At 37.0% G+C, this 72,089-nt stretch overlaps 1 protein-coding gene and 1 long non-coding RNA gene across 2 annotated transcripts; one reads left to right on the top strand and one right to left on the bottom strand.

Annotated features, from left to right (window-relative positions):
* Positions 1-16,312: 16,312 nt before the first annotated feature.
* LOC126938254 (uncharacterized) lies at positions 16,313-59,539 on the bottom strand. Its single transcript, XR_007720051.1, has 5 exons — positions 59,385-59,539; positions 26,912-26,969; positions 18,663-18,752; positions 17,769-17,871; positions 16,313-16,412 (listed from the first exon to the last, which is right to left on the bottom strand). It is a non-coding gene; the product is annotated as an uncharacterized LOC126938254 (long non-coding RNA).
* Positions 42,461-44,789, top strand: KIF2B (kinesin family member 2B). Its single transcript, XM_050762322.1, has one exon. It carries the CDS (start codon positions 42,612-42,614, stop codon positions 44,622-44,624), a length of 2,013 nt encoding a protein of 670 aa, XP_050618279.1. The 5' UTR covers positions 42,461-42,611; the 3' UTR covers positions 44,625-44,789.
* Positions 59,540-72,089: the final 12,550 nt, after the last annotated feature.

The following is a 72,089-nucleotide window of genomic DNA, read 5'->3' as shown; positions in this document are numbered from 1 at the left end:
ATTTAATGCGATATCTCCTAGCCATTCTATTTCTCTCAAGAAGCCATTCTGCTCTCCTTATACTAAAGTACTCATTGTAATAAGCAAATCAAAAATAATGCCACTGCTTTCTTAAAGCTTTTCAGTTACTCAAAGATACATTTATTTACTGTATCTGCTAGGACTGTGTAGAGACAGGTCTTTACTTTTTCCAATATCAGCTCTCACCACAATCTTGCTCATACTTGTCTAGCTACAGAAATTTCCTCTTTTACTAAAAAAATTTGTATTGTGGTAAGAACACTTAGAGATCTAACCTCTTAATAGATTTTAAGGTGTAAAGTACAGTACTGTTGACTATGAGGAAAATGTTGTACAACAGGCCTCTAGAACTTAGAACTTATTCATCTTGTATAACTGAAACTTTACACCTTTTCATTTCCTTTTCATTAGCAACTTTTCATTTCCTCCTTCCCACTGTCCCTAGCAACCAACACTCTAATCTCTGCTTCTATGAGTTCAACTATTTTAGATACCTCATAAGAGTGGAATTATATGTATTTGTCTATATGTGCTTGGCTTATTTCACTTAGCATAATTTCCTCAAAGTTTTTCCAGTTCATCATATATTGCAGGATTTCCTTCTTTTAAAAGGCTGAATAATATTTCACTGTATACATGGTCCAAGTTTGCTTTATGAATAAATTTATGAATTTGTTTATCATTTCTAGAGTGTTCCTTATTACAGAGACCCTCTTCCATTATGCTACCTTTCACTGAGCCCGTGAAAGAATTATATGGGGGATGTGTGAGTGTGTGCGCATGTGTATGTATATGTGTATATGTATGTGTGTGTGTGTGTGTATATATGCATATATACATACATATGACCATTGATGGAAAACCATTTTATACACACATACACACACACACACACACACACACACGTTTTTCAAAATATATAAGGACCTTCTACAATTCAGTAGCAAAAAGGCCCTAATATTTCAATTAAAAAATGGCTGAGGACTTGCATAGACATTTCTCCAAATATGACATATAATTGGGAAGCAAATATATGAAAAAATGGTTGACTTCACTATTCATCAGGGAGATGAAAATCAAAACACATTATCACTTTATATTTGTTAGAATAGCTTTGATAAAAAAGATAAGTATAGGTGACAATGTGAAGAAATCATAACTCTTTCACACTGCTGGTAGAAATGCAAAATGATGACTCTGCTATGGAAAACGATATAAAGATTCCTCAAAAAATTAAAAACAAAACTATCATGTAATCCACGATCCCACTTTTGGCCATTTATCCAAAAGAAATGAAATCACATTAACCTTGTTTTCACCACTCATTCTTACCATGGTCCCTCCTGCAACGGGGCCTGTGCACATTATATGTTCCTACTGGTAATGTGATTTTTCTCTCACATTAACAAAGCAAATTCCTCTTATTCTTTTGGTCTCGGCACCATCATTGCTTCTTTTGGAGGCTCTGTGAAATGTAGTGTGCCAAGAGAGGTCTCTGTAACCAGAAACACTCTGGAAATGATAAAGTAATTCATGGATTTATTAGTTAATAAAGCAAACGTGGACTAGCTGTATAACTTCTCAAAGCATCAGCTTCCTCATCTGTAAGACTAGAATAATACCTACTTTATAGGATTGCTTTGAAAGTTAAAAATGATCATTGCCTAGCAGAGTTCTAGCATATGGTATGACTCAATAAATGCAGCACACATTATTTTGTTTAGTGATGACACTACTCTTGACAACATAATTCAGAACAAAGCTGCTGTTAAAATTGTGTTCTATTGTATTTTGAGGATAGAACCTACACTAGTCTAACAAGAAACTGCCAAGTAAATTGCTTCATCATGATGAAAGTCAATTTCATTCTTAAATCTAACCACCTTGGAAGGCATCCCAGGGTGGTTAGGACAACTTTATAGTGTTGAGGATCCAGAATGCTTGCTCAGTAATCTTGGGGGTGTTACCCTTGTCTGCACAGTTCAAGATGACCACACCCACAGGGACACCTCCCTCCTAAGGTCATAAATCAAAAAGTTGTACATACTGCTTTCACTAACATTTCTCTGGCCCAAACTTAAACTCAGTCACTTGGTCATGGCTACCAGCAAAGAAGAGTGGGGCACGTTTTCTTTACATGGGCAGCCCTGAGCCAACATAAGAATTCTATTACTATAGGGAAAACCTGGAGAAGAAATATTGAGAAAACAGATAGTAGTTTCCTTCACAGCTTCTGAATTTAAAGCTTTAAGGTAAAATAATGTCCTACCATAATGTAAAAAAAAATATATATTAGGGTTGAGTTTAAGAAGCAAGACAGGGGCAAACGAAATGTTATTTTTTTAAGTTAAGTCGTCATATACCAAAATTTTGCCAATATAATGCAAGACAGTAAAAACAGAATCATATAAAGCTTGTGAATGAGGTTTATATGAGGTTCAGGGTGTCCAGTCTTGTTCCCACTGGGGCACATGAGAGAAGTTTAAGCTATATACTATAAGAGCTGAGTCACAGTAGTTGGCATAATAAGAAATATTGAGAAAAATAATGCAAGCAATAGAAATAGAGACTTTTTAGGAGGAAGATTGCAATTTTAAATAGAGTGGTCTTGAAAGATCTCATCGAGAAGAGGACATGTGAGTAAATAGCTAAAGAAAGTTAAGGAGCATGAACTGTGGGTCTAGAAGAGAAGACTATTTCAGGATAGAAGTAGCAAGTGCAGATGCCTTGCTCTAGGAGTGTGTCTGACCTTGTTGAGAAACCGCAAGGAGACCTGTGTGACCAGAGAAGTGAGTGAGGAAAGAATGCAACGAGATGACCCCAAATGCCATCAGAGAATAGAAGGATGAGGGGGAGGGGACAGCCAGAGTGTAAATGACCTCCTAGGCCATCCTTAGGACTTTGGCATTTACTCTTTGAGAGATGGGCACCCTTAGAAGCTTTCGAGCAAAAGAATGACATGAATGAATTTTTATTTTAACAAAGTAATAACACCACTATTAATAGAGCCTCAATTTATTGAGCGTTCTACTCTTGGCACTATATCAAGTGCTTTATGTACATCACCTAACTTGATTCTCACAGCATTGCAACATCTTAATTTTTACCACCATTTTTCCAGATGAAGAAACTGAGTCTTGCAAAGTTGGAATAAATTACTCAGATTAATAAATGACATTCTTAGTATTTTCAATCTTGCGTATATCTGCCTGCAATGTCTTTACCGTTATTTATACTGTTTTATTTCTATCAGTATTGTGATAGCTCACTTGAAAGGTTTATATGTTATTGTCGCACCATAAAATTGTTTCTCATTATATTCTGTTCACTAATATCCTAAATAGATGTGATAAAGATGTATTCTGCTGTGTCATTATGAAGAGTAGTGTTACTTATGATAGCAATTATTACTCATTAGCATTTGATAAAAATGAGCTCTGTGCCACTGCACTCCTAATCTAAACAGAGCATCATAAATAATAAACCCTCACAATTGGAGTAGAGCTTCTGAACTTGTCTCCTTTTTAATCCCAATAATGAGGCATTTAAATTTATAATTAATTTCCACAGTTTTATGAGCTTCTCTCAACTCTCTTCTCTCCGTCCCCTCCAAATCTTCCTTTTTTTTTTTTTTTGAAGCTTCCCTCCACAGAAGTTGACTTTCCTGATTTTCATCTGTCCCCACTTGTATAGTCCCCACACAAGTCAGGCAGAGCAGTCAGTGTACATGGGAGTGCCAGCCACCAGTGAATATTCAGAATGCTCCTATTCGTTTACCATCACCACCACTCTCCTAGCTGAAGATCCACCGTTAACTTCTGTGGGGCTCAAAACAAGAGTACCAGTGGAGACCCACATACCTTACATCTATTAGATTAGTGCAAAAGTAATTGTGGTTTCAGACCATGAACTAGGCTCAGACACATCTTTATGAATCCAAATAGGAACCATTAAAATCAACACATTTTTGCCAATGAGTAATACATTTGTGTATTTCTGTAGTGTGAAAATCTGTACTTCAGGATTCAAGGAACTCTTGGAAAGCATTTTCTGCATCCTGATGGTTGTGGAAGTGTTTTCCTTGCAAAGCATTGCCGAGATGCTTGAAGAAGTGGTAGCCGGTTGGTGAGAGGTCAGGTGAATATAACAGATGAGGCAAAACTTCATCGCCCAATTTATTCAACTTTTGAAATGTTGGTTCTGTGGTGTGCAGTCGGGCGTTGTTGTGGAGAAGAATTGGGCCATTTCTGTTGACCAATGCCGTCTGCAAGCATTGCAGTTTTTGGTGCATCTCGTCGATTTGCTGAGCGTATTTCTCAGATGTAATGGTTTTGCCAGGATTCAGAGAGCTGTAGTGGATGAGAACAGCAGCAGACCACCAAACAGTGACCATGACCTTTTTGGTGCAAGTTTGGCTTTGGGAAGTGTTCTGGAGCTTCTCAACTCAACCACTGAGCTGGTCATTGCTGGTTGTCATAAAAAATCCACTTTTCATTTCACATCACAATCCAATCAAGAAATGGTTCATTGTTGCATAGAATAAGAAAAGACAATACTTCAAAACAGCAATTTTTAAAATTTTTCACTCAGCTCACAAGGCACCCATTTATTAAGCTTTTTCACCTTTCCAATTTGCTCCACATGCCAAATGACCGTGGAATGCTTGATGTTGAGTTCTTTGGTAACTTCTCATGTCGTTGTAAGAAGCTCAGCTTACATGATTGCTCTCAACTGGTTGTTGTCAAATTCTGATGGTTGGCCACTATGCTGCTCATCTTCAAGGCTCTTGTCTCCTTTACAAAACTTCTTGAACCACCACTGCACTGTACGTTCATTAGCAGTTCCTGGGCCAATGCATTGTTGATGTTGCAAGTTGTCTCTGCTGCTTTACGACCCATTTTGAACTCGAATAAGAAAATTGCAGCTGGGCATGGTGGCTCACGCCTGTAATCCCAGCACTTTGGGAGGCCGGGGCGGGTGGATCACGAGGTCAGGAGATCAAGACCATCCTGACCAATGTGGCGAAACCCCATCTCTATTAAAAATACAAAAATTAGCTGGTCATGGTGGCACCTGTAATCCCAGCTATTCGGGAGGCTGAGGCAGGAGAATCGCTTAAACTAGGGAGATGGAGATTGCAGTGAGCCGAGATTGAGCCACTGTACTGTAGCCTAGTGACAGAGCTAGACTCTATCTCAAAAAAAAAAAAAAAAGAAAAAAAAAGAAAAGAAAGAAAAAAAGAAAATTGCTCGAATTTGCTTTTTGTCCAACATCGTTTCAATAGTCTAAAATAAGCATAAAATAAACAGCAAGTAATGTCATTAGCAAAAAAACACAAGTCAAGAAATGCCCATTAAAATGATAGGCATAGCCACATTTATTTAAGAATGTATTTCAATATCAAATAGCAAACACAAAGAGCTCCTGTACAGCCAAGGAAACTATCATTAGAGTGAACAGGCAACCTACAGAATGGGAGAAAAATTTTACAATCTGCTCATTTAACAGAGGTCTAATATCCAGAATCTACAAGGAACTTAGATAAATTTACAAGAAAAAAACAAAAATCCCTATCAAAAAGTGGGCAAAGGATATGAATAGACACTTCTCAAAAGAAGACATTTATGCAGCCAACAAACATATGAAAAAAAGCTCATCATCGCTGGTCATTAGAGAAATGTAAATCAAAACCACAATGAGATACTATCTCATGCCAGTTAGAATGGCGATTATTAAAAAATCATCAAACAACAGAGGCTGGCAAGGCTGTGGAGAAATAGGAACACTTTACATTGTTCGTGGGAGTGTAAATTAGTTTAATCATTGTGTAACACAGTATGGCAATTCTTTAAGGATGTGGAACCAGAAATACCACTTGACCCAGCAATTCCATTACTGCATGTATACCCAAAGGATTATAAATCATTTTACTATAAAGACGCATGCACACATATGTTTATTTCAGCACTATTTATAATAGCAAAGACTTGGAACCAACCCAAATGTCTATTGACGACAGACTGGAATGTGGCACCTATACACTATGGAATATTATTCAGGCATAAAAAAATGAGTTCATGTTTTTGCAGGCATATGGATGATGCTGGAAGCCGTCATCCACAGCAAACTAACACAGGAACAGAAAACCAAACACCACATGTTCTCACTCATAAGTGGGAGTTGAACAATGAGAACACATGGAAACAGGGAGGGGAAGATCACACACAGGGGCCTGTCGGTGAGTAGGAGGCAGGGGGAGGAGAGCATTAGGACAAATACCTAATGCATGATGGATTGATAGGTGCAGCAAACCACTATGGCACATGTATACCTATGTAACAAACCTACACGTTCTGCACATGTATCACAGAACTTAAGTTCTTATTTTACTTAAAGTAAAATAAACAGACATGCTCTTTATTCTGAACACTTTATCTCAGAAGAACTGAACAGATATATATATATAAAATAATATATAGTATTAATCTTATATACTTATATATACTATATAATATCTTATATATTCATTATAATATATACATTCATGTATATAATATATACATTCATATGTAATATATACATTCATATGTATTATATAATATATAAGATCTTATATATTATATATTTTATATTTTTTATATATATATATATATTTTTTTTTTGAGACGGAGTCTTGCTCTGTCACCAGATTGGAGTGCAGTGGTGCAATCTCGGCTCACTGCAACCTCCACCTCCCAGGTTTAAGCGATTCCCCTGGCTCAGCCTCCTGAGCAGCTGGGACTACAGGCATGTGCCACCACACCTGGCTAATTTTTTGTGTTTTAGTAGATACAGGGTTTCACCATGTTGGTCAGCATAGTCTCAATTTGCTGACATCGTGATCCACCCACCTTGGCCTCCCAAAGTGCTGGGTTTACAGGCATGAGCCACTGCGCCTGGCCCACAACTGGGAATTAAGTGTCCTGTTGATCACTATTCTACTTATCAGAGGTAAGTTTGAATAAGGATTTCCATACTGTAATCAAAAAGGTGCTGATATTAGTGTGTGAATAATCATAACATGCATTCTTAGAGACTGATGATTATTCTGTGTAATTTTTATATTTAATCATTTTATTATTTTGTTGAAGCCTAGCATAGAATATCTACTAACTTCTTTTTTACTTGAATACTAGGAAACTCACCTTTCGCAGATCAGACTGGAAAACAGAGTTCCTTCATAAAAACCTTATTGGCCAAGAGATAAATAGGATTTCTTCACTGAGAAGTAGAAGCAGAACAGGAAAAGGAAAATGAGGAGAAGAAGAAGGTGAAAGAAAGGAAGAGAGGGGAAGGGAGAGGCAGAGGGTTCATTTATTTGTGGACATCTCACATGTATAATGATTTGGTTACAGATTCATTTATTCATCATCTCCCCGGGCTTGGTGCTACAGGAAGAGATCTGATTGAAACTTAGTCCTCACTAGCAGACAGATCCAATCAAACAAGATCAGTGGATTGGTAAAAGTCAACGGGATTAAAGGTGGCCCTAGCAAAAAATGTCACCTGTCTCTAAGAACAACAACAAATTCTTATAAGTGTCTACTCTGAGTCAACCAACTTCTGAGACAACTTGTGTCATTTAACACATTCTACAGGCAAAATAAAAATGTGTCATAAGCTCTAAATACAGCAATGACACCAGTACCAACACAGATGTTTATTTCAGATCTTTTACACTATTTCTCAAACATGTACCTTTTCTTTCAGCAGCCTCAAATATGTTATAATTGGAAGAACAATATTTTGCAATTACTGTTTTGAATTTTTCACCTTGGGACAGTTTTCTGTTGTAGATATGGAACTTGGAAGTTGTAGAAAGATGCCGTCTTAAGAACTTAAGATTGTACTCTGTTATGCAACAGGCAGTTAGCAAACGTAAAGATATGAAAATATAATTTAAAGAGACAAAGAGACTCACAGGTCAGAGACTTTCCAAAAATGGATGATGGATTCTATTTTTTTTAATTTTCAATCTGAAGAGAAGGCTAACTTGCCTCAAAGGAAGCAACATAGAAATAAATATGCCATTGTCCACCCCAAATCCACCTAGGAGAAGATAAAACTTTAGTTAGCAAATTTTACAATTAAGGTGCTGTAAACTGAATGTCTGTGTCCCCCTCCCAAAATTTATACACTGAAGCGTAATCCCCAATGTGATGGCATTATAGGTGAGGCCTTTGGGAGGTAATTAGGTAATGCGGCTGGAACCCTCTTAAACAGGATTAATGCCCCTATAAAAAGAAGAGAACACAGGGGATCTCTCTCTGCTCATTCCCATGCCAGGATACAATGACAGGAGAGCCATTTATCTACATACTGGGAAGAGTGCTCTCACTAGACACCAGACTACCTGACACTTTGATCTTCGACTGCACAGCACCCAGAACTGTGAGAAATAAATGTTTCTTCTCTAAGCCACCCGGTTTATTGCTATTTGTTGCAGCAGTCAGAAATAACTACGACCTAAAATTCTTTTTAGTGAGATGAGTGTATTAAGCTATTAAACAATCAAATTATCTAATTTTTCTATTCTGTCTTTAAGCAATATTTTGAACATAATTTGGATTTTCACATAGATATGTCTACGATGAGAAAATGTGTCAATCATATGAACTTTTGGACAATTTTTTGTATTATAAATCAATATGTTTTCATTATGTCTCAATACATAAATCCTATGAGCTCAGTTTAATATGAGACTTTGATTGGGAAACAAGTCTACTCTTCATGAGAAGACTAAATTAGGTTTCTGAGCCGAAAACAAACAAACAAACAAACAAACAAACGAATGAACAAACGAAAAACCTGAGAGAGTGACCTGATAAACTCACCAAGCCCTCTGGGCCATAGCTAAGTAGATGACATATACCACTCAATATGTTTTACAGTTTCCATATTTCTTTAATACTTTCTTAAATTGTAAGGGTAGAATAGGTAAACATGTTATTTTATTCATTCACATTTACAATATCCTATTTTGTCTTGTCTAACACATGGGCAAAATTGAACACAACTCTGCTTGCTAGCTGCATTTCTTAAACGGGATATAGCTAAGTTCAGAGAGATGCCTTCAAAATGTGTCACTTAAATGTTAATAGAATACCTCAACATGGATGAATCTTCAAACATTATACGAAGAGAAAAAAGCCAGAAACAAAAGGCCATATATTTTACAATTTCAATTATATGAAATGTCCAAAATAAGCAAATCCATAAAGAGAGATTAATGTTTGCTAGAGTCTGGGGGAAGGGGGATGAGGGAGTGACAATTAATGGATACATGGATTTTGGGGAGGAGTGATGAGAATGTTCTGGAACTGTATAATCATGATGGTAACACATCTTTGTAAGTATACTAAAAACCACTGAATTAGATACATTAAATGGGTTAAGTTTTTGGCATGTGAATTATATCTCAATTTTTAAAAATGCTAATAGGGGCCATATGAGGGTAGTTGGATTTCAAATGATTTTTACTTTTAAAAAACCTTTTAGTATAGATTATTCGTTTATTTTTTAAATGAACATAGTCAGGAATGAACAATAGACAGCTTTCATGGGTGTGGGGGATCTAGTGGAAAATCAGCCACTTAGAGATTTTAATATAAATATCTGATATATTTATATTCATGCATATGTAGAAAAGTAAAATTGTAACTATCCATTTAATATCATACATATCATACATACATAGAAAAGTAAAACTTTAAAATTCCATTTTAATTCTCTTCAGCTGGCATTGGTTATTATCAGCAGCATGCCAAGTACAGAGTTGTGTAAATCTTTGGTCTATCACTTTATATGAAATGGAATTATATATGTTGATATAGATATTTACCTGGGATTAGTAAAATTTCAGACTTTATGAAGTTGCCCATTTCTTCAATAAATATTTCTTCAGCTACTATATATGACTTGAGTTACTGTATGACTTGAACTGTGTCAGTTACAAAACCCAGTGTGAGTAAACACTAAGTTCTCCCCCAAATGCTCCTTAGAACAAGGGTCATAGATGAAAAATTAGACTGGAAAATCCATTAAATGGACCTACCATAGTATTTCACACAACTTTTCATTCTTAATGTAAATGTAAGGAAAATACAATATTTCTTTCGCTTTTCTTCCCAACAGCCCCCAGTTTACACAGATACTAGTAGTAGATGTGGGAAATACACACTTGGGTGGCTATAACCTATTTAAAATGAGAGAAAAATCTTCAGGGATAAGTTAAAATGTTTTATAGTGGTAATTACAGAAACTGCAATACTAGTAATGCTCAGGAGTTAATTAACCACTTTCTGAACTTCACTCAACTTGTGTCACACACTTGGCAGAGGCTATCAAAGTAATCATCTGTATCAATGACTCTTATCTACTTTGAGGTTTACAGAACTTCTTTGAGAATCTCTTTGTTTTCCGTCTTTTCTTTCTAATAAATGCATATAAATATATTTAAACTGAAAACTGCAGAAATATCAAGGTTTTAATAATTATCTTGGAAACCATCCATAGATTCCTGAAATCTCGCAGATCTTAGGTTACAATTAATTCACTTATATGAAGAATGTCTTATTAATATAGATTAATACACTTTAGTTCGTTCAATTAATTAAATGTTATCCATTATATAATGCTTAGAATTGTCTGGCTTGTAGTAAGCTGTCAATGAGTGTTAGATCATTTTATTTTTACAGCATATGTTGAGCATCTCATGTATTAGGCACTTTCTTAAATGCTAGATTAAAAATATATGACATTTTCTACATTTACCACAAGACAGACATATATTTAATACTTTTAATTACCCTATACAGTATATATTTTAGTGCTTACTGCTTTAAGATGAAGAAACTGGCTGTATTGAAATTATCTTGCCCAATGCCAGTAGGGCTTCTCATCAAATCTAGTACTTCACTATGACTACTATGATCTCTCTTCACTACCAATAGAGAAACGGTAGGGCTTGTACTCAAATCTATTGCTTCTGATTCCAGAACCCATCCTCTTATTCCTGTGATATTCCATTGTTAGCAGATTTCACTCAACCTATGAAAAGCTTGTCTGGGATGATTCATTGTGAGTGCTCACCCAGATGAGCATATATCTCTTATAGGAAGAACTTTCAGTTAATATCAACTCAGATCAAAGCTAAACCTAGAGAAAGGCAAACTCCATAGTTGAAGCAAATGTCATAAATTTGCATTGGCAGAGTGCTCAAAGTGCTACCTTTTCAAAAGTCAAAGAGTATATAAATTACCATAAATTTCTTTTGTTGAATGAACTCTCCCCTCACTCACCTCACTAGAAAAGGCTGAATATTTGAATTCCTATAATTTTAATATTAAGAATCCTAGTGCACATTTAAAAGGTTATACAGTTTGTGAAAGGAATGAGACTTTGCACCTTGCTTTTGCCTTATTATGGTGTAGGCCAAAGGTGCTATAGTTTAAAATATTCTTGGTTAAAACTCAGAGTTGGACTTGCACATCTAAATTCTAGAGAGATTATTAAGACTGTTGATTTCCTTAAGAATCAAGACAGGTTTTTAAAACTTGTTAACATGTTTGATTTTAAATACTTCTTGGATGAAAAAGTTCTAGATCTTAAATGTTCAGATCTAGAAAAAAAGAAAGAGATTTGGTTACCTGTGCATATTTGAATTTTTACGAAAACAAAAAGATTCATGGAAATATGGCCTTTAATCAAACTATGTTTCCAATGCAGATGAAACTGAAGTACAAATGCAAAAGTAAGCTGGCTTGTCAATCATAGCTAGTCGAATCACCAGGGATGTGAAAAGTTTGGATTTCTGGATTTTAGAGGGTTAGACAAAGAAGGGAGAGAAACTTGCTGTGTTGAAAAGAATAGTGTTTTTGGAATTTTCAGACTCTTTGTACTTACTGTTAAAATAAACAGCATCAATGGAACTCATTTCTCCGACTCCTTCTTCCTCCTCTTAAATTAAGTTTAGCCTAAAGCTGCATCCTTACATATTTTAAGTTTTACCTAAGGGCTTTTCTGTACATTGTGAACTATAACAAGCAGAGGTATAAACAGACTGTTGCCTACACTTGTGCCAATCACCGAGTTTTGACCAAATAGCCAACTATTCCAACCATGTTCAAATATGGCAAACAATGAGCTGTAACCAATCCAGCAATTTATCTACCTCACTTCTGTTTTCTATACCTCACTTTCCTTTTCCTGTCCATAAATCTTCCACCACGTGGCCGCACTGGAGTCTTTGAGCCTATTTGGGCTCAGCAGGCTACCCTATCAATGTATTGTTCATGGCTCAATTAAACTCCTTTAAATTTAATTCAACTGAAGTTTTTTCTTTTAACACTCCTCAGCAAAACACATTTGTAATGCTCCCTGCCCCACTAGCTAATCCATTCTTATCATCTGGTATTCTACTGGACATTACATTTTTGAACAGTCACTAGGAGAAATATGCTTGCAAATAGCTAGTTGAGGCTGAAAAAATGATCAAAGAAGTTTAAATCTGATGAGACTCCTAGGGAAATACCTATTAGAAGCATGTGCATGGGTTGAGGGAGCTAAGAGAAGTCATAGTAAGAAATACAGTAATGGCCAGGTGCGGGTGGCTCGGGCCTTTAACCCAAGCACTTAGGGAGGCCAAGGCAGGCAGATTACCTGAGGTCAGGAGTTTGAGACCAGCCTGGCCAACATAGTGAAACCCCATCTCCACTAAAAATATAAAAATTAGCCAAGCATTGTGGTGTACACTTGTAATCCCACTACTCCAGAGGCTGAGGCAGGAGAATCACTTGAACCTGGGAGGTGGATGTTGCAGTGAGCCGAGATTCTGCCACTGTACTCCAGCCTGGGTGACAGAATGAGACTGTCTCAAGAAAAAAAGAAGAAACAACAACAACAACAAAAATGAACGAAAAACAGTAAAACCTATGGAGGCCCGTAACTGCAAATAAGCATGCTGAAGGCATATAGCTGGTCAAAAAACAAACAAAAAACAGACAACAGGGAAACTCAGGAACATCTTATTCTGAATTCTATGTTCTTCCCACACTCTTCATAGAACTAAGTCTAACAAATTGTTTCTGGGAACCCCTTTATTCCCCCAAGGCTCTGAGTTATTTTAGAAGGAGTGTATTAGATTCACATTTGGCCACTTGGAGCCAGGCATATACATCCATGTTACTTTAATGTTGATGATCTGCAATGTGAAGGCTTGAAGCATGCAAAGAATACTTGGTGTCTCCTCTACAGACAGCCAGTACGATAGCTCCCTAATGATGGCGGTGGGAGTCCATCTGGGGTGGCCCCTGTGAGGACTCCAGCTGCAGTGCGAGAGGTGTGACCAGGACTGTGTGCTCAGTGGTGGCTGGTAACTGGTGATTCCAGTGGGAGCCCCACACCTTACTGAGTTGGCGGGGAGGGAGTCCTTGCCTGCAGGTGCAGATATAGCTGCCCAGCTGCAGCTCCAGACCCAGGCATCCCTGCACTCTTGGGAGCTCAGGAAACCCTCTCCCCCAGCGGGCTCAGAAGTGCCTGCTCCCACTCACAGACCTCTTCCTGCTCCTGGTGTCTATTCCAGTGCAGAGCAAAGTTGTGGCCAAGCCTGAGCGCTGTCACAACCTGGCCGGGTGTACATGTACTTGGGGCAGCACTGATATGCAGCCCCCTGTTTCCTTGGCCCCCTCCAGACTTTGAGCACCGACAAGCGTTGGAGGGAGGCTGAGGTACTGAGGGCAGCTTGTGATGGGCCTGTGGGTGCCCCTCAGCAGGAAAAGCCTGCATGCTGTGGATGGCATGTTGATGGTGGTGGGAGGCACATAGACTCTCAGGAGGGAAGGGAGGGGGTAGGTCCCCAGTGAAACCCCACCTTCAAGCCAGGGACAGCTTGAAGCCTGGGGACTGGGCTCCCAGTTCCAGGTGGGGTTCATGACCTGGAATGAGAACTTCACTGATGTCTTTCAGCCAGTCAGATGGTGCTTTATCCAGGTCTGCCTATGTCTGCCTATGGACAAGTCAGCATGCACTTCCTCCATTCTGAGCACGTTAAAAATCCCAGATTCAGCCAGACTCAGACATTCGTCAGGGTGGCCAACCTGCAGAAAGGAGCTACCCCCTTCGGGTCTCCTGAGAGCCATTCTATCACTCAATAAAACTCTCCTCCTTGCTCACCCTCCAGTTGTCCACGTAACTTCATTCTTCCTGGACACGGGACAAGAACTTAGGACTTGACAAATACAGGGCATGAAAGGAACTGTAACACATTCCTAACTGACTCACTAAGCTGCAGGTGGTGACACACTCCTGGACTGGGACTGTGGGAGTGAAGAGTGGCAACCCTTCTGGGACCCAGACCTTAGAACTGCTGTAACACTATATTCCTCTACCAGTGCTGGGTGGTTGCCCCACAGGACAGGAAGTAGCAGTGGTACTTCCTGTCCAAGAGGGGTCAAGCCAAGATCTGTGGCCAGAGTGGGACAGTGGGACTGAGAGACCTGTAACACAAACAGGCTGAAACCCATCCCCCCAAAACTCACCCCCTCACTCATGAAGCTGTGGGCAATAAGAAAGAGAGAAGAGCTGTGGCCTTTCTGGGAGCCCAGATCCCCGGGCTCCCTGAGCCAGGGATGTGACATGTTATATAACACTCTCTTTGGGGCTCTGCGGTTCCTGGCATCTCTGAGTTTTTGGATGCCACCGTCTTTTCCTCATCCAGATGCTGGTGCCCACAGCAGAAGCTTCTTGTGGTACATCTGGCCCATTCACAGCCTTGCACAAAGCTGGAGCCTGGAGCTACTTGCCATGCTGCAGCAGAGAGTGTGCCTGGCTGTGCTCAGTGTCCAGACCCCATGCTCGCTTGCTCACACACCCCTTGCTACTCTCCACCTGGCTCGTGGCATCCAGGCCAGTAACACGAGCTGAGCACAGCCTGCCAGGCCAAGTCGGTATAACAAGCCCAGCAGGCATGAGCAATACTCAAGCAGAAGGTGCCACTGCCCACAGAGGTTTCCAGCTGACGAAGCGACACCCTAAGGATCCCATGACACTACCATACAAGTTGCAGGAACATAAGAACACTTTCCTTCTTTCATCTTTATTTGTCCTTAAATCTAGTTCAGTGAAAATGCGCATGGCAAACTGCCTTCCGCCATGAAATCTGCTAAATGAGTACCCTGTTCCCATTAGTTACTGAACACACACACAGACACACACACACACATACGTGCACAAAGAGAGAGAGAGACAGAGAGAGATACAGAGTTGTTCTTCTCATCTATCCTAAATTTTACTGACCTCGGGCACCATCCCAGAATATAAAACCTCTAGCTTTCAAACAAAGGGACAATTCAATGACACACAGCTCAGGTAGGTAAGAGATTCTCAGAGGGTAGTGCCGTATTTCAGCCAGCTGATAAACATATGGCAGCACTCTAGGTCTTATCAACCTATTTCTCCTAGAACTGAGTAGTGAGGGGTTGTCAAGGAGCTGCATATTAACAAATTTATCTGCTTTGACTGTATCTGATATAGTCAGTGAGGAAATTGCGCTGATTTGGCTGAAGGGTTGTCCAGTAACCTCTGTTTTTTTCTGTGATGAGTATTTTCTACATGGTGAATATTTTCCACAAACTGAATGAGGAAAGTCTACTGTTCAAAACTTTGAGGAAAATGTATTTAACAAATATAAACATGAGGTTGGGAATTAAACAAGACAGTTTTCAAACATAAAATTAGATGACAACTTAAAAATGTGCGAGGGGCCCAGCAGTTATTTAAAAAATATCTTATGATGTATATAAGCAAAAAAAAAGTGTAGACAACTTGCTTGTGCCAACTTTAGAACCCTATTTAGACCCGAAATCTACAATTTAAAAAATGATGGTAACAGATGTCTTTTCATGCATCTATCATTCTTGGAATAGTTAAAGCAACAGGTATATTTAACTCTTCAACTTATAGAAGAGCTGTTATGGGGCATCCAGAAGCTAACCTTGACTTTTTTTTCAGGAATAGGATTAATCTTCCAAATTTTTCTGGAAGACAGAGCTAGAGACAGTAGGCTAATCACTTTCAAGAAAGCAGATTTCAGCTTAATATAAGGTAGAGCTCCCTAACCATGAGCACTCCCCAAAAATGTGGTAGATTTCCAATTCTGAATATGTCTAGCACAGGCTAGAGAAACACTGGGTAGGAGGAATATAGTAAGCTATGTCATTTCTAGCCTTTGGACATAAAATAATGTAGCAGGTACAGTGACTCACTATTTATTGAACTTGGCCTTCAATCCTAAGGAGAGTAAATCCAACTCTTCTTCTTAGGAATGGTCAGATTTTCTGTACTTTCCGATGATCCTGTAGTGGAGAATATGTGAAATCCATTTTATTTAGCATGTGGTAATGACTATAAGCAAATAAATTTGATATTTATGAGATTCATGTAGATGCCCCAAAGTATTCCACTGGGGAGCCTGAGATTGAATTATTCATCTACTGCAAAGGAATTGCACAATGGCAAAAGTAGCAGGCAGCATAATTTCACAACTCCTTTTATGTCTGTCATTAAAGAGATTTTCCAAGTTTAGTTTTCTCCTGTTTAAGGTAGGTGTATTATTTATTCCACTTCCTTAAAACAAAAATTCACAGCCAACATCATCACAAGGCATCGCTGTTCACTTTACTTTAACTATAAATAAACTCTGCTATCTGTAGCTCCTTGACTGCCACCTCTGGAAATGTTGCCACAGCTGGTCCTCACTTTCCCCCTCAGTTTCAGACTCTCTGTGTCTGACTCTTTTGGTGTTTTATTCTCTCATAAGTTATTTTCACCATATTTTTTAAAATAAAAGTGACACAGAGAAAGGGGAAAGAATGAGGAAGGAGGAAGAGACAGAAAATGACTCAAAGTTACCCTCTGTTTTTAAGAGGGCTCTTTGCATGGATAAACTGAAGTCATAAGTTGTGTGTCCTTGGATGATGCTTTAATTTCATTAGTTTTTTTGAAAACGAAGAGAATCCTGAGTTATTGCTTATGTTTATACAAACAAATCCCATATTTCCCATCTGTCACTAACTGACTGACTTAATTGAATGTGTATCAGTTGGTATTTAAGGGCTGCAGAGCTGTAAGAACTGATATGTCATTTACTGAATCAAGAAATGGGTTATTGAAATTCCTCTATCCCTGTTTTAGGTGCTAGGGATGCAGGAGTGACCAAGATCCCTGTCTTTTCAGGCTTTCTTTCTAGTGAGCATGAACACTAAATGTGTTTTTATCCTAAACAAAATCTATGTTGAAATCAGTGAATAAACACATGGTATAAGGAACTGTTTCTGTTAAGTTAAATTATATGTACCCTGTTGTAAGTAAAGGGAAAATACTCAGCTGCCCTACCCGGTGGTTTATACTCATTTCGTCTCATCTTACAGAGATAATGTGTGTTGTGGTTGGGAGAAAAAGTGAACTGGAATAAGTTGAACTTGAGTCTAACTTTTATTTTCAACACGTATTAACTGTTGATCCACCGTGCTCTCTTTTCCTCTTCCTTCTTCTTTCTTTAAGTGGGAACAGGAATAGATACGTCAGAGAGTCATGATGACTTAATGACACAAAACATGGAAAACACATAGTAGTAGAGTGCTTTGGACAGAGTAGGTTGTTAAAAAAAATATTGCTTCTCATTTTTCTTCCCCTTACCTTCTTGTTCTTACCTTGCCACCATGAAAGGCGGACATGGACACTCGTTCAGCACTGCAAGTGGGACAATTTGATTAGGCTTCTTTCTTTTTCCTTATCATAAACCCAATGTGAACACTGTGAAGTACACAAGAGACAGGAGAGCACAATACAAAATGATTACCTAATTTTAAGTGATTCTTTCAACAGCTTTCTCCACAGCTCAATTTAAAGTTCGAGGTTTTTTTTTTTTTGGTTGTTTGTTTTTTTTCATTTTCAACTCACAAGGACTCTAACCTTGACTAAATGCATATGTCTGCGTACTTATTAGCATCACAGGGATCCTTTAGAAGACCTGGTCCCTAGAGAAGGCAGGGAGGCACCTGTTAGATTGTTACTATTAGGAATGTTTATTTACCAAGAAGTGTGGAAGTTATTGTGTTGCAGAGAGACACCTGCTTCAAGGTCAAGCCTTCTGACTGTGAGCAGCACCAATTCAGTGATTGGTTGATATGGGAGAAAAAGGTCTTGCCCCCTTGAGGGAAATGAAGACAAGTCTGAAGGAACATCATAAGCAGGGGCAGCTGAGGCCATGTTATAATTGTAACTCTTCAACTTACAGAAGAGTTGTTATGTTATGGGGCATCCAGAAGCTAACCTTGACGTTTTTTTCAGGAATAGGATTAATCTTCCAAATTTTTCTAGAAGACAGAGCTAGAGCCAGTAGACTAATCACTTTCAAGAAAGCAGATTTCAGCTTAATATAAGGTAGAGCTCCCTAACCATGAGCACTCCCCAAAAATGTAGTAGATTTCCAACTCCGAATATGTCTAGCACAGGCTAGAGAAACACTGGGTAGGAGGAATATAGTAAGCTATGTCATTTCTAGCTTTCGGACATAAAATAATGTAGCAGGTACAGTGACTCACTATTTATTGAACTTGGCCTTCAATCCTAAGGAGAGTAAATCCAACTCTTCTTCTTAGGAATGGTCAGATTTTCTGTACTTTCCGATGATCCTGTAGTGGAGAATATGTGAAATCCATTCATCACAGCCCAACTTTTCCTCCACCTTGTGTTGCTTCCTTCCCCTCTCCCACAGGTGTTGCTTGAGGGGACGCATTCCAGTAAGTTCTTACATGCACTAATCAATATCTCAGAGGCAGCTTTCTTGGGAAAGCCAAACTGCCACGAAGAGCCAGGTGTTAACTGTCCCACTCATTGACATCAAGTGTGCTGCTCAGATTCACAGTCTAGTGTCAATTCCATAACTCAAAATCCCATGGCAGTCTATTAATACAATGGACTATTCCACAGCAATAAAAATAAACAAATACTGGCTGCACATAACTGTCGGTATTTATTTTGAGTCGTATGAACCTGTGTTTGAGACGCAGAAGCTAAAACAAAAGAGTATAGCTGTATCATGTCCAGTAAAAAGTATATCTTTGGGAAAACTTCATATTTAAAAAATAGGAAAAATGAATCTGAAGTACCAGAATACAAAACAGTGATTACACTTGAAAGGGGAAGTAAAAATTAGGACGGAGCACGAGGTGGGTGTCCTGGTGCTCATAAAAGTTCTGTTTTTTGATCCGAGTGCTGGCTACTTTATGAATATTCACCCAATGATACACATAATTTGCGTGCACTTTTCTTTAAGTAGATTATATTCCAATAAAATATATTTTTAAAAGAACAAAATAAGTGTACTTGACAACGTAACCATTAGAGAAATAAACTGATTCCAAAATTTAAGGATATACAGGCATTTCGTAGAATATTACTGCTGCTTATCATAAGCCAGGCAAAAGTCACACAAGCAAGAACAGGCAAGCACTCAGTATTAGATGGTTTTGTATGCTGCAGAATCATTTAAATATATGTCCTGCAAAAAAATTTCCTCCTTCTTTATGATGACAAATTATTATGGCCTGGCAGGTGATAACTGCTGAAATATTCAGAAGGCACTTAAGATGGAGAAAAAAATACCAACAAACGCTATTTGAAATCCATTTAAAGAAAATTTCTCTCTGAAGAGCAGAAAAACAAAGAAGGCAATTGATGGCAATTTATGACATGACAAAATCAATTACAGCCATGTGCCCCATAAAGACATTTCAGTCAACCACAGACTGCATAGACAGTGGTGGTCCCGTAAGATTATAATGGAGCTAAAAAATTCGTATTACATAGTATTTACTATGCTTTACTTCTTATTGTTATTTTAAAATGTACTCTCTCTGTTGCTCTCTCACTCTGTGTGTGTGTATATATAGATATAATGCATATATCTGTCATATATACATACACACACTCTCTGTGCATATATATAGAATGTGTATATATATATCGTATACGTGTGTATATATATACAGTATGTATATACAGACAGTGAGAGAGAGATAAAGTTAGCCATATAACAGCCTCAGGCAGCTTCTTCAAGAGAAGGCATTGTTGTCACAGCAGATGACAGATTCATACCTCTTATTGCCCCTGAAGACCTTCCAGAGGGACAGGACATGGAGGTAGATGTTATGGTGATGATCCCGGCCCTGTGCGGGCCTAGGCTAATGTGTGTGTTTGTGTCTTTGTTTTGTTTTGTTTTGTTTTTTTTTTACATTTAAATAGAAAAAAAATTAAAATAGAAAAAAAGCCCATAGAATTTAAAAGATACAAAGAAAGAAAATGTTTTTGTACAGCTGTACAATTTGTTTTATGCTAAATGTTATGACAAAAGAAACAAAAACATTTTTAAAGGCTTATGAAGTAAAAAGTTACAGTGTTATCATAAGCTAAGGTTAATTTATCATTGAAGAAAACATCGTTTTTATAAATGTAGTGTAGCCTCAGTGTACTGTGCTTATAAATTCTATAGTAGTGTACAATAATGTTCTAGGCCTTCACATTCACTCACCACTCACTCACTGATTCTCTCAGAGCATCTTCCATTCCTGCCAGCTCCATTCATGGTAAGTGCCTTCTACAGGTGTACCACTTTTTAATCTTTTATACCATACGTTTACTGTCCCTTTTCTATGTTTGGCTTTGTTTAGATACACACATACTTACCTTTGCATTCCAATTACCTACAATATTCAGAACAGTAACATGTTGTACAGACTCGGAGCCTAGGAGCAATAGCCTGTATCATTTAGTCTAAGTGTGTAATAGGCCGTACTGTCTAGGTTTGTGTAAGTACACTCTGATGTTCACACAACAATGAAATTGCCTAAGGAGGTATTTCTTGTGACGTACGCCTGCCATTAAGTGATGCGTGACTACAGCTTCTTATTGGATTGTTTTGCTTTTAGAGTGAATACATTGAAGAAAACAAACTCACTTAATTTTTATGCCACAAATATATCATGTAGCACTGTGACTCTTCAAGAATGAAAATTGTAACAAAGTTACTTCTTGAATAGGAAAAACAACTATAAACTGGCTTAAATGTGATAGTGTGATGTAGTAAGAAATATATATTTGATCTTAGTTGCCAGTTCTCAGGCAGAGGTCCTAAAACCCTTGTAATTTCCTAAGTGATAAAAGTAAAAGGAGCATCTTCTGTTGTTCATAACAAACCCCTTTCAAACACACATGAGTTTATGTGAATGAGATGACTTTTGGAAATCCCTTAAAGATGGGAGCTACTTACCAGGGAAACCAACCATACGGTTAGAGGATTGAAACTTTCAGCCTCACCCTCCAAACTACAGGGAGAGGGGAAAGAGTACTGGAGATTGAGTCACTCTCTAGTGGCCAATAATTTCATCCAGCATACCTAAGTAATAAAGCCTGCAGACAAACCTTAACTCAAAGGATTTGGAGAATGTCCAGGTTGCTGAACATATTAAGGTGCTGGGTGGGTGGCTTGCCCAGAGAGGGTACAGAAGCCCCATGCCCCTTCTCCATACTTTGCCCTGCGGGTCTCTTCCGTCTGGCTGTACTTGAGTTGTATTCTCAATAGTAAACCAGCAAATGGAAGCGAATGCTTCCTTCAGTTTTGTGAACCCCTCTGTGAACCCCATAAAAAAATAAGAAAATCCTATTATTTGTTGCAACATGGATGGGCATTATGTTAAGCGAAATAAGTCAGGCACAGAAAGGTGCTTATATGTTCTCATTCCTGGCTTATATGTTCTCATTCCTATGTGGGAGCTAAAAATGTTGATCTCATGGAGGTAGAGAGTCCAATGGTGGTTACCAGAGACTGGGAAGTGGGAAGAATAAAGAAAAATTAATTAGTGGGTACGAAACAGAGTTCAACAGAAGGAATGAGTTATATTATTCAATTGTACGGTAGGGAGACTATAATTAATGATAATGTATGGTATATTTCAAGATATCTAGGAAAGAGAAAAATTGGAATATTCCCTGCACAAAGAATGAATACATATACGATATTTTAGCTTTCCCAATTACCTTGATTTGGTCATTACATATTGGGTATATGTATGAAAATATCACATGTACAACTATTATATATCAATAATAAATAGGTACTCAAATAGTTTTTATATGGAATAATTTTCCTGCAGAGTTGGAAATGGTTGCTACACACGTTAACCTCTGACTATGCTCTCCATTATGTCTTCTGACTCATCATCTTTTATGTTTCTCTTCCTTGCTCACCCTGGTCCAGCTTCGAGGGCTTTCTTACATTCCTTTTGATTCCACAAACAAGCGAGCTATGCTTTCACCTTCAGGTCTTTGCATTTGTTATTCTCTCTACTTGGAATTATCTTTCTTAAATTTGCAGGTATTTAATTTCATATTGTCTCTGTCTCAGTAAGGCACACTCTATTTCCCCACCTCCACTCCCCAGCACACGTATACTAGAACTGTTTTCCTTTTTTTTTAAATATCATGTGTCATACATCACATATTCTAAGTTTTGTATTGTCTGTCTCCTCTCTTATATAACTACAAAGCTCAAGCAAAGAAGAGCTTTAGCAAACTGCTTGCATTGCTGTGTCTCCTAAAATAGTCCCTACTCTATAGTAAGTTCCCAACAGATATTAGTTGATTGAATAATGATGTTTAATAGAAAATAGTCTTAACTAAGCTGAAATAGAAAAAAATATATATTACCTAGAAATTGTAAAGAATCTTATAGGTCAAGTTATAGAATATCAGGTTCTCAACACCAGTGATAAGTGAATCTGCTTCTAGAGAGATGGAACACATGGTTTTTTAGAGTCCCTTATAATCTATGAGATTCTCACAAAAGCACAAGGAACTTCTGTGTATAAATCCCTATTAAGGGCAGCATCCATCATCTCCTCATCAAGACCACAAGCATCTCCTGGTTCACTAAATCCCTCTGAGGCCAAGCTCAAACTGTCATGTCAGGCCCATCTGCAGAGTAAACCCACGAAACTAGACTATACATGATCAGGGGGTGGGATTGCTGGAAACAGTATGAGGATTGCAACCATCAAGGGCAGCCAGGAAAAAACATACAATGTATCCTCTATTCTCAGATCCACAAACTGGAAGAAGATTTCTATTCTCCTGGTAGATACTCTTCAAAGTTGACCCCAGTGCATCACATTCATGCTTTTATAGATGTTCCAGTCAATACTAAATCTGTACCTAAAATGTAGCTAAAACGTCATTGTGCCAGTTTTGGGTGTAAGTCTTAAAAAGAACTTCAAGCTTCCATTCTGTCCTCTTGGACGCCTTGAGTTTTCATGTTAGAAGTCCAGCTAATCTACTGAAGCAAACATGTAGAGGAAGAGGCCCTGAGACTACATGGAGAGAAAGGGGGAGGAAGACGGTCTAGCCATCCCAGTACCTTATCCTCACTAAGCCCAGTCTTCTGGCTGCTCATCAGTGCACCAGTCATGGGAATGAACCAACTTGGACATTTCAGCCATGTTGAGCCCCCAGATAATTGAAGCTCCTGTCCAAATCGTAGCATCAGGTGTAACATAAGAACTCCTCAGATGAACCCAGTCAATGTATGAAATCATGAAAAGTGACAAGAAAGATTGTGGTTCCAAAACTTTTGGAGTGATTTTTTAATGTACAGATGGAAAATTAAAATTGTTAAAACTACTACTACCTCATACATCCAACTGGGATGAGGAAAGAGAGGTACAGGGCTCTCTTTAAGGGACTTTACAGGATTGTAATGCTTCTGTCTCCATCTCATTTTCTACATCTCAGCTTATAAATGGTAGAGACAGCTGAAGAGAGGGTTGAGATTGCCACCTCAACAGTGATTCCTCTGAAGTCATTTGTCTTTCATTAGGACAAAGATTCTGAATTTTAAACATAAATTCTATTTTTTTTCTAATTATGTGACTGTCACTTTCCCTATAGGGAAGTGCTGGCCTCATATATCAGAGCTCAGGTAAAGATAAAGGGCAATAAATACTTTAAGGTCTGAATATGGCAGGAAAACAACATTGACACTTTATACATCTTCCTATCACCTCTTTAGAACAGATAAGTGTCAGACCAAATCCTCCTGGCTCAAGAAACTATTTTGACACAGAAAGCTGCCCCCACTTCTTACACCTTGGAGTTGATCCAATATTTGGATCATTATATCAAAGAGCATTTTTAGATTACATTACAAGCACAGACAGCATGTATCCTTAGGGCTTAACATAAAGTATATTTAAAAAAAACTTTAAAACAAGAATTTGGCTTGATGTTTTAATAAAAGAACTAAAAGATCTCAGGATTAGAAGCTTCACTCAGTAAAATTCCTAAGCCAACATCATTAAAGTTGAGCCCAAGTGAGCAATCAGGGAATCAGAAGTAGATTCTTACTCTTTTCTCAAATTTGCATTTGCTTTTCTTTATTTAATTTCTATTCTATAGACGCTGAAATAACTCTTTCAGCTGATTTTGTCTTAAAGGAAATAAATGTAACAATCTAATCTGCTCATATTCAAATCCTAATGTGTGCACAAAGCCCTTTATAAAAAGATGTGTTAAATAATTCAATGAGCAGATTATTATTACAGAGAATTAAATAAATGGATGTGGTATATCTCTAATACCCTTGTGTAAAGCCTGTTTTAATTCGATAATCCCAACTGGATGCAACGTACTTAAATGAATACCATTAACTTGTATTTTTTCTATTCTGTTTATAAACATAATAACAGTTGAGAGACATTTATTAAGAAAACATCAACTCTATTTGCACATTCTTAAAGAGAATATTAGAAAAACAAAATTTTAATTTTCATGTGTGTAATCTGTTAATATAATTAGAATGGAATATGATTAGGTAGTTTCAGATCTTTCCATGTTAATTAAAAAGCTAATAACTTGAATGGCTATAAATACTGAATTAGTGGGGCTAATGCTCTCGGCAGTTAATCCTTTATTTGCCATTTGCTGAAGATCACTTAACTGGGATACCATCTTTATGTCAGGAATCCCCTACCAATAGTTGCAAAGGCCCTTAATCTTAGATGGTAGATCTTTGAGCCATTTTCCAATACACTGCACTCCACTTGGGATTTCCTAACAGTCAGCATTCACTGCCTTTGATTCAGTCTATCAGGGAATTTTACTGTCAGCAATTTCTCTGCTTCCCTAAACTTAGTAATAATTTCTAGGTCTTAAATAAAAGAAAAGCAGCTCCACTAGAAAAATAAAATAAAGGTTTCTAGCTCTAATATTTAAGAAACTTAATATTTTTAAGAAGAAATAGTAAGAGTAGACAATGTGAGCATCAAAAGATTAATATCAGCAATTGGTGGATATACATAAAACAGTGTTTGACATTTTTATACTAATGGAAATCCATGAGTACATAATAATTTAAACCAAATCATGTCGCTCATCTTTGGAGGATGCTAGAGAAACAGTTCACTATTCTTAAAACTAGCAAATAAAGTGAAATCATATTTTTAAAAAAATTACTCTGACTTTCCTTTATAAACTGTTGATGATAAGAGTCAAACTCTGTAAAATAATTAAAGAGATTTGTCCTGAGTCAAATACGAGTGACCATGGCCCATGACACAGCCCTCAGGATGTCCTGAGAACATGTGCCCAAGGTGACCCGGGTGCAGCTTGGCTTTATACATTTTATTTAAGACATGAGACTTCAATCAAACACATTTAAGAAATACATTGGTTTGGTCTAGAAAGGCAGGACAACTTGAACTGAGGGTGGGATGGGTCATCTAGCTTATAGGTAGATTTAAAAGTTTTCTAGTTGATGATTGGCTGAGTTTATCTAAAGACCTGGGATTCATAGAAAGGGATGCCTGGGTTAAGATAAAGGGTTATGAATACCCAAATTCTTATTAGCAGAGGAAGCCTTTAGGTAGTAGGCTTTAGAGCGAATAGGTTACAAGGTGTTTCTTTTTTTTTTTTTTTTTAATTTATTTATTATTATTATACTTTAAGTTGTAGGGTACATGTGCATAACGTGCAGGTTTGTTACATATGTATACTTGTGCCATGTTGCTGTGCTGCACCCATCAACTCGTCATTTACATCAGGTATAACTCCCAATGCAATCCCTCCCCCCTCCCCCCTCCCCATGATAGGCCCCGGTGTGTGATGTTCCCCTTCCTGAGTCCAAGTGATATCATTGTTCAGTTCCCACCTATGAGTGAGAACATGCAGTGTTTGGTTTTCTGTTCTTGTGATAGTTTGCTGAGAATGATGGTTTCCAGCTAGGTGTTTCTTATCAGACTTAATGTCTATGTTGATGTTAATGCTGGAGAGGTATAATGAGGCATGTTCTACTCTCACTTCTCATCGTGGCCTGGAACAATCTCTTGGGTTAAATTTTAAAACAGCCCTGGCTGAGGAGGAAGTCTATTCAGATGGTTGGGGGGACTTCGGAATTTTATTTTTGGTTTACAAAACCATACCCAAGTTTCCTTCTCAGGTACTCTGCTGGGATTAATACATGAGTGAGGAATGACAGACTTAGACTATCACCACATCGCATCCCATAATGAGGTAAAGGATCTATGCAATAATCATCAATGGTTGCCAAAACCATTAAGTTAAAAGAGGACAGAGCAATCTGATAACACCCCAATTCATTGATCAATATTAATATTTATATCACTAAGCTTTTACTGCAATGATGTTGGTCAAAAAGTAATTTCAAAACTCAAATAGCATGTAAATACACACATTTATTTCTTGATTATGAAAAAATTGGATCTGTGGGTCAACTGATGCTAACCTTGGCTTGATTCCAAACTGTGGTTTGTTTTCAGGTTGACTTCTTCTGTCTTCACAATCTGCAACCCAAGATAAAAGAAGCAGTTACTATTTGAAACAGATGATTCTCATGGCAGAGGGCAAGAATTCTAGAAGCTAAGTCAGACAATGCAAACGCATTTGTAGTCTTGGCACAGTCTTGGCACAGATCTATTTCATACACATTCCCATTCTATAAGCCACAGCAAGCCAAATTGCTAAGTTCAATACCCCTGTAGTTGGGAGGTAGACTTCTCTCATGAAATCTGGGGAAAGGGAAGCATTCAATGGAGGAAGAGATTCTGTGTTAAACAATAATATGATCTACAACATCATGTAAAAAAGAGACACACCAGTCATGATATACCTATGATGTGATCAAGTAAGAAGTGTGCAAGCCAACCTATGAAGTATTCTAAACTTTTTTTTTAATCAAACTATCAATTTATAGAAAACAAAAGAAGTAGAGGAAGACGTCAAGAAACATTACAAGGAAGCAATTGGCAACATCTAGAATGTGAATAGTACCACAGAGCAATAAATCATTTTCTTCTACAAATTGTAAAAAAAAAAAAATAATAAAAAAAAAATGATGAAGGGATAACATACAGATTGAAAGATATTTACAGAAATCTCAGAGAAGTGTACTGTGTAGGCCTTGAGTGGATCACAAATTGAACAGATCAAATGGAAAATGACGTTTTACAAACTATCAGGGAAACTTGAACAATAATTGCCTTTCTGATAATGTTAGGAAGTACTAATTGCTAGGTTAATAGTATTATGGTTATGGTTGCCAAATACAATGACTATCTTATATAAATATACTGAAATATTTAAGAATGAAAAGAGATGTGCTTCAAAATATTCTGAAGGTAGGAGTAGGGAGGAGTATAGATGAAATAAGTTTTGTGAGTGATGAGCACTTAGTAAATCACCCTATTCTCTCTACTTTGGAGAATTTTTACATTAAAAAAAAAAATCCAGAAAGAGAGAGAGAAAATTTCTTTTCACCAAACAGAAGTAAAATGGATAAGAAGGGGATGTTTCTAAGATCATGTTTTATTGTACTTAAATTCTTTGCTTGAATCTCCCTACTTCTGCCCTGTACAAAGATCAAAAATTTTTCAGCTCAACGGGATAACAACGTAGTGCCAAAAACGAATGTCTTTAAGTGTGCATTTCAAAGACAAAAAAATTGTAAATTATAAAGTTTTTTTTCCCTAAGAAATAAACAAGAGAGTCTCAGAACCTCTTCCCTTCTGAAAAAAAGCAAGAAAATACCTCAAAACCAGATATATTTAGACACTTCTAATGAATGCTTCCTGAGAATAAAACCAGTCTATGTAAGCAAGATTATTTATTTAGCTGGGTGAAATTTTTTTTTTGGTAAAGGAAATTTATTTTAATCCATTGAGAACTAGAAATTATTTTGTTTCATATACAAAAGGAAACAGAGCCACTAATCAATTATATTCACCTTTTTGTAAGTGAATGAGAATGTGCTTATTCTATTAGAAAAACACCAATTTTATTTGAGATTGTGATCAAATGCCAACATATTTTAGAAGCCACAGAGAAAATGAAATTTCAAGAGAACTATCATTTTAAGAGAAAACAACTTGTGAATAGGGAGCTCATATTATCTTTCCCAGAAGAAAATGGGCAATGGTTACTCCTGTTTGGCATTTCAACTCATAGTGATTTACCTGAAGGAAATTGTTAATTCTTCCTGGCATTTTAGAATAATAACATGATGATGAGACACCTAAAAACACTCAGAGGAAACATTGGCTGCAAGTGCCTGCCCAAATTGTTTAATGTTTGTCAAACTTGAATTGCATTTGAAGGGTGCATCACTAGTAATGGATTTCCAGTTCTATTTCCACATGGGCAAGGCTTTGTAGCCATTACACCATTACACGCTGTAGTTTATTACCTTGCATTATGTATGAGATGATTTTTGTGAGCAGGTACACAAACACAAAGGGGAAAATACAAGAAAGCAATTTCTTTTATTGCCCAATACATAGTGGTTAGGAATAATTTGGAAATTTTTCAAATAGCTCATTTTGGGGAATTCTTAGATCTGCTCAGGATGGACTGTTTTCTGCAGTGTTATTAAATAATTTGAGTGTAGATAAGAATGACATTAATTCCTAAGGGAGTTATCTCTCATTACATAATAGAGGCGAAATGTCACAAAAGGGATACTAGATTTGGAAACAAAAGATCTTTGAGCAATGTCTCTAACAAGATTAACTGTGTGTAACCTTGGTCATATAATTTAATTTCTCTATGCCTCGTTTTCCTCTTCTCAGAACCAAAAATAATACAACCTGCCTCACACAATTATATTGAAGATTACATATGCCTAGCTCAATGATTACTAAAAAGCAAATACTCAAAGTTTTTATTAATTCAAATTATTAAACAAGAGCTAATACATGTAAATGAGTTTTGTAAATTAATCTATACAAATATAACACAAAAGCATGACAGAATCATTTTGTTTGTTTTATAAAATATGTTTTCAGATGTCTTTTAGTGTTTTACCAGAGACTGTTACTTGCTTTTTTTTCTTATTAGTGAAAAGACCAAGTGTCAAAAGTGAAACCATTCTGTCTTTAAACCTTGCTATAGAATCAACCAGTTCATGAAATCTTATTAAATAGGGTCTTGAACTTCTGTTGTTAAGAAACAAAGAACTATTATTAGTGATACTATGGAATGGCTTCAAGATAATGGTGTGCTTTGACATAAAAAATATTGTAGATAAATTGCAAAATGTGAAGGGAAATTCTTATGTATAAAATCCAGCCACCACAAAGTGAGCAACTAGTCTCTTACACAAAATACCAGAGACTGTGCATGACTTTTTCTGCACAGCATTGATTGTAGCCACATAATCTGTAATTTATGCACAAACGAGTGTAAGCAGAGGCAATGTGTATGTTCTTTGTGATATTGGCACACGGTTGCCACTTTCAATCCAAAACACTCTCAAATCTGGCCAATTTTTCTCCACATTTTGGAAGAATCATTTTCTTTTGGCCAGAGATTTCACTGTAAGAATTTTCAAGCCTAGAGCGAAGGTTTTGTTTACAAATTCGGAAGGGCAAAAGATCAAAATCCAGGCAAGAATAGAGGAGTTCCTGCAACCTTGGTTCCGCATGGAGTCACTCTTCAAACTTCAGAATGAGAGCTCGCTGCACTCTGTGAGAAGGTTAATTTTCTTTCAGGTAAGTGAAACAGTTCCCCAGTTAGAGAACACACTTCTAGTACCAAAGCATGAGTTCTTCAGCAGCGTTTTGCTCAGAGCCTTTAGCAAATTTAGTAGTAAAAACACATTAGCTACAAGCAAGGAAAGGCTAAAACCCACAAGCATCCATTCAGGGTACATGAAATGGATGGGGCAAAGCATGTTGCCACATCAAATACCATGTGAGGACTATGTAACATAAAGTGAAACAGCAGAAATCTAGGTACAGATTATCTTTCATTTCTGTAGATTAAAAATGCCAGTTGTGGGGCCAGGCACGGTGGCTCACGCCTGTAACCCCAACACTTTGGGAGGCCGAGACGGGCAGACCACGAGGTCAGGAGATCAAGACCTTCCTGGTTAACACGGTGGTGAAACCCCGTCTGTACTAAAAATACAAAAAATTAGCTGGGCGCCGTGGCGGGCGCCTGTAGTCCCAGCTACTCGGGAGGCTGAGGCAGGAGAATGGCGTGAACCCGGGAGGCGGAGCTTGCAGTGAGTTGAGATCACGCCACTGCACTCCAGCCTGGGCGACAGAGCCAGACTCCGTTTCAAAGAAAAAAATCCCAGTTGCTGACAGTTTTGAACAGTTATGAGGTCCCAGTAAAATATCATTCTGCTGTAATCTTTTTATCTTCTCAGGGTTTACTATGTTCTATTTTCTTCTATTTCTTTTCATACCAGAAGCTTCTTTCATAACAACATTTAGGCTACAAACTGGAAACAGTATGGTGTAGTAAAAAAACACATGGGTTTTAAATTCTACGCAAGCTCAAATCCCAGCCATATTTTTGCTCAAAAAAAGACTGTAAGCTTAAATTGCAACAGTGAAGAATTATTGTCTCTGAGCCTCAAATTTCTTTAAATATTTGAAAATTAAATGAAGATATTCATGTCTAAAAGGGTTTTAAAATTGTTTTAAGACTGAAATAGGTATATTATGAATTAAATAGATATATTATGTGTATACATATGTATGTGTACTATATATGTGTATTTGGTATATATGAAATTCTTTATAAAATACATGTTTATAGGCCAGGTATGGTGGCTCATGCCTGTAATCCCAACACTTTGGGAGGTCGAGGTGGTCAAGAGTTTAAGACCACCCTGGCCAACACGGCGAAACCTCGTCTCTACCAAAAATACAAAATTAGCTGAGCGTGGTAACATGCGCCTGTAATCCCAGCTACTCAGGAGGCTGAGGCTGGGGAATCACTTGAACCTGGGAGGCAGAGATGGCAGAGAACTGAGATCGCATCACTGCACTCCAGCCTGGGCAATAGAGTGAAACTCCATCTAAAAAAAAAAATAAATATATATATATATATATATATGTAATATATGTATGTTTATATAGACAAATGTTTAAGGTATATGTGTATATATGTCCATATGTATATACACACACATTTCTCTGTATGTGTGTATATGTATTTTTGTATATATTTATATATATATATGGCAAAAACTGCAATTACTTTTGCACCAACCTAATAGATCTCTCTCTGTCTCTCTCTCTCTCTCTCTCTCTCTGTCTCTCTGTCTCTCTCTCTCACTTACTCTGCCTCTCTCCATGGTTCTTATTCTTTTCACCTTTCCAAAGCTACTATAATGTAAATCCTGGCCCAGTTTCACCACTCAACATTTTACCAAATACAGATGTAAATTGAAATGGTCATCATTCTCCCAGTCTAAGAAAAGTTCTTGTCATAGGAATCTTTCAAACTAATCACTAAAGTAACAGATCTGGTCATTGTCCTTTATATGTACACTTATTTCCCATGCAGTTACCTAGTTTTAATTTTATATCTACATGAATTTTAATATATTTTATATAAACACTTTTTCCGTGAAAAGTGCATGCAACATGCAAAATTATCACATTAACGGTATGTCTAGTGTGGTGCCTGGCATATAATAAGTGCTCAACGGCTGTTAAATGCATGATAGCTCTTCAGCTCCATTGGCGGGGCAGGTTCTCAAAAACCATCTGTTTTCAGTTAAATCCCAAAAGTCTGATTGGCTACTCGTCTGAAGAATATTCAAAAATCGGATAAAGCAAAGAAAATTTGTAATCATTCAGTCCTCTCAATTCTAAAATTTTGCGATTCTATTACGAGAAATATCAATAATTATGTGTCCTTCAGAACATACAAACCTACATGAACATAAATACATACGTACATGCATACTTGGGTGTAACATCATCATTCACTGTCCTCACCACAAAGCTACCATCCACATTTACATGCAAAAAAATAAAATAAAACATCTGAGACTAAGAGAGTAACTTTCCTAAGGCTCATATTTGGGAACTACAATCCTTGTAGTTTTCAAAATTGTATTCTGTGATTTGCTGGAAAAAAATCCTAAACTTACTCTGTATATCTGTGCCCTTATCTCAATTCAAATAACCTTCAGACAGGTCAACCCATAAAGGTTTTCTCTAAGTTCCAGCTTTCTTATTAATAAGATGTGATGAATAATATCTACCCTGTTTAACTTCAATCGATTACTAGAAGATCAAAAATTATGTGGTATATATAAGTACTTTGTCAACAACAGAGATATAGTTGCACAGGTACAGAACTTTTACACTGTTATCAGCTCACAGACTGAAATTAATACTAATTTCTGTAATCTCCATTAATAAGATATGTGCATAATTAAGCATTAGTAGCAGCAATGTTAGATTCAGGTTTTCTCTGAGTAATATTTAAAAATTTTTCTTACATATAAAATTAATAAAGATTGATTATACCCCATTAAATTATCAAATAGATAATACAGTACTTTCAGTTTTTGGTAAGTGATTATAATGAATAATTGCTATTGTCTTGATAAAATCTATCCATTTAATTAAGGAAATTGGTAATTATAACTCAGGGTAATGCCTGATAAAAGTGAGAATGTTTTCTCTCATCTTACTTGGGATACTTTTCTTTTATAAAATATTATGTCCAACAGCTGATGAAATAGGAAGCAAGGCCCAGATCAAAGGTCCCAATTAAAATATAGATATATTCTAGGACAACTTCCTGCCATTCGATATAATTTTTCACCTTCTAATATTCTCTTTCTCAGAAGATAAATTTTCAATGAAATGAAAATCAGAATTTCCTGGAAATATTTAATAAGTAATTTATTATGATTCTCCAATCGTTTTGACCATTTATCATGCTAAGGAAAATAAAAGAAAAAATTAAATTGATTGTATACAGCCACATACACCCATACTCAATCAAATCTGGATAAAAATTCAATTTTGGATACAAAAGTTTTTATTCAGATTAGAGAAATAAATACTTTATAAAGAAGTCCATCACTCTTACATTGGAGAAATAAAAATGGAAAAAGAAACCAAAATCCAGAATGAGAACCAAATTCTTTATTTCTTTTTAGAAGGGCATTATCTCATCACACCACAAATTCATCCTCCACGTATCCTTTAAACTTGTGAGTACATATGCTTATACTAGGAAACTGTTAAGCCCATACATTTTCTCAAATGACCTTTTCTCATCATTAGTTCTCAAATAATTTTATTATTTACCAGGTAAATGAAAATGGATTTTCTTCTTCTTTTTTTCTTTTTTGTTTTTTCTTTTTTTGAGACGGAGTTTCTCTCTTGTTGCTGAGGCTAGAGTGCAGTGGCATGATCTCGGCTCACTGCAACTTTCACCTCTCAGGTTCACACGATTCTCCTGCCTCAGCCTCCGGAGTAGCTGGGATTACAGGTGCCCACCACCACATCCGGCTAATTTTTATCTTTATTTATTTGTTTGTTTGTTTGTTTGTTTGTTTTATAGTAGACGAGGGGTTTCTCCATGTTGGTCAGCCTGGTCTCGAATTCCCGACCTCAGGTGATCCGCCTGCCTCGGCCTCCCAAAGTGCTGGGATCACAGGCATGAGCCACTGGGCTTGGATGAAAATGCACTTTCGAGAATCTTTTTCAAAGTCGAAATAATCATATTACCTTTGAAATGGTACTTAACGGTTTGCAAAGTAGACTTATCCTTATTTAAAAGCCAGAGAAAAAATGGAAGATTTTGTCTCTTTTTTTTTGTTTGTTTTTGCAGATGAGAAAATGGAATTTCAGAAAACAAATGATGCCGTTTCTTCAAGGTAAAATAAGAATCAATGCCTGAGTTGACAAACCTAGGCATCCTTACTCTGGGTCTGGTGCTCTTTATATTAAAGGTGTGTGGCGTGGTGGTCCTCTTCTCTCCTTGCAGAGACAGTCTAATCAAAGAAACAGATTAAAAATTCAAAAAGGCCAGGCGCAGTGGCTCATGCCTGTAATTCCAGAACTTTGGGAGACCGAGGTGGGTGGATCACGAGGTCAGGAGTTCGAGACCAACCTGACCAATACGGTGAAACCCAGTGTCTACCAAAAATACAAAAATTAACTGGGCATAGTGGTGCGGGCCTGTAATCCCAGTTACTCTGGAGGCTGAGGCAGGAGAATTGCTTGAACCCAGGAGACGGAGGTTGCAGTGAGCTGAGATCCTGCCACTGCACTCCAGCCTGGGTGACAGAGTGAGACTCTGTACCCCACCACCCCTCCAAAAAAAACACAAATACATGTAGTAATTATAAAGTATGAAAATAATAAGCAACAGGTACTACACGCTTACTGTGTGTAACACACTGTTCTAAGCATTTTCCATCAATTTTGTACACATTCCTTATAGCGTTCTTATGAGATGGATATGATTGGTGGCTTTTATATATTTAAAAAGAAAACCATGAAGCTCAGAGAGATCGAATAACTTATTCAAGGACACAGAACTAGGAAACAGTGGGATCAAGATTCAAACCCAAGAAGTGACAAAAGCACACAGCTAGTAAATGGAAGACCAGAATGATAAGGAGTCAGTCCCCTCAAAAAAACAGGGTATGTGAAATCCTTGGGTCAGGAAATAGCTGGGTGCATCAAAGAACTGAGAGACGAATGGTGTGACTGAAGTATATTTTTTTAAAATGGAGAAGAGTGATACTAAATAATAGGGAAGACTGGCAATGGGTGAATTATGCAGGATCTTGGATGCCATGAAGATAAGTTGAGTGTTTAAGCAGTGAAAGGAGAAGCCATTGGAGATTTTTTAAAGTACATTTAAAAACTAATTTGAATTGCATTTTTAGTTCAATCAGACTGAAAAATCCATGTTTGTTGAGGTTTGACAACCATCTTTTTATATATTTATTTATCAATTCAATTGTTTACTTAACAAGCAATTGCTAAATGCTGATTTTAATATACACCTTTACCCAGAGTTTGCTATTTCAGCAATATCATGTATTCACCAAACCAAATTCACTAACAGTAAATGGTTGTAGCTGGGGTTTTTTCAATAATTCCTGAATCCTAGCAGCTTGTACAACACTGGTATGTGTAGCTGAAATAAAAATAGTCAACTTGTTATTTCCATTAAATCAACTAATGGATTTTCTTTTTCCCAGGATCGACTGGTTATTTTGATATTATGTCCTATTTTTTAGAACTTTAGTCTTCTTGCTTTCTGCTTCCAGGTAAGAATTTAAAAGTTATTGCAAAATGGTAAATATATGTTTCTCGAGACAGGCAGAGATCAGGCTCTGACAATGATAAATAGCGCTTATAACATTACCTACAGAGATCACACTGAGACATATTATAAAGTTAAGGGTTTTCATTCTTGGTATAAGTTTCATCTTCTACACTTAGCAAACAGGCAAGACCAGCCAAAAAGATGGGCACTCTGAAATATCATATCTGAAGCTATCCAATATTTGGTATAGCAAACATTTATTAAATATCTCCTATGTGCAACACGATATTCTGAAGCACCATAGGAAATATAAATGGTACGCTCTCATGCATGCACGTCTTTAATGACATGAGGTCTTGATTTTATGCAATTTTACTCTATGTTGTTAGACAATAATACCAAATGTTATATTTTGTAGCAAATCTTCTGCAGAATCTTAAAAGTAGCTTTCCCAGTAAAACTGCATTGTGTCTCATTTGTGAAATCAGGAGTATCTTTAAACATTCAGCATATGAAAATAAAAGAAATTTCAAAGGCCACAGGTGTATCAAAGGATCATCTTTTTATTCACAGAAACACAGGATCATAAAATCTCTGAGTAGAAAGAGACCTAGAGGGCATCCAGCCCAATGCTTTCAGGCTTCATAGTAACATAAGAATAACCTGGGGTGCGATTTTAGCAAAATGGATGCCCAGGTTCTGGCCCCTGGAGATTAATTCAGTAGGTCTGAGTGGAGCCAGGCAATCTGTACTTTGTAAAAGCTTCCCAGGCGATTTTGATATGTAGCCTGGTTTGAGAATACAAATCTAGCCCAACTCCTGGGTCTGTTATGGAAATGTGTACTTCACTACCTTTCCCAACAAGCAGTCATTTAGTTTTTGTTTTAAATACATGGGATAGAACCCTGACTTTCCAAAACTGTTGTAGTTATTAGAATGATACCTATATATCTGTATCTATCTGTATGTATGTGCATGTGTGTGTATAAGTGTGTGTGACTATATGCACGTGTATCTATATCTATCTATATCTATATCTGTTAATACCTGTTTCCAAAAATGACGCTGTAGGCTCCATGAATGTAGAGCTTAGGGCTGTTTTCTGTACTACTATATAATCTACCAATTAGCATAGACCTTTATATTTAGGAGATAGTTAAGGTTCACTGAATGCACACTAGAATGAAGTTCTTATTAGTTTGATCCGAAGTCAGAAACATCCATTTATTATTAATCTAGTTTTTATAATTTTAGGAAACTTAATGTCTGCATGACAGATAGAGGGAATACAACCACGAATAAGTTATCCTCTTTCCTTCTCTCAAAGCTTATTTTTTTTCAACCTGGAGAGAAAGATGTAGATTCTTTACACCCACACTCGTTAAGTGCAATGTCAAAAATAAGTATGGAATAAATGTGGGAGTTGAGATAAAGGAAACTAACTAATACGTGATTGAGGTAAAGGAAAGGGAGCTATGAACATCCGTGAATACTTTCTAAGAAAAATGATGATGAGTTGAGTCTTGAGGGCCTAGTGCTTGAATTTTTGGATGTCAACACACCTTATATCAAATACAACAAATTATATTCTTCTTCTATAAGGTAGCCATTTAAGTGTATATAGAAAGCTCTCTCTCTCAAACTCTCTAGGACAAATATCCAAATTCCTCCAACCATTTCTCAAATGCAAGTATTGCATACCACGTTTCATATTTATTCCAATGTCAAATTATATTAAATATTCTGAATTGTATCATCCAAAGAACATTCTTTGAAGATGAGAAATATAGCACATCTTCCAATTTAAAGAACTATAGCTTTAGTGTGAATTACAAACAAACAACACTAGTCTGAACACTGAACTCCTAGCTTTAGTGTGAATTACAAGCAAACAACACTAACATAAAATGGAAGTAAAACCCAGCCTCTCCACTCAGCCTGCTAAATAGAGTTGAAAGCTAAAAGATGGCCAACACAAATGGATTTAAAGTGAGAGAGGGACAATTTTTATCTTTGTTATCTCGGGTAATTTTATAGATGAATATCCACAATCAAAAATATATAGAAATCACATAGATATCTCCAGGTAGGCAGCCCCATTTAATAAACAGGGGAAGGGTGGCTCCAAGTTAATACTGTTGTCATAGAAACAATTTTTGCCTATTAAAACAATGTGAGGGTTGGAGAAGTATGGACTTATCTGGACAGGTTAAGTGTAGCGCATTGGGAAAATGTAGAAATGTCAGGAGACATAGATACTAGCTGTGATGGTAAAATACTATTCTCATTCTAAAAGTTAATTCATCTTTTTTTTTTTTTTTTTAAAAAAAGGCATAAACTTAGTAAGATACCTCTCTTCTCTTTAAAAAATAACTTTATAAATGAAAATGATGCATTTCATTTCTTCAAAGAGATTTGGGAAAATCTATTGAACTCTTCTGAATAACTAAATAAACCTCAGGTTGTATCCCTACACTGGAAAAGTACAGCCCCCCCAGGGTGATCAAACAAGTCCAACAGCTGCTAGATATCTGTTAAAACAGTGTTAGAAAGGCACGTATTTGATGCATTTCTCCTGGGAGATTTGTATCTAAAATGAGACTAGAAATCACATTCTCTCATATAAATCAACTTTGACAAGCCCCAAACTGGGAATATATCTGTAATTAATCAATGAAAATTACAAAGCTCATTTCCTGCGCTTACTTCCACCCACCCTACCCACTCTTGTGGGGCTACACCTGATACTTGCTAGGCTTTTGATAAAAGGAGATTTACAATCAAGAGAATCTATCACTCAACGGTTTGTCAAGGCATGAGCTTTTTTAGTAGGTTCCCAGAAAAAAATGTGTAAATGGTAAGTTCCTTGAAGGATTTCTTTGGCATAATAGCACAAAGTAAGCATGTACTGCTCGGTTATATTCAGTTAAAAATACAGTGGTGACTTTGGTCTGTAATCTGGAGAAACTGCTCATCTACCAAAAGCTATTCAGGTAATGGCCACGGATGATATCTTGTATCTACGGCCTTCACGTTTTGACAAATGCCGTATTTATCTCATTACTCAAGATTCACAGTATTTTTTTGGTTTTAACATGGACTCGTCTATCAGAATAAATTCCATTAAATGAGATAGTTAGGCAGATGGTTTCTGAATTATGAATTTTATATAAGCAGATATAAAAAGAGATTGCTCCAAAGAAGTTCCAGACTATCGACATTGTAAAAGCGCCCAGTCAGCTCTCTATAAACAGATTACTGTTATGTTCACCAATGAGTTTTTTGGGTTTTTTTGTTTTTTTTTGTTTTTGAGACAGAGTCTCGCTCTGTTGCCTAGGCTGGAGTACAGTGGCATGATCTCGGCTCACTGCAAGCTCTGCCTCTCAGGTTCATGCCATTCTCCTGCCTCAGCCTCCCGAGTAGCTGGGACTACAGAGGCCCGCCACCACGCCTGACTAATTTTTTTGTATTGTTAATGGAGACAGGGTTTCACTATGTTAGCCAGGATGGTCTCGTGATCCGCCCGCCTCGGCCTCCCAAAGTGCTGGGATTACAGGCATGAGCCACCGCGCCCGGCCGAGAATTTCTTTTTAATTTACTCCTAAAAATTAGGCTTTTGGGTTCCCTTGACCAGCCAAATTCGACTGGTAATAAATACCATTTCTTCAGAGGGGGTGTCTTCATCTAATGCTATTTTGCCTGGCTATTATCAAGAAGGTCAGAGAAACCAGTCCAGGGTAGTGATGTTTGAGGCAGGTATTGAAGAGCTCAGGAAAACCCTGAAGACAAGGAAGGATTATTGTCAGAGGGCTGTACTAGTAATTCTCAAAATGTTGTCCCTGCACCCAGCAGCACCAGTATTACCTGGGAACTTGTTAAACATGCAAATTTTCAGCCCTACTGCAGACCTACTGAATCAACAACTCCGGCACAGGGCCTAGTAACTGATGTTTTAACAGGTCCTGCAGTTGATTTTCACATATCTTAATATTGAGAACCACTGGACTAGAAATTTGAAAGAAAATGGTGTGTTTGAAGGGCTGCAATTTCTTCCACATGGCTCAGTTTTAGATTAAATATGGATAGTGGGGAAGTTTGAGGACGACAAAGCAGGCAAGATGATGATGTGCCTTGTGTCTTTATATGGAATTTACACCATATCATTAGGGTGATGAGGAGCTCCTAAAATGCTTATAAGCAGTGAATTAATAAGGAAGAACCTATTAAAATAACTCTAGGAACAGTGTGAGAAACAGACCCACTCCCTGACTGGATGAGGTTGCAAAAAAAGAAAGAAGGAAAAAAGACAACAACAAGCTCATCATTGGTTGGGAGATTAAATGATATCATGGTTATGGAAGACTTCTAGAGACTGGGAAAGCACTATCTAAGTTAGGATGAGCTGAAAGAAGGAAGAAGACAAAGATCTGTGTCAAGATTTTAAAGATAAGTAAATGTTGAAGTTACTAAAAGCAATTAAAAATAACAAAGAGCTGCCATTTTCAGTAAGAAAACAACGGAATCAGTTTTGGATTTGTTAACTTTTAGTTCCTGCGGGTGACTACAAGTTTAGGACTCATAATTCTGGTTATCAACAATCTATCCAGCCAGTTTTATATAAAATTAAACTGTAGGAACAAATGCAATATACTAGGGAAACTATATAAAAAAGAAAAGAACTGAAAAAAAGTCCTGAAGTTGCCATGAAAAGCTTTATAAATATGCTGGAGAGAAAGAGGGAATAAAAGTAAACTTTACTCTCTGATTTTGGCACTACTATCATGGATCTGCTCATCCATTGTCTGTCTAAAACATTACTATCTAAGGTGAAAACACTACGGCTAGCCTGGAGGCTCTAGAGTTTTCATAATTTTGAGAGACACCCAGCTTTTTCAAAGGTAACGGTTTAAAAAAACAAAACAAAACAAAACAAAACAAACTGCTAGGTGGTTCAGTGGCTCAAGCCTATAATCCTAGCACTTTGGGAGGCTGAGAAGGGAGAATCCCTTGAGGTCAGGAGTTTGAGACCAGCGTCTGTGCAACACAGCAAGACCTCATCCCTAGCAAAAGAAAAACAGAAATAAAGAAAGATAAAAAAGACAGAAACAAAGAAAGAAAATAGCAAAGCATCCTGGCGCATGCCTGTAATTCCAGCTACCCAGGAGGCTGAGATGGTAGGATGGCTTTAACCTCGGAGTTTGAGGCTGTAGTGAGCTATGATCAGACCACTGTACTCTGACCTGAATGACAGAGTGCTAATGACAAATATAGGGTATTAAGAATATTTACATAATGACCTTGAAACTAAGAAACAACAACTGATTTAAAGCACAACTTTAAATATTGATAATTTGGGGAAATAAAACATAATCTTTTTTAGAAGACAACTGCCTAAAGCCCTTTCTCCTCTCCCTCCACCTGCAATACAACCTCCTCTTGAAATGAGCACTGCTTACTTACCTAATTTATCCAGTATCCTCCTTCCATCTTCTTTTCAAAATCTCAGCTTTACTAAACTCACTGAACAGAAAAGTTAGTTTATAATAGAATGTATTTCTATAGTGGCCCTTATTCCTAGGGAAGGTTGCAACTTGCTACTTCATGTTACTTTGGAGCTGTAAGTACAATTATGATGAAATTCAACAGTCTAAAAGAAAATATGCACGGGGATTGGTAGGGAGCTGAACATAAGGTGTCACCCTTATTCTCAGCTTGGCCTGTCTAAAAGTCCATGCCATTTATTTTATAAGCAAATTCTTATACAGGAAAATATTACAATCTTGGCAAAATACATTTTTGCATCCGATGATCTTAGCTGCCTTCCAGCCCTGCTTAACAACCTCTAGAGGACACACACATGTATTGCAGGGTGGGGAGGTGGGTATAGGATTAATTATCTCTTTCCACACAATGTCTCTTCTTTCTGTCCAAATTATGGATAATGAGGCCAGAAGTGTAATTACTAAAGGAGTTTGGAAAGGTAATTACTGAACTAATCTCAACAATGGTGGTGACCGCAGCACAACAAAACTCACTTTATAGCTGTCAGAGCCACTTGGAATGTGATAAACCTGCTGTGTTTGCAAACCCAGGTGCTGTACGAAAGGAAGTTTCATATTAGCAAATTACCACAACTACCTGCTACATTCGACTCATTTTGATTTTGTAATGAGAAAGCTGATTAAACTGTAATAACTTTAAGTTGTGACTCTTAAACAAGTTACACGTTTAAGAGTGTAACTCTTCGATCATGTGCATGATCTCGTAGTTGAGGTTTCTCGGGTATGTTTTTTAAAGAGGTGAAAAAACAAAGATGGCAGGTTTGAGGACCCTTTCTGGGATCCTGTTGAATATAAGGCTGAGATTTGCAAATAACTCTACCTTCATCGGTTTCCACTGATCACTGGAGAGTTAAAGTTTAAGGGAACTTCATGGCAATTCTCAAATTAAAGCACCGAGCTTTGGGACTGCCAGCCAAGGCCTCCTGGGAGAATGGATACTTCCAAAGCTTAGGTAAAGGTACATGGGATATATAAATTAAATTTCAACTCCATGCTTCCCATTGCTTCTCTGTTACCAGTTCTTTCTTGCTGTGATCCAGAGAGCACGCCACATCCTCCTCCAACCCCTTCACCCTCACTGGCAGAGAACAATCTCTCCACCCCTTTTTGCTCCCGTACCGTTCACTCCTAAGCCCTAGGTTCTGCCGCCTCTTCTCATCCTTTTGTGACGTAGTGGCCCCTGGCCGGGCCCCGGCACACTAGGCTCACAAAGGCAGGCACAGACTGCAACCCTGCTCAGTGTTCCGGGCGCTTCAGGCTGGCTTGGGTCCTGCTGCTCTAACCCCAAGGGCCCTGGAGTGCGCCCTGATACCTCCATCACTCACCATGGCCAGTCAGTTCTGCCTCCCTGTATCCCCACGCCTCTCGCCCCTGAAACCCTTGAAGCCACATTTCGGAGACATCCAAGTGGGCATCTACGTGGCGATCCAGCGCAGCGACAAGCGGATGCACCTCGCTGTGGTCACAGAGATCAACAGAGAAAATTCTTGGGTCACGGTAGAGTGGGTGGAGAAAGCAGTCAAAAAAGGCAAGAAGATTGACCTGGAGACCATACTCCTGCTGAATCCATCTCTGGACTCTGCTGAAGACCCCATGCCCGTATCCCCTTTGGCTCCCGCGCCCTCTTCGGCCATCGGGGACCAGAGTACCGCCACGAAACGGGTTGTGATGATCCCCCAGAAAAACAAAACAGCCTCAGGGGACAGCCTGGACGTGAGGGTCCCCAGCAAACCTTGTCTGATGAAGCAGAAAAAGTCTCCCTGCCTCCAGGAAATTGAGAAAGTGCAGAAGCAGCGGGAAAAGCGCAGGCGGCTGCAGCAGGAGATCCGAGCTAGACGCGCCCTCGATGTCAACACCAGAAACCCCAACTACGAGATCATGCACATGATCGAAGAGTATCGCAGGCACCTGGACAGCAGCAAGATCTCAGTCCTGGAGCCCCGGCAAGAACATCGCATCTGCGTCTGCGTGAGGAAGCGGCCTCTCAACCAGCGAGAGACCACCTTGAAGGACCTGGATATCATCACCGTCCCCTCGGACAATGTGGTTATGGTGCATGAGTCCAAGCAAAAGGTGGATCTCACTCGCTACCTGGAGAACCAGACCTTCTGTTTCGACCATGCCTTCGACGACAAAGCCTCCAACGAGTTGGTGTACCAGTTCACCGCCCAGCCACTGGTGGAGTCCATCTTCCGCAAGGGCATGGCCACCTGCTTTGCCTACGGGCAGACGGGCAGTGGGAAGACGTACACCATGGGTGGAGACTTTGCAGGAAGGGCCCAAGATCATTCTAAGGGCATTTATGCTCTGGTGGCACAGGACGTCTTTCTCCTGCTCAGAAACTCCATATATGAGAAGCTGGACCTCAAAGTCTATGGGACATTTTTTGAGATTTATGGGGGCAAGGTGTATGATTTGTTGAACTGGAAGAAGAAACTGCAAGTCCTTGAGGATGGCAATCAGCAAATCCAAGTGGTCGGGCTGCAGGAGCAAGAAGTGTGTTGTGTGGAGGAAGTGCTGAACCTGGTGGAATTAGGGAATAGCTGTCGGACTTCCAGGCAAACATCTGTCAACGCCCACTCATCCAGGAGCCACGCAGTTTTCCAGATCATCCTGAAGTCGGGAGGGAAACTGCATGGCAAGTTTTCCCTGGTTGATTTAGCTGGCAATGAAAGGGGAGCAGATACGACCAAGGCCAGCCGGAAAAGGCAGCTGGAAGGGGCAGAGATTAACAAGAGTCTCCTAGCCCTCAAAGAATGTATTCTGGCTTTGGGTCAGAACAAGCCTCATACCCCATTCAGAGCCAGCAAACTCACACAGGTGCTCCGGGACTCCTTTATAGGCCAGAACTCCTCCACTTGCATGATTGCTACTATCTCTCCAGGGATGACCTCTTGTGAAAACACCCTCAACACTTTAAGATATGCAAACAGAGTAAAAGAATTAAATGCAGATGGAAGGCCCTACCATCGTGGCCTCTATCCAAATGGACATGAGGCATCAAGGATGTTGAAAAGTCACATCGGAAATTCAGAAATGTCCCTTCAGAGGGATGAATTTATTAAAATACCTTGTGTACAGAGTGAGGAGCAGCAGAAAGAGATTGAAGATGTTGAAAGAGCCACTCTTTTAGGGAAGGATACCACAACTTCAAGGAAGGGATCTAGCCAATGGCTGGAGAACATCCAGGAGAGAACCAGTGGAGTAAACCATGATGTTGATTTTTGTATTGCCCAGTCTTTGTCCATTTTGGAGCAGAAAATTGGTGTTCTGACCGAGATCCAAAAGAAATTGAAATTATTACGAGCTGACCTCCACGTGAAGAGCAAGGTAGAGTGAAGCCAATGGTGAGAGATCAAGTCCGAAATGCTGCACTGCTGCAGTTTCCACCACTCTTATACAGGAAAACTGTCCAAATTATCTAAATATAAAGATCCTCTTGAAAAAGCTTAAAACATCTTAAAATACGCTGATGCGAAACATGCTCTTTCTTCTGCCTCTGTATTTCTGTAGTTTGTTTTCATCCTGCTGAACAGTAGTTTTCAACAGGGAATGATTCCTCCCCACCCCTCACCAGAACATTTGGCAATATCTGGAAACATGTTTGATTGTCACAACTGGGGGTGATGAGGATACTCGCATACAGTGGGTTGAGGACCAGAAATGCTAAACATTCTTAAATGTTAAACATTCTAAAATATACAGCAGCAGTCCCCAACCTTTTTGATACCACTGACCGGTTTTGTGGAAGAGAGTTTTTCCACGGGTGGGGTTGGGGATGAAACCGTTCCACTTCAGATCATCAGGCATTAGTCTCCTAAGGAGCGTGCAACAACCTAGATCCCTCGCATGCACAGTTCAAAATAGGGTTCGTGCTCCTTAAGAATCTAATGTTCCCGCTGATCTGACAGGAGGTGGAGTTCAGGTGGTAATGCCCGCTCACTGCCAGCTTACCTTCTATTATGTAGTCTGGTTCCCAAAAGACCACAGACCTACCGGTCTGCAGCCCAGGGATTGAGGACCCTGAAGTGTACAGGACAGCTGCTCACAGCAGGTAACTATCCTGTTGCAAACATCAATGCCATCGAGGTAGAGAAACCCTGCTGTAGGAGAAACCGGCTGTGATGAAAGCAGATACACTAAATTTCCAGCTGGGAAAGCAAAACACTGTAAGTTAAAGGAAATACATTGAAAGACACCAAGGGTATACAATGGAGTAAATCTAAGGATACTGCTCATGAATCTTTCCCTTGCATTGCTGTTTAGATTCAAATGGTTTTTAAGATCTAATCATACTGGGAGGCTGGATTTTCCTTGAAACCGTGTATGAGCGCCTAGAATTGAGAGGGCCTTTTTAAAAGAAATATTTGAGTTGAAATGGCAAAGTACTGCACTCCCTAGGAGTGATTAAAATGCATGTGTGTAGGGATGTGTGTGTGTGTGTGTGTGTGCATGTTTTGCATAAGTAGGGCTTTGTTGACTACGGTGTCTTAAATTTTTTTTTTCCTCACACTCTTTACCACATATTATATTTATATGCTTCACGTAAAAAGCCTTCCTGTATCAAATTGGAGCAGGATATAAGTCAGCAAAACAGTAGAAAAACTTCCACCTAGAAATGGAACACATCCCATAAATACCTCAAAAGTAGTGTCAGAAACATTGACACCTTAGATTGATCAGATATTTGAAACATTTTCCTGATTCGAGGATCACAAAGTCCATTCTGGCTTTTTTAAAAAAAACTAATCTGATATGTAAATACAAATATAACAAATAATACATGCAGCAAACTAATTAATTAGCAAACATTATATAAAATACTGTAACAAAAAAGAAGGATCTTTCGGTTTCACATCTTATCAGTTCCAAATGCTTATTAAAAAGAACTAAATGGAAATGATTTGCAAAAAAAAAAAGTGCATGGCAGACTGAGGAAATTTAGACAATACATAGTCTCTCAATTTTGCTACTCTTATTATTTTCATAAGTTTGCCTAAAAGTTACAAAGTCCTCATTAACATTAGGATAACTGGCACATTACTATAGAGTAGAAAAATAATGTCCTAGCAAAAACTATCAGTGTGAAACAATAAGGATGACCGTGAACATCTGCTCTTTTGTAATTAATATTTGTGGTCTTTAAAACACAAACACACACACACACTTACTAGTGCTTTGATTGGATTGCATTGAATCAACACATTAACTTGATAAAGATTAGTATCGTTACAATTTTGAGTCTTCAATCCATGAATACTCGTCTTAGAAGTTTATTTAGTTCTTCATTAATTTCTCTCATTAATCTTTTGTAATTGTCCATGTTGAGATGTTACATTCCTTTCATTAAAACCATGATTAGATAGTCGATTAGATAATCAGTGTTTTTAAGGCTCATCTGAATTTTATCACATTTAAATGTAATCTTCAAAATATTCCTAATGTATACGGGAAAAGTTGGTGTTTATGTTTGGACTTCTACATTTAATGATAAATTCACTTACTAATTCTAATAGAACTTAAAATATATTATGTTGGATGTGTTTAGGTACATAATTATGGTATTTGTTAATGATAAAAATGTTGTTTCTCCTCTTCCAATTTTTATTCCTTTTATTCAAAAGTATATACTTTTATTATCTTATTCCCATAAGGCCTTGTATGTAATGTTGAGTAGAAAAAGTCATAACAGGAATTACCTTGTTCTCTATCTCACAAGAAAATATTTTGACAGTTTAGCAATCAGTATAGTTTAGTGGTTCGACTTTTGTACATAGACCAATCTTACCGGATTCAGAATTTCTTTATCTATATGTAGTTATTGTTAATGAGTGCTAAATTTTATCCTGTCTTTTCTTCATCTATTTAGATGACCATATGATATTTTCCTTTAGTCTCTAAGTGTAAAGAATTGTAATAACTTTTCAAATGTTAGATTAATCTTGCTTTTTGAAACAAATTCAACTTATACTTTTTTATACATCATTGAATTAGAAATAATAATTAGGTTAGATTTTTTGTGTTTATATTCATGGGAGATGCTATGCTATAATTTTCTTTTCTTTTGATATCTTTCTCAGGGATTGGAATTAGATTTGTTAATTCTATAAAACAAAATGAGAAGCCTATTCTCATTTTTATTTTCTGAAATCATTGGGATTTCTTTTTTTTTTTTTTTTTTTTTTTTTTTGAGGTGGAGTCTAGCTTGCTGGAGTGCAGTGGCAACACTTCGGCTCACTGCAACCACCACCTCCTGGATTCAAGTGATTCTCCTGTCTCAGCCTCCAGAGTAGCTGGGATTACAGGTGCCTGCCACCACATCAGGCTAATTTTTGTATTTTTAGTAGAGACAGGATTTCGCCATGTTGGCCAGGCTGGTCTCAAACTCCTGACCTCTGGTGATCCACCTACTTCAAACTCCCAAAGTGCTGGGATTACAGGTGGGAGTCACCGCACCAGGCTGGATATGATTTCTATTAAATTTTGGTTAAATACTTCAAAGCTATCTGGCTCTGGAGTTATGTTTATGACAAAATTTTCTAGATTATTTTAATGGAAATAATATTATTCAAGTTTAGACAATATTTTTCTCATACCAGTTTTAATAAATTTTATTAAGTTATTCTCATAAAACTATACTATAGTCATTATCTATCATGCCCATATTATTGATTTCTTTTTGATCCTGATACTGGTAAATTATGTCTTCTCTTTTTTATTGTTAATCAGACTTGTTATATGTTTATGAATTATATTAGTTTTTTCAAGGAAACTACTCTTAGCTATTTTCTTGATTATGTTTGTTTTTATTTTATTAATTCAATTTTCCTTCTTTCTGTGTAATTTCCACTTTTTTCATTTTATTAATTTCTATGCTTACATAATAAATTTGTCATCCTTTTATGATTATTCTTTTGACTACTGCTTTTAGTTAATCTACATTATATTTTTATTATTCAAAAAATTGAATACTGAAATATTCAAAGTATTCATTTTCTAATTTTCACTTACCAATAAGGTATTAAAAGCATTGTTATATGCCTATTTTTAAATTTGTTTAATCGCGTTGTTCAAATATTTTATAACACTTATTTACTTTATCCTTTACCATGATATTAAATTCTTAAACTTTAATTGTAGGCTTAATTACTTTTCCTTTTAATTCTGACAGTTTTCAGTTTATATCTTTTGAGGTTATGTTCTAGTTGCTTATAAATTTGGGGTTTTATATATGCCTGTTGAGTTCACAGTTTTAACATACTAAATGTTTCTCTTTGTTTTTCATAATTTTTCTTGAATTAAATTATGCATTTCCTAATATTCATATAGAGAATATTTTGCTTTATTTCAGTTTGTATTTCTATGGTATATATTATGCTGCCCTTTTATTTTGAAACTTTCTGTTCTTTACAGCTAAGATTAATTCTTTATAAAAATATATAATTGGTTTTAGTTTTTTAATCCCATATTATAATTTTTGTCTTTTAATGAAAACATTTATGTCCTTTAGATTTAACGTAGCTACTGATATATTTAGGATCATGTCTGAGAGCATTTCTTGTAACTTGAAAATCATATCATGCATTCTTATTATTACATTATATTCCTTCATCAAAAGTGAAACTACCTTAAATATTTTAGTTCATTGTTTCCCAGATTTTATGCTTTTTTTCTTTTAATTATATATATATAAAGGCAATATATATATGCTTTTAATACATCATTATTAATATTTAAACAGTGAATACACATTTAAATAACTCATGTTTATTTTTCCAATATTCTTAATTCTGTATGCTTTATATTTAATTATTTATATCCAATACTTTATACTTAATTCTTTACTATTTCCATTTAGGATCATTTTTCTTCTTACACGACTCATATATGTGTATGTAAGAGTAAGCCTGTTAGTGAAAATTCTATTAATTTAAATAATCTTCATTTTACCTTCTCTTTTGAAGTATATATTTGCTGCTTACAGAATTCTTGGTCACCTATTCTTTCATTTATGTATTTATTTATTTGCCCTTCAAAGAAGTCATTATTTTGTTTTATTATTTTGCCATTTCTATTAAAACTTAACTGTGATTTTCAGGAACTTTTAAGATTTTTTTTCTCCTGATTTCAAATCAGGATTGCTTTTTCTATAATGCAACAAGGGTGTTTTTCTTATTTATTCTTGTGTTTTATAAAACTTTTAAATATATCACTGATATCCTTCATCAGTTTTGATAAAGTATTGGAGTCTCACTCTGTCACCTAGGCTGGAGTACAGTGGCGCGAACCCGGCTCACTGCAACCTCCACCTCCCGGGTTCAAGCAATTCTTCTGTCTCAGACTCCTGAGTAGCTGGGACTACAGGCACCTGCCACCATGTCTGGCTCATTTTTGTATTTTTAGTACAGACGGGGTTTCACCATGTTGGCCAGGCTGGTCTCAAACTCCTGACCTGAGGTGATCCACCCGTCTCAGCCTCCCAAAGTGCTGGGATTACAGGCATGAGCCTCTAGCCCCACCAAAGTATCAACTTTCAACAGTTCAAATATTATTTTTAGATCTTCTATGTCTTCCCTTCTTGGAAATTACAAATACTTAAGTATTCTACATGTTTCATAGTATTTTATCTAGTTTGCATTAATTTATCTCAATGCTTCAGTTTGGATACTATCTAATTGCCTATCTTCCATTTCACTAATCCTCTTTATCAAATCTATTAAACTCATGCATTAAATTTTTAATTTCAACTTTTATTCTTAATTCTAGGATTTTCACTTGACTCTTAAAGGAGATCTCTGTTTGTCCTGTTGATTTAAGTTGTTCGGTACTTTGCGTTCATATGCCTAGCATGTTTTGATTAAATGCTGAACAATATGTATGATATAACGTGAAAGCTCTATATGATGTTACATTTTTCCAAAGAGGATTTATTTTTCTTTCTGAAGACAAATAGAGTAAAGGCATATCACCTTGATCCCTTGTTCTGGTTTACTCTTAATTTTTGGGCTTAGCATGTCTGGCATATTAACTAAAAGTTTCTACTTTCATGGACTCTTGCTTTTCTAAATCTATAAGCTTGATAAATTATCCGCTGACTTTTAATCTGTTTCCAACTGCTTTATGATTTTTTTCATGTTTGAACCTTGTTCTATGCATGCACAGTCTTAGAGTTAGCAATACATTAAGGAGAAATTGCATGTAGATTGTTTATGTCAATTCTCTGTCATTTTTTTTTTTTTTTTTTTTTTTTTTTTTTTTTTTTTTTTTTTTTTTTTGCAAAACCAGTCTTGCTGGCTCTGGTAGTCCTGAACTTTAATGTTAGGGTTTTGTGAAACTGTTTCCCTGTGAGACTGCAACAGTATTTACTTGGCTACTGCTTTCTTTTTGGGCTTACTGTTCAGTCTCAAGAATCAGCAAATGCTCCAAGAGGGAAAGGTAGCAGTGAAGATAAATCTCAATGTGGTTTCCTTTTCCCTGTGATTTCTTAAAAAATTGTTATTGAGATGTAATTTACATAATATAGTTATATGTATTTTTCTAAGGATTCTTACGTTCAAATCTGTAGAATACAACTTAAAACTTCTACTTCAGTAAAAAATTGCTCGCTATTTCTGTTTGCTTCCGTTGCATTAAAATTTTTTCTTAATTAGTGCGCATTCATATTTCCATTGACATTAATATTTTTTCCTGAGAATATGTATGGTACTTGAAATAATGTAAAACTACAGCATACAATTTTATATTGAATATTATAAAATAAAATATTATGTATATGAAAAAAACTCAGAAAATAAATTAATTGGAGTCCACTATAAGAGAATTGTTGACAACTTGCCCAGATGCCCTGAAGTTAAAAAAAAAGATTGTAAGCAAATTAATGCTTTAACAAGATGGTAGAAAAAAAGTCAGAACTGCTAAATTAAGAAAAATAAATACTTTCAGTACTTTGAAAACATCCATTTACACACAAAAACTTGACATGCTAATTATAAGCTATGCTTATCTATTAATTGAAGTAGATTTTTTCCTATCCTGTAGTGGACAAACTTATTTTGAATGACTGCATAAACTTGCACTTAATAAAACTACTTTTAAAATACCAAACTTAAGGTTTTATACTTGCAAGTTTTTCTTCCCATAATTAATCTGTGATCATAAGTTTTTGTACTATTAATATTATTCTACTACTTTTTATTTGGTAAAATTATTTTCATAATCTACATGACAAAACTGTATCAGAGCCCTGGAGAAATATTTATGTGCTTCTTAGGTGAACGTATAAATTATTTTTTGCTTGCAATTTGATTACAGCTTTAAAATATTCTTGTAGAAGGAATACAGTTTCTATCATGTGTTGCTTAAGAAAACAAATGTCAAATAACCTGTTATTCAAAGTATAGATATTATCTTCAAAGCAAACCTGTCATTTATAAACTGTTTGTTTAATTCTTTGTATTCTCCAAAAGAGCAACTCCAGATAGCAAACCTTAATACATCATTTTTCTGAATTTGATTTTTTTCCTAGTTAAGGCATTTTCTTTCTAATGTAACATAAATGTAATGTCTGAATTTTTTTTTAAAAGGCTTAAAGAAGATATTGGCCAAACAAGATATTAAGGGCTTAAACAAGCTATTGATCCAAATTACTAATTGAAGATAAAAACAGAACAGAGAGAGGTTGCCTCTGCACTTCTAAAAACCATCCGTGTTTGAGGTGATTCTAAACATGAATGAAGCTGTCTATTGGTCATAGCTAGAATACAAGGGCTTGAATGGTAACAGTAAGAAGGTACACAGTAATCCGGAGCAGGAAAAAATGGAAATAATTATCAAAGCAACAATTACAAATAGAAGTAATTAAAATAAAGGTTATGGCATGGTGCCAGTTAACCAATATACCATGCTCACACTCATGTCTGTCATGAAGTTATGAGTATAGAAAGGGATAAATAAATTAGGCCACGGTGGAGAATCTAAATAGTTTTTACATTGTCTGGACATGAGTCCAAATGTTGAGATTAAAATCAAACAGCCCAAGTGAGCCAAAACACCTGCCTTAGAGTTAAATATTTTGGGTTTGACTTAAGGCTTTGTCACCTAGTAGCTATGTGAATTCAGACAAGCTTTTGACCCTCTGTATTATTTATTATTTTTTCATACCTGTTAAAAAACAGTCTAAAAATATCCACTATGCCAATCTCACAGAGTCATTTTGGAGGATCAACTTAAGAAGTTTCAATAAAATGAGATTTTACTAATCATCTTCTATGTCTTCCTTCTTACTTGTTACCTTACTGTGTTCCTTACTACTATTACCATTCAAGCCCTTATATTCTAGCTATGACCAGTAGACAGCTTCATTCATGTTCTGATCACCCCAAACACAGACGATTTTTAGGAGTGCAAAGGCACCCTCTCTCTGTCCTGTTTTTATCTTCAATTAGTAATTTGGATCAATATCTTGTTTATATCTTATTTGGCTAGTATCTTATATGAATTTCACCTATGAGAAAAAGTGTAGCTGTCTTTGTGTTTCAAATCGGTTTTTACATTGATACATCATTCTGCCCAACGACAGAAAGTACAATTTTCACATGACCAGTTGACACATGTGAATGACTAGTCCTCAGGATTTGCTTGCATTGGTAAACAGCTGATTTTAACAAGTGGTTATATCTCTCTTTTTTTTTTTTTTTTTTTTTTTTTAACCTTTATATTATGTTCAGGGGCACACGTGCAGGTTTGTTACCTAGGTAAGCTTCTGGGGGGATTTATTGTACAGATTATTTCATCACCCAGATCTTAAGCCTAGTACCCATTAGCTGTTTTTCCTGATCCTCTCCCTCCTCCCACCCTCCACCCTCCAATAAGCCCCAGTGTGCGCTGTTCCCTCTATGTGTCCATGTATTCTCAGCATTTATCTCCCACTTTCAAGTGAGAACATGCAGTATTTGGTTTTCCTTTTCTACATTAATTCTCTAAGGATGCTTCCGGATGCATCCATGTCCCTGCAAAGGACATGATCATGTTCTTTTAATGGCTGCATAGTATTCCATGGTGTATATGTATCACATTTATTTTACTGAGTCTATTATTTATGAGCATTTAGGTTGATTCCACGTCTTTAATATTGTGAATAGTGTTGCAATGAACATACACATTCATGTGTCTTTATAATAGAATGATTTATATCCCTTTGGATATACACCCAGTAATGAGATTGCGTAGTCAAATAGTATTTCCATCTTTAGGACTTTGAGGAATTGCTACATTGTCTTCCACAATGGTTGAACTAATTTACACTCCCACAAACAGTGTATAAGCCTCACCTTTTCTCTGTAACCTCCCCAGGCTCTGTTATTTTTGAGTTTTTAGTAATAGCTTTTCTGACTCGTGTGAACTGTTATCTCTAATGCATTTCTCTAATGATCTGTGAGGTGGAGCTTCTTTTTTCATACGATTATTGGTTGCATGCATATCTTCTTTTGAAAGGTGTCTATCTATTCATGTCCTTTGCCTACTTTTTAACAGAATTTTAAAAAATAAATTTGTTTAAGTTCCTTATAGATTCCAGATATTAGAACTTCATTAGATGCATAGTTGGTACAAATTTTCTCCCATTCTGTAGGTTGTCTGTTTACTCTTTTGATAGTTTCTTTTGCTGTTCAGAAACTCTTTAGTTTAATTATATTCCAAATGTCAATTTTTGCTTTTGTTGTGATTAATTTTGGAGCCTTCATCAGGAAATCTTTTCCCCTGCTTATGTCCTGAGTAGTATTGCCTAAGTTTTCTTCCAGGATTTTTATACTTTGAGTTTTACATTGAAGTCTGTAATCCTTCTTGAGTTAATTTTTAATTTTTGTATGTGGTGTAAGGTGTTTTTTTTTTGTTTTTTTTTTTTGAGATGGAGTTTCACTGTTGTTGCCCAGGCTGGAGTGCAATGGCGCTATTTCGGCTCACCACAACCTCTGCTTCCTGAGTTCAAGCAATTCTCCTGCCTCAGCCTCCCAAGTAGCTGGGATTACAGGCATGTGCCACCACGCCTGGCTAATTTTTTGTATTTTTCGTAGAGATGGGGTTTCTCCATCTTGGTCAGGCTGGTCTCGAACTCCGAATCACAGGTGATCCTCCTGCCTCAGCTTCCCAGAGGGCTGAGATTACAGCATGAGCCACCATGCCCAGCTGTAAGTTAATTTTTGTATGTGTATTTGTATGTGGTATAAGGTTGAAATTGAAAGGGTCCAGTTTCTATCTTCTGTATATGGCTAGCCAGTTATCATAGAACCATTTATTGAATAGGAAATTCTTTCCCTATTGCTTGTTTTTGTCAGGTTTGTCGAAGATCTGATAGTTGTAGGTGTGTAGTCTTATTTCTGGGTTCTCTATTCGTTTCCATTGGTCTATGTGTCTATCTTTGTACCAGTACCATGCTGTTTTGGTTATTGTGGCTTAGTAGCATAGATTGAAGTCAGGTAACATGACACTTCTAGTTTTGTTCTTTTTGCTTAGGATTGTGTTGGCTATTTGGGCTCTTCTTTGGTACCAAATGAATTTTAAAATCATTTTTTTTCCTAATTCTGTGAAGAATGCCATTGGTAGTTTAATAGAAACAGTGTTGAATTTAGAAATTGCTTTGGGCAATATGGTCATTTTAACAATATCAATTCTTCCTATCCATGAGCATGAGATGTTTTTCCATTTGTTTGTGTCATCTCTGATGTCTTTGAGCAGTGTTTTGTGCTTTTCCTTTTAGAAATCTTTTACCTCACTGGTTAATTGTATTCCCAGGTATTTTATTCTTTTTGTGGCAATTGTGAATGGGAGTACATTTCTGATTTGACTCTGGGCTTGACTGTTGTTGGTGTATAGGAATGTTAGTGATTTTTGTGCATTGATTTTGTATCCTGAGACTTTGCTGAAGTTGTTTATCAACTTAAGAACTGTTTGGGCTGAGACTATGGGTTTATCTAGGTATAGGGTCATGTCTGCAAACAGATATAGTTTGATTTCCTCTCTTCCTATTTGGATGTCCTTTTTTTCTTTCTCTCACCTAAGTGGCCTGGCCAGGACATCCAATAGTATGTTGAATAGGAGTGGTGAGAGAGGGCATCCTTATAATAAGGGGTCATATCTCTACACTGGCACCTACCTGTATTCAGCTTTTCAGTTTGACCCCCAACAAGAAACTCCACCATCACTAGCTAATGCTATTCCTTTAACCTAGCCACAGGGTTTCTTTAGGTATTTTGGCATCTGCTGTCACGTCTGTGTCTCACTCAGCTCTATAGGAAAACCTTTAACTCTCTCCTGCCACCTACCAGAGATATTTCCTGAGGCTCTGTATCTTTGGCTTTAGCCATTGCTTGACCACATGCAACTCTCTCAACACCCGTGAAGAACCTGCCAGAATGTAGGAACACAACCAGGAATGTGAGCATGCGTTAGCTCACTCTTTCAGGACTTAAACTAATGTAGGGTTTTACCACAACCCTGTAAGATATGGCCCAGAGAAAAAAAAAAGAACACAAGACAACAGTTGTCCCTCTATGATCCTTCTCTTGTTCTCTTCCATTCTATAACCATTGGGATCTTATCTGAGTAGGAAAGCAAGAAAAATTTGTTTATGGAATAAACTTTATGGCCTGTGTCTTGTAAGATTATACTTCAGAAAAACAAAAGTTCACCCTCTTGCACTTCTAAAAGCCTTTTCTCTCAAGATCATAATCTCTATTTTCAGTACCAAAAGTCTATTTTAACACTAAAAAATAAAATATTGACCCCTTTGTTTTCCCCTGATTTTTTTTCCCTGAAAGACACAATCCCATATTTTCCTAGCTGTTGGGTAAGGGCTGAAAATACAATAAATTGTGTTTGAAGTGTGAGGGTAGCACTGATGAAGGTATAGACACATCAGTCAATAATTCAACATATTCCTACGCATGACCTTTCCCCCATTAGAAATAAAAGACTGAGAAAAGAGGCCCTGCTATTCTTTTGACATCTGTGTTCTCAGCATCTAGAATAGCACCTAGAAAATGAATATTTGTTGAATGAAGACTTGTACATAAAATGGCTCAAATCCTCATCAACACAATCACCCACAGAAGTATTGAAAGAGAAAAGGACTAGAGGCAGAAACCTGAGAAAAACAAATAATTTAAGGTGCAAGATAGTGGACAAATTATGAGTGAAGGAGGATAAGAAGGAGAGGTCAGCGAATTAGAAGAAAAACCAGGGGAAAAAAAAGAAAAGTGGTACAGAAAGCAAAGAAGGAGAGAATTCAAAGGGCAGAGAGAGTAAACTATGTTAAGAAGAAAATAAAAATCAGTGATCTAGTAGAATAAAGGCTTAAGAGCAGGTCAATGGTTTTGACGATGTATAGGCCATTAATAAACTTTGAGAGATCAGCTTGAATGAAATTGTTGGTTCAGAAGTCCAATTGCAAAGGACTGAAGAGTCAGAAAGCAGCTAGGATAATGAATGTGAAAGTGCTTCTTAAATCCTAAACCACTTTAAAAATGTAATTAGAATATACAGCTTGTTAGATTTAGGTCCTGGTTGTTGCTCATTCACCAAACTTTCTGAATTCATGTGTTTTTCTTGGCATCAAGCACAGGCAGCTAGGGTTTTAGCTGAGTATGTCACAATCAATGCAACAGATGTTAACATTTCCTTAACATTTTTCTTCTTCCTTGACCTAACCTTTCTTCATAGCATGCCCAGGTTTAAATTAATGCACTGTCTTTAAACAATCTTCAAATGCACCCCACTGTTTCTCTAGGTCATTTCAATAGGTCATCTTCCTATTGCTAACACCTTCACAACTTGCCTTCAGCTTCTTAAAAAAATCTGATTTGTTTAGGTAAAATTGATAAAACTTTGAATGTGTCCTTGACCTCAGCCACAAGATCTGGAACACAATCTATCACTTAACCATGCCTCAGAACTGGCCCCAATTGCATTATTTTGAATACTTCTTCTTTCTTGGCTTCTCTATCCCTGATTTCCATTTTTATGGATTCCCTGTCTATCAAGTGAACTACTAGACATTGCACAAACTTAAGATATAATTAATTATACTCTGAAAGTTTTCCTGAGTCGGGCATATATTTCTCAAATAACCTCATTCTAACTTTCCTTTTAATGACACCTAATTCTGAGAACATTAATAGAAAGGCATAAAATCAGCAATTTTAGATTGGTTATATTTAAAATAATTCAGAAAGTAATGGTTTGAGTATATTAATTTGTTTCATAGAGAAAACACTAGCAGATATTAATATTTAAAGGTTCCTGCCACTATTTGAGATTTTTCTACCAGAACCTTATAACTTATCTTTTCAGCACCAGAACTGTTTATGAAGAAAAATAATCAAATGAAATAATTTCATAGTTATATTTATTGGCAAAAGAGTAACATCTATTGTTCAGTGTTATATAAAATGGAATTTAAAAATCAAAAACAATGCCTTATTTTTAATGTGATTAGCTCCAGAATAATAACTTCTTAAATTTATTGTTTCAAAGAGATTAATGGGTGATATTCAATAATTCATTTTTATTATGAAATCAAATTTAGGTGATTATTTAAGATCATGAACATGTAATTATGATTCAAAGGCTCAGGATCTGTCTAGGTACTAAAAGTAGAGAGGAAGAAATAAGATAATAAAAATATAGAATAAAATTCTTAAAGGTGACTACTTTTTTTTCTATATATATATATTCTTCTTGCTATAAATCAAATATGTTTACTGAAATCTGTGAATTTGCAAATTGAATTCTGAATTCAAGTTTCTGTTCTCATCTTAATTCTGTTGTTAACTATGTCTATGAAGTTAAACAAGTTGCTTTCATCTTGGCTACAGTTTATTATCTACAAAAATATGAGTATGAGACTTGAACTGAAGGTAGTCAACTTCCTGCTAGCATTTATTAAGATGCTGTTCAGAATCACTAGATTAAGCAAAAATTTTTAAAGTTTGACCATACTGAGTGTCCATAATGATATGGAAGAATTGAAATTCTCAAACACTGATGTTAGGAGTATAAACAAATACAGTCCCTTTCAAAAGCAATTTGAAAATATCCTGTAAATTTTAAGGTGGACTTATCCCATCATCCTGCTTTTCCATTTGTGTAAGCACTTTATAGGGAATTCCCACACATATACACAAGGAGGTATTTTCAAGAACTACATCATTGCAACATTGAAAAATTAACAATAGAGTGTTACAGGAGAATTGATAAAATCTTGCATTTGTACCCACTGATATATTTTATAATATAAACATAAAATGATTGAATTACAGTAGCATCTATCAACATGGGTAAACCTCAGTCAAACAATATGAGTAAAAGAGGCACGTTTCAGATTATGCAGCAAATGATCTTTTATATAAGAAACCAAAATGTTTCTATTCATTGACTATAGGCACACCATAGATAGAAAAGTATAAAATATTCATGAGAATAATAAAGAACAAATTCATGACAATGGTCACCTATGGAAATGCAGGGGAGTTAATGTGACCAGAATGGATACATTGGGACTTGAACAGCATCTGAAATGTTTTCCTTATTGAACAAAAAGAGAGAAAGTCATGTGAAGCAAAATAAGGCAAATTGAGGAGCGGTTTTCAATGAGTTATGGGCAGATTGATTCTTATTAGAAGATTATACTTTTCTGCAGGTTTGAAATATTCATAATTTTGGTAAAAACAATATTAACATTCTAATTCTAAATCTCACAGAAAACTGAGTACCTAATCTTTTTTGTATGTTTTTGGGCATTTTTATGAGATTAGAATTTAATGACAAGTGTATGATAAGACTTGAAACATAGCTTTTCTCTCTCCAGTCCTCATATTTGTTAAAACAAAAAAAAGCACAGCAAGAATAATTTTTCACACAGGCTTTTAAATTGGCTTTGATGGAACTCTGTTCCACAAGGAATATCGGATTAGACTTTCTAAAGCTGAGCCCAGCCATGGGTTCATACCCTCAGATTACTATTAGTTGAGTAAATTCCTCCCTTCTTGAGGTCCCAAGACAGCTTGGGGTTCCTGGGCATATTAGAAAGTGACATTCCTTACTTACCACAGGTTAGGAACCCTATACAGGGACAGTGTAGACAAGGTATGAAGCCAGTTTTCCCACGTGGCTTTTATTGGCTTTGCAAGTCAAGCTTGATTCCTTAAAGGCAAGCACACCCTTCCAGTCAAAGTCTTAGTAAAACAACCAGTTTCTCCAATTGTGTCCTGTTGCAAAAGAAAATGGATTCTTATTGCACCTATCCTACTAATCATATTGTCATAAGTTAAGAATACTCACAAATAGTTTCCAACTTCTACTGAAACCACGCGAGAGAAACAAATATGCCCCAAATTTTGTTCTCAGGAGTATACCTTACTCAATTGTTAAAAGCTGCAGGCCAGGCGTGGTGGCTCACACCTGTAATCCCAGAACTTTGGGAGGTGGATGCAGGTGGATCACAAGGTCAGGAGTTTGAGAGCAGCCTGGCCAACATGGTGAAAACCCGTTTCTACTAAAAATACAAAAATTAGCTGGGTGCGGTCATGGGCACCCATGATCCCAGCTACTTGGGAGGCTGAGGCAGGAAAATTGCTTGAACCCGGGAGGCAGAGGTTACAGTGAGCCAAGATTGCACCACTGCACTCCAGCCTGGATGACAGAGCAAGACTTCGTCTCATAAAACAAACAAACAAACAAACAAACAAAACTACAGATAGCTCAAAAGTTTTCTTGACTCTGAAAAACAAAACAAGCACTAGCAATGTTTTAAGCAAAAAGTTAAAAAAGATGGCTTCAGTTGTTAGTTCAGTCCATTCAGTTAACTCTTGTTCTGCTTGATATTCATGAATGTTTCAGCTCTTGGTGAGTCTGAATGTTTTTCTTTTATTCTAATGTCACAATCTCCAAAGATATCAGAAACTTGCATTTAAGAGCACCTGTGAAAGTCCTGTATAAACCATCTTTTGAAAAGGATCAAAGCAAGACAACAATTGTCTGTGAATGACAAAATGTCCAGGGTAGTTACAGTCAAAAACAGAATTGACAAAGAAATGTGGTTATTTCTGTGGATTACAATAACTTAATGTAATAACCTCATTATGATTGATAACATATACTGAGACATTAGAATTTTAGAAATCCCATGTAATTTTGGAACATATATTAATATTATTCACTAAAATATAACCCAAAGAAGATTTAACCTTATTTTTATTTTGGCAATCTTGTGTAACGAAACATGTCAAATAATTCTATTTACCTCTTCTTTGGGTGCTCTAGGGGCCCTCTGTAGCATCCAAAAGTTAGAGATCAGGAAAGACAATTTTGAAGCTGAAATTTGATTTTAGAAAGTCTATCAAATATGTTAAAGGTTTAAAACCCTTGATATTGTGAAATGGAATTCCAGGTTACCATAATTCATCCATTTGGTCAAAAGAAGACTCAAAACATTTTTTACAAAGGGGAAAAACTCTTTACTCATTAAGAGGGAAGACATAGCTTTCCAATCTGTCTCTTGTCTTTCCCTTCCTTTTTTGATAGTTTATTCTCAAGACAAACAAGAATCCTTCATTATCCTTTAATGTTATGTGAAAATCTTGTTTGAGAGAAAAGAAAGCCAAATTCCACCCTTGCATTTGTCTGCTATTAATGTCAACATCAATTTTTTAAATGAACTTTAAAAAAATTATTTTAAATTTTTAACAATTTTAAATATAATAAACTATAATATAATAATTTATTATATTGCATTATATTATTATTATTGTATTATAATTCTATATAATCTTAGCTAGTTTGACAATGAGATGAGATTCTTATAAACCTTTTATAACCCCTTACCAATTTCTGTTAAAGAGCAGATAAGTGCCTTAAGAAAATCTTGTTGTGCTTTTATTTCAATGCTTAATTTATGGAAAAAAAATACACTTTTGAATTTAGTCAATATATTCACACACAGAATTTCTTTTACAAGGTTAATTTTTACAAACTTTCCACAACTTGTTTAAACCTTTAGCTTTATCTTATCTAATTTAAGACAATCATTTAACCCTCTCAACTAGGCAAAAATCTACATTCCCATGCCTTCTTATGATCATATCTTCTTATATGCTTTTACTAAAGACACATTTTATTTTCCTTACAAATTTTGCACGTAAATCTTTTTTCTGTAGTCTTAATTACGTGTTATAATGGTAACTCTTAGCAATTTTTAATTTTGGTGTAAAACCCAGTTATTTTAATTATGTACTAAGCACAGATAAGGTCTTTTTCCAGCATATTTAGGGGTGTGGTTAATTCCATATGTCCACAGACCTTACCAAACTGTAAAGCAGACAAGTTGAACAATTTTCAAAACCCAAAGAAGCAGTTTATGACCTTAAAGCATGTATCAAACCTAGTATCTGACCTGCATAATTTAGACCCCATATTTACATTTTGAATATATTTGTATTTTACCAATAATCATTAAAACAATATTAAAGTTATATAAACTAAAAGGTATCAGAGCTTTTATTTTTCCTTTAAAAATATTTGATCTAAGCTCTTATTTTTTAAGCCAACTAATTAGAGCTCTTTTAATATAAACACCACACACATAATACATAGATACTTACAGACAGATAGAAGAAGATCCACTGGTTGTACAAATATTCATTTGCCAGTCTCCTAATTGGATTATTCATCTCAGGCTGGAGCCCTTCAAGAAACAAGTCTAGGAAAGCATATGATTTAACAGAGCCTTAGTTTTTGAGAGGGATCCATCCACTTTTAATTCGTGGAGTTCCATGAGGAAAACAGACTTTTTTCCCAAAATGGGGTCTGTGACATCTTCTCTGTTTTTCCCAAACAGAACCAGGCTATTAGAAGTTATCTTAGGGCCTCTCATGTGTGCATTAAGAGTGGCAAGACAAAATGGAGACAAATAGTTTAGCCAACTGAGAAAACAAAACAAAACAAAACCATTTTTCCAGCAAAACAAGATCCAAGAAGAGAACAAACAAAACAAAAAGCCATAAAGGCCTTTTAAATATACCCGTAGCTTGGATAACCACTTTTAATTAAGCTGCATGTTAACCATAGACCTATTTACAAAAATTCTTTTAAATCCCTTATTGCTCTACTTTAGCCCCACCAAGCAACCAGTATTTCTGGCTTTTAACTTTACCTCACAGGTGAAACCAATAGGCCTCGATTAAGGTTATGACTTAACCATGAGTGTACAACGTACTTTCAAAGAAGTGGTAAAGCAGTTTTTACAAAACACCCCCAATATTGTATATAAAGAAGAGACAGGTGCCACAAAAAAAGAAGGAAAATGCCTTAGAAAAGACAGGATTGGAACAAAGCCGATATTCTCATCTCCAAGGGCAAAGGTGGTAGGTGACAGCCTCCTCTGCAGCCATGTCACTCGTTCTTAACTGGCTAACAGAGAATCGGTGCTCCATCTGTTTTCAGAAAACGTCTGAGGACCAGAAGGCGCAGAAATGAAAGTGAAAGAGGGTTTGGGTCCACATTTATTACAAGCCCCCAGAAAATGACGCAGGATTTTACTTGGTCTTTTTGCCAGCTGGGTACCTCTGGCTGGCAACGCTCCTGGGTCTCACTCAGACATGCTACCTGCTGCAGGAGGTGCCCCACCCACTTGGCCCACCCAGGCTGAGTCTGGCTTGCACACAGGTTCAGCCCGCAGCTGTGCTGGATGTGCCCTAGCTCACCTGTGCTACAGTTTCTACACACATCCAGTGGTTCCTGAGCTCTCGTCTGGCCTCTGAGAAGAATAAGGATACTCCGACAATTGAAGAGTGAGGAGGGCAGAGAATAATTTTATTGAGCAACAGAACAGCTCTCAACAGAGAGAGAAACTGGGAGTGGTTCCCCATCCCTGTAGTTACGTGGTTTCTTTCTCAGTGTGGCTGAGTCTGGGGCTTTTATCCCTAATTTAGTCTTCATCTAAAGAGAGCCAGAATAGATCATTCAGGTGATTTGGGGGGAAGGACATTTAATTTTATAAGAAAACATGTTTATTAGTATGATTTTTTAACTGAAATGATTAAACGGCCAATTCAATGAAAGCGATGGTACTTGTGATCATGTGTGACTACAACATTAATATTAAGCTCAGTTACCATCGACCAGCAACAAAAGAAATAAGAACCATATATAATGGCCCTTTAAAGAAATCACAATGTGACATTATAAGCATTTTCTAGTATACGATATGGTAGATAATGGTTCTACTAGAAAACCAAATCCCTAATGTGACGTCAAAGAGCTTCTGCACAGTGGTTGAATCTAGATTACAAGATGCTCTGTTCCCCAGAAGCTCTAGGGCCTGCTAATGGAGAAGAAAAAATTGGTTGCTGCCAATTATTACCTAGAGTCTTGGGCCCTGAAAGCAGTATTTCCCTCTACTATAAATTGTTATACTTTTAAAAATGTTTCTAAAATTACAAAAATTATCAAACTGGTAGTATTTGGGGGAGGGGGGAATCAGCCCTTAAAAATGTAATGCTTAAAAAATGTAATTTTGGACAATAACAATAAAACAAGTTTTTGTTTAGCTTCATGGCTCCTTAAAGCTCTCTCGTTTAAATTAAAATATATGCAACCCATGCATTCATTTGACTAACAAATATATTTGAACTTCTATTGTATGACACCACTCAGCGGAGTATTCATTGGCTCTTCATAGCCTTCATAACATATCATAGATGTCTTTGAAGTTTATTTATGTGGGGAGAGTGGGAGATGTCAAGGGAAGACATGGAACCTAGGATACATTCCAATGGGATGGGCAAGAGGCAAAGACACAGCCCCAGAGTTTACTCCTAGTCTAACTTTCCTCCTCATTATATGCCTCTTCAATACCACTTTCCTCTCACCCACCCTTTACTCAAGTAGAAAGGCCAAGGCTTGCTTTCTACTCAAATGCTTATAGGAATGCACATGCCAAGGCTACAATTTCCTGGTCTGGGATAATATGAAAGAAACATCTAAAAATCTCATAACATGTCTGCTGAGGTAGAAAGTTATGAAAACACCCGTGAAACAGAAGAGAGAGAAACTCAAAGGTCAAGTCCCCATGGATATGTTCACTCGAGGTCAGAAGTTATGGAGCACAAGTTTATGAGGAGTACAGAGTATATATAGTTTCTGGCCTCTTATTCAGCTGTCTCCAAATATCATCTTGTGTCCTATTTTCAAAATTTGCCATTCACTTTTGCTTATATAAAGTTTAATTATATTAATACAAATATGTAATATATAATCGTTCTATTGCTGATACAACTAATTGCAACAATCTTAGTGGCTTTAAAAAAAAAAAAACCAATTTTATTGTTCAGCAGTTCTGTAGGTCAGAAGTCCACTCTCGCTGGGATAAAATCAAAGTGTTGGCAGGCAGGGCTGTGTTTCTTTTCGAAACCTCTAATGGAGAATCCGTCCCACTGTCTTTTTCAGCTTCTGGGGGTCATCTGCATTCCTTGGCTCATGGCCGCCTTCCTCTTTCTTCAAAGCCAGCAAGTTTGCATTTCTCTGACCTTTGCTCTATCATCTGTCTCTTGCTCGTTGACTACAACAGGGAAATGTTATCTGCTTTGAAGGATTTCTGTGATGACCTTAGACTCACCCAGATAATCTCAAAATAAACTTTCCATCCCAGGGTCCTTAACCTCAATCATACCTGCAAAGTCCCTTTTACCATGTGAAGTAGCATATCCACAAGTTTGAAGGATCAGCTTGTAGACATCGTTGGAAGTCACTATTCTAATATACATACATATCAGAATAATTATATATGTATATTTGCATATATCTCTTTTTTTTTTTTTTTTTTTTTTTGAGACGGAGTCTCGCTCTGTCGCCCAGGCTGGAGTGCAGTGGCGCGATCTCGGCTCACTGCAAGCTCCGCCTCCCGGGTTCACGCCATTCTCCTGCCTCAGCCTCCCGAGTAGCTGGGACTACAGGCGCCCACAACCGCGCCCGGCTAATTTTTTGTATTTTTAGTAGAGACGGGGTTTCACCGTGGTCTCGATCTCCTGACCTTGTGATCCGCCCGCCTCGGCCTCCCAAAGTGCTGGGATTACAGGCGTGAGCCACCGCGCCCGGCCGCATATATCTCTATCATGAATTTATATGCACTAATATTATATACACTTATTTGTATGTACTCATATGTGTGTATATAACATGAATATATACATTTATATATGTGTGTGTGTGCACGTATATATATGATGAATTTGAAATGGTAAGGACATCAACACAGAATGAGGACAAGGACTCAGTGCTAACCCTTCCGTGACTGGCCCTTTCTATACGTAATCTTTTTGAATTTTCAAAACAATCTAGCAAGTTAGATGAAATTATCCAAAGTCAGCAGATAAAGAAACGCGTTTGCAGAGAAGTCTAGTAATTTACCGTAAGTCACATAGTTTTCATGTGTCTCTCTCAAAATTTAAACACAACGTATCTTCTACTACCAAGGCCAATTTAAAATGAAGAAGTATGATTTAGAGGGAGCCATATTACCCACATGTAAAATTTTAAAACAATAATTTTTAGATCAAATACTTTACTTAAAAGTCTGACTATTAAGACAAACCTGGCATATTTGTAACTGCTTCTAGAAACCTCTTCTCAGTAAAAGGCACCACGGCATGGTATTGGACAATCAGGAATCTCGTTGTCCTTTTGATGCCCCCTCCTCTTTTCCCTCACTACAATTTAAAGTCAAAACATCACCATGTTCTTCTTTCCCTTCCTTTTATCTATCTCTTAATCTCATCTATTAGCATTGCCACTCCTCTAGTGTACAGGAGATCATTTGGTGGTTGACTTTAAAAGCCTTCTAACTTCTTTTTTTTTTTTTTTTTTTTTTGAGACAGAGTCTCGCTCTGTCGCCCAGGCTGGAGTGCAGTGGCCGGATCTCAGCTCACTGAAGCTCCGCCTCCCGGGTTCACGCCATTCTCCTGTCTCAGCCTCCCGCGTAGCTGGGACTACAGGCACCCGCCACCCCGCCCGGCTAGTTTTTTGTATTTTTTTAGTAGAGACGGGGTTTCACCATGTTAGCCAGGATGGTCTCGATCTCCCGACCTCGTGATCCGCCCGTCTCGGCCTCCCAAAGTGCTGGGATTACAGGCTTGAGCCACCGCGCCCGGCCAAGCCTTCTAACTTCTAACTGGTTCTCTGCCTCCTGTCTTGCTCACCTCACCCCTACTATCCATTCTCCATTATTATAGAGTGAGCACTTTAAAATGTACATATTAACCTGAAGCTCTCTGACTTAAAGGCTTTGAAATCCTCTCCATTTCCCCCATTGCTCTTAAGACAAGAACAAACTTATTTTACAAGAACTGCCTAGTTGGCTTCTGCTTTCTGCATCAATGTATCTCCCATAACCATCCCATACCTGCTTTCCTCCTTCACACAATTTTATCTTCTATTTAGTTTCTTTCCATTCCTAACACACACACACACACACACACACACACACACACACACACACAGAGGAACCCCTCTTATCTGATCTTTTTCATAATCTGTCCCTCTGGAAAATTCTCATCTAAATTGTTCATTTGGGCCAGATGCAGTGGCTCATGCCTACTCAACTTAATCCCAACACTTTGGGAGGCCGAGGTGGGCAGATCACCTGAGGTCAGGAGTTCAAGACCAGCCTGGCCAACATGGTGAAACCCTGGCTCTACTAAAAATACAAAAATTAGTCAGCATGATGGCAGGGACCTGTAATCCCACTATTCGGGAGGCTGAGGCAGGAGAACCGCTTGAACCTCACTCCAACCAGGAAGACAAGAGCAAAACTCTGTCTCAAAAAAAAAAAAAAAAAAAAAAAAATCATTTGGATGAGTTTTGCATATCCTCTGAAAAGCCTTACCTGAATTTCCAAGTCTGAATTAGTTACTCTCATATATATCCTCACAGCATCATGTATATCAAAACATTTATTACCCTAAAATTTCCTCATCTGTTTATAGGTTGTATCTCACCCCACAATTAGACCCTACTTTATAGGACAGGAGTCATGTTCTTAAATATTTGCATTTTTAAAAATTACATCTTTACCTTTTTCCGAGACCATAATTACTTACATATGCATCTTAGAATAATTTCTACATGTAGTCTCCACTTTAAAGCTAGTAAAATACTAATATAATTTATAAATTTCCATAGCTAAGACAAATAATATGAAAAAACAGAAGTTATTAATTTTTGGTATAGTTTATTGTAATTTATGAAAATTTTAGATTAAAAGTCTAAATCTAGTTTCTGCCATAAATTTTCATCTTTTGATATCTGGGTTGTCCATGAAGTCAAATAATGACTCCAAAATCGTTTCATACATTATACTTCCCATAAATAATTGTGAAAATATTATTGTTTCCTCCAAAAAAATGAATAATTAGAAGTAGTGTTGATGTGTATGCACACAAAAACTTGGAACTAAAATCTGGAACTAAAATCATTAAAAATAGGAATTTTGGTCTAATTCAATCACTTTATGGAGGTAAATCAAAAAGATGTTAAGCTTAACCACCCTTTTTTAATTCTGTTCTATGTGGTATGTAAGAGAAGGGAAGCTGATAGAACCAATGTGTTTTATGCCGAAATTATGTTTCTAAAACAAGTAACTACTTTAAGGGATTTAAAAAAATAATTTTGTGTCAAAACAATTGGTTTTTCAACTGACTGCGTTATATTTTGTTTGTTTTTGAGTCATTAAGCACATGCTGATTGACCATAATAACAATCAAATTAACAAAACAGCTGCCAATGTTAGTTTCAGGCTTAATGTGTCTCTTTTTAGCCTATTTAAATTCACCACACCTATTGAACTGAAAGTTTGGTTCTCAGATTTTGCCAATGAAAGTAGATTCTAACATTAAGGATGGTTAACTATTGTAATGAAACTCAGTGATTGCCATGGGGAAATAGCAAGGTTACCATAAGAAGACAAAACTACGTATGTAGAATACATGACCAAAATTAGGGAATGCATTCTTTCGGCAGACCTGGTGCACTTACTGTTAGCTGCTAAAACCTCCACTTCAGATGCACTTTTGTTATACTTTTGTGTATATGATTACAGCAGCCAACATTGAATGAAAAAATATAGGAGAAAAACATGGTAATGTAGGGAAATACGGAGACAAGATTTTTGCAACTTGGAAATAATCTTGTAAACAAGTGGAGAGCCTGTTTTACTCAAAGAAAATCTAAGTGTTAAGTTGAAGAGAACCATAGTAAACAGAAAACCATAATGCAATGTCATTTCTCATCCTTGTTGTAGAGTCAACATAGAGTTCTATATAGAACTGGTTATAGAGGGATGTTGCTGTAATCAAAACACAGCTTCCTGACTTCTAATGAGTTCTTGACTTTCTCATTATGTAAAAGATACAGAGAGATTGTTATCGTGATATTTTCTATGAAATTAATTCTTTCACTAGCTTTTTGGCATGGGAAAAGATTGTGATACTGCCTTGAAAATTTTACAAGATTTTTAAAGAAAGCATTTTATAATAATGTCTTATAATTTCATTTTCATAAAACACAGTTCATCTAACAGTCATGAGGGTTGGTCAGTCAGTGGTTTAGTTAGGGTTTTCCAGAGTTAGATCCTGAGAAGAGAACCTGGGGTGCACATCAGGAAAAAAGAGAAAGCCAAGCAACAGTACAGTATCAGAAAAAGAAAAAAAAGATAGAGGGTAACTTTAATCTCATCTGCAAGGAAATTTTAGAGTATAAGTTATGTTTCAGAATTCTGCTGACCTGAGATAAAGGATCGGAGATTTCAAATGTTTACTGCCTTCAGACACTGGCTAAGGGCTCCAAGAGGAATGTAATATTTCAGGGAACTCTGTCTCTTCCCATTTGCAGGCAAAATAGGTTTCATAGCCCAAGGACAGTCCTTTACTAGCTGTTGGAAGGAAAAGCACATAGAAACTGGGAAAGTTTGGAAGGGATTCATAAAAACAGCAGGAAAAAAAAGTGACCCAAAGGCACATGAGCAGAACACACTCATGGTACACAACAGTCAGGTTTTACTATCTCATTTTCAAAGACAAGAAAACTGAAGTTAAGCAAGGAAATGTGATTTATATACAGTCACACACAGGTAAAGGTGCAAAATTGACATTCCAAATGACCTTAGTTACAGATCCTGTGTTGTTCTTGCTGTTGTTTCTGCATTACATCATACTATGTGATAATGTTATTTATTTTCATAATTAGCATATAACCTTAGAATAAAATATGGCCTGGTATTTTGTAGCACTCTACACATTTTTGATTACTTTGAATATTTTGTTTCTTTTCATGTAGGTAGTTTTATAACCAATTAAGCCAGAGGTTTCAAATATAGGGCTCTGGCAGATAATGTAAACCAATTAATCAGGCCAACTGCGAGAGAAAATAAAGAAAGGTGAACCCCCTGGAGAGCTGCTGCCTGTCTAAAGGAGGCAGCCATCTCTCAGTCCCAGATTATTGTTACGGCGAGACAATGAAGATCTGGTGTGGTCAGACCATCTGTTTTCTGATTTTCCCAAGATCAGCAAGAAATCAGAATGTTTCGTATATAGTCCCCTTGTCTTTAAACACTGGCAACTGACCCATTGTTTTAACTGGAAGTCAATTTTGTACAAGTCACACACGCACATGTTTTCCCTCTCTGTCTTTCTTTCTCTCTGTTTCTCAGGAAACATTTCTATTGTGGGTGAGCTACTATTTTGTTCTTCAGGTATACACTAGCGTAGTTGGTGCAGTTGAACTTTAGATGTGCCTCCTCTGACATTATTTAAATTAAAACAATTTTAAAACCATGATGCTGGTCAAAAAACACATAGTGAACAGGGTTTATCTTGTGGCCCCTGAACTAAGTTAATGCTTCCCTGCACTATAGATTTTATTCAATTCAATCACAATTGATAGTTTATTTTCAAAGCAAATGAGGCATTTTGTGTATGTGTGTGTGTGTGTGTGCGTGTGTGTGCATGTGTGTGCGTGTGTGTGTGTGTGTGGTTTTGACTCTTAGACTGAACTACAAATGAAAGCAAAGGGAGAATTCAAAATTCTTTAACATCGCTGTAAATTCTGTCAAAGTGAATCTTCTGTGTCTATAGCAGTGAATTAGAATGTCATGATACCCAATGTCCTCTTTAGTAAAATTTTATATAGCACCACCATTGTAATCGCGGAATGAAATTTGTAAAATACTATTGCATATCGACGCACACTAATTCTAAGAAAATCAATATTAAGCCCAAACCATAACATTAAGAAGAAAGAACAGAAAACTAATTTATAACTGAATAACATGCATATCTCTGTCTAAAGACTTGGACATGACTATACTAGAATATTTAAGCAGTCATATTCTTGCCCCTATAAAATGACTACCTGTATATGTCAGCTGCAAATGAAGAACAGTCAGGATTTTGGCATGGGTGATCTAAATTTAAAAATATATTGTTCTCAGTAAAATATTTTCCAAATTGAAAAGTAATTTTTGATGTAAACTTCAAAAAATAAAATAAAGCACACTATTCCTTTCATTTACACAAATGTCAGGTATCCAGGAAATGCAACATACATAATAAATGGACACAAATTTCTGGGTTTGTGTGTAAAATGAGTTAGGTTCTGGGCTCAAATACTTATTGAAAGCTTTTAATCTACACGAAGGACCACTGGGAAATTTGGAAGTCATGTTGAGCAGCGGTCTCCAACCTTTTTTGGCACAAGGGACAGGTTTTGTGGAAGACAATTTTGCCACGACAGGGGCGGGGAGGGAGAAGATTGTTTAAGTGCATTACATATATCATCAGATTAATCATAAGAAGCATACAACCTAAATCCCTCTCGTGCACAATTCACAATAGGATTCACACTCCTATGAGAATCTGATGCTGCCTCTCATTTGACAGGAGGTGGAGCTCTGGTGTAGAGCCTGAGAAAAATTATTTACCATGCTGTCTCTTGCTTTGAAGGGGTTCTAGCATCCCTCATCCCTACCTACCTATTAAATACTGGAGCATCCCAATTATTGTGATAACCCAGAGAGTTTCACTAAGGGGCAGTACTTTCCTATTGAAACCAGTGTTCTAATGTCATCTTGAAGACAGAAGCCAAACAAGTAAAATAACACAGTTGAAGAAAATAGATTTCAAATCTTTCAAATGACAACTAACATGGTACCTGGGAGAAAGTATGGTTTGGAAATCAAGATCAGCTGGCACTGGCTTTTCTCCTGCTGGAGCCAAGGAGGCCAGACAGCTTGGTCCCAAGACTTGTCCCCACAGCCCAACACACCACCTGTGGTAGTCTGTGGCCAGAGTCCCTCTTCAGGTCTAACCCTAGCCCATCTTTCCTCAGTGGGTGGGACTTCCCTTCAGCAACTCCAGTAACTCCAGCCAGAGGGTCTGGGACAGAATTTGGCTCTCCCTAGGCTGAGCCCCTAGCAGGAGGGGTGGCCTCAGTCTCTGCGGACTAGCAGACTTAGTATCTCCTTATGGTAGTTCTGAGGAACTGGGCAGCCCAAACAAGTGGGTTTCCCCCCAGCAAACCATACCCTCTCCACCAAGAGACAAAGTGTCTCATTAAACAGGCCCTGTTTGCTGTGCCACCCAACTGGGTGAGATCCTCCAACAGGGGTTGTCAGACACCCTATACAGGAGCAATCTTACTGGCATTAGGTTAGTGCCCCTCAAGGTTGGAGGTCCCAGTAAAAGGAGGAGGCACCCATTTGGGCTG

Source organism: Macaca thibetana, chromosome 16 (genome assembly GCF_024542745.1).
Source record: "Macaca thibetana thibetana isolate TM-01 chromosome 16, ASM2454274v1, whole genome shotgun sequence".
Taxonomy (NCBI): domain Eukaryota; kingdom Metazoa; phylum Chordata; class Mammalia; order Primates; family Cercopithecidae; genus Macaca; species Macaca thibetana.
This window is presented reverse-complemented; position numbering and strand designations above follow the sequence as displayed.

Excerpts from the sequence above, each read along its gene's own strand:
- KIF2B (XM_050762322.1), top strand. The coding sequence starts at position 42,612 with ATGGCCAGTCAGTTCTGCCTCCCTGTATCCCCACGCCTCTCGCCCCTG.